At 48.8% G+C, this 62,219-nt stretch overlaps 3 protein-coding genes across 7 annotated transcripts in view; 2 read left to right on the top strand and 1 right to left on the bottom strand.

Annotated features, from left to right (window-relative positions):
- The window catches only part of c37h17orf49 (chromosome 37 C17orf49 homolog), a 16,140-nt gene extending 13,343 nt beyond the window's left edge, over positions 1 to 2,797 (top strand). For 3 of the 5 annotated variants that reach the window (XM_052044698.1, XM_052044697.1, XM_052044699.1), the window contains exons 6-7: positions 1,458 to 1,562; positions 2,452 to 2,784. In XM_052044698.1, the coding sequence (XP_051900658.1) occupies positions 1,458 to 1,562; positions 2,452 to 2,516 (170 nt within the window). In that variant the 3' untranslated portion in view covers positions 2,517 to 2,784. Of the gene's footprint in view, positions 1 to 1,457; positions 1,563 to 2,451 lie in introns of all 5 variants that reach the window. The other 2 variants (XM_052044701.1, XM_052044700.1) reach the window with 2 other exon arrangements.
- A 22,493-nt stretch (positions 2,798 to 25,290) lies between these two features.
- On the top strand, positions 25,291 to 41,048 carry LOC127586513 (G-protein coupled receptor 83-like). Its single transcript, XM_052044526.1, has 4 exons — positions 25,291 to 25,869; positions 30,051 to 30,176; positions 33,012 to 33,145; positions 40,415 to 41,048. Exons 1-4 carry the CDS (start codon positions 25,504 to 25,506, stop codon positions 41,046 to 41,048), a joined length of 1,260 nt encoding a protein of 419 aa, XP_051900486.1. The 5' UTR covers positions 25,291 to 25,503.
- An 8,518-nt stretch (positions 41,049 to 49,566) lies between these two features.
- LOC127586514 (serine protease 55-like) lies at positions 49,567 to 54,808 on the bottom strand. The gene is made up of 6 exons (XM_052044527.1): positions 54,791 to 54,808; positions 54,242 to 54,426; positions 53,715 to 53,793; positions 53,407 to 53,620; positions 51,663 to 51,796; positions 49,567 to 49,947 (listed from the first exon to the last, which is right to left on the bottom strand). The coding sequence occupies exons 1-6, from the start codon at positions 54,806 to 54,808 to the stop codon at positions 49,567 to 49,569; spliced, it is 1,011 nt and encodes a 336-aa protein (XP_051900487.1).
- Between the last annotated feature and the right edge of the window lie 7,411 nt (positions 54,809 to 62,219).

A 62,219-nucleotide genomic window follows, 5' to 3' on the forward strand; every position in this document is an offset into this window, starting at 1 on the left:
TGGTGTTGGAGAGGGGATGTCTCTGATAGGGTAAAGCTGGGGTGACCAAGCGATAAGCTGTCAACAAGGTCACTGAGTGAATGGGAGGAGTTGTGCGACTATCGAAGTCTGTATTGAACTTCAGTTCCACAAGATCTGAAGCATTGTGTATAGTTCTGGTTGCTGTATTACAAAAAAGGTACCAGGAAAAAATGCAAAGAAAAACAGGACAGAGAAATCACATTACCTGAAATTGTAGAATTCAATATTGAGTCCAGAAGGTTCAATATTAAGTCTAGAAGATTTTAACATATTATTTAACCTTCTAAAGGTGAAATGTGTAAAAAAAAAAAAATCCAGTCCCTCGCCTTCCATAGAAACTCAGGCATAGGTTTCTTGACCTCCTCCTCCTTCAATCCCTTAATCCTCCAGCCCCCTGACTTGTCCCAAGGAGCAGCTAGATAATCATATGAGAGAGACACAGGGGACTGCAGATGCTGGAATCTGGAGCAACACAAAAGGCACTGGAGGAACTCAGCGGGTCTGGCAGCATCTGTGGAGGGAAATGGACAGTTGGCATTTCGGGTCGAGACCCTTCGTCTGGACCGGAGAAAGGTGTAGACAGTTATGGTGATGGGTGAAGTGGCAAAAAGCCCATGTGGAGACTAAACACCAGCACAGACTGGTCAGGCCAAATGGCCTACCTATCTGCTTCATATTCTAGTAACCCGTTCCTAAATGTTGGGATGTTCGCTGCTTCATCAGGAATTCCCTTATCTCACATGTCACTGAATAAGAATTCCTTCCCCTGGTCTCTGCCCTAAATCTCATATCTTTTGCTTGCTACATCTCCTTGATCTTTGGAAGTGATCTGATTTGATTCCATGCTGTGACATGCCTCAATGATAATAATCTCCCCACTCCACCACCCTGTAATCTCTTCTGTTCTAAGGGCACCTTCTTGGCTTCTCCATGATGTACAATTAAGTGTCTGACTTCTCCTGGGCTGGTACACTGCTCTGAAGTCTTATCAGGAACCTTCCAGTGCTGGAACCCAGTGCAGCACAGAAGGAGTCCATTGGCTCCTCTCAAGTCATGATAACCCTTCTGTAGGAGTTAACCACTTGTGTTCTGATGCGACACTTATTAGTGGGTTACACCAGTTGAAGGACCCTCCCTCAGAGCTGTCAATCTCTAAATTATGAGATGGATTTTTACCAGCTGATCTTGTTGAAAGCAAGATACATTTTGTGTTGAGGTTAATATCATGGACTTGATGCTAGTTTGGTAACTGGCAATTGGCTTATTATCCTCTTATATTTGCAGAGGGATCTTCAATGTAAAATGTTGCCAGGAAAGTCTGATGCTGTATAACAGTGTCTGATAATGATGAGCATGTCTGGCCTATTGTGGTTGAGGGTTGGGGGAGGTAACGGGTACATTGCAGAGAAGTTGATGCTTTCCGCCTGTTCCTGCAGACGTGACACTCAGTGCCCTGAATGACTCCGATGTCAACAGTGACCTGGTGGACATTGAAGGCCTGGGAGAAGGTTCTCCAGCCAAGAAACTCAATTTTGACCAGGGTACGTGTTGCTCTATGTTGAATGAACATCTCCTGTTAGATCTGAGGCCCAGTTTGCCACTATATTTCCCACTAGGAGGTTTTTTCAGTCTATGCTAACTCTCAGTGCATTCCCTTCCATCCCATTTCCCCATTAACCCACTCAGGTGCCCGTCAACATTCCTCCAACAACCACCCCCCTCCCCGCACCCCACTCCGTCCACTGATTCTCCTGCTGGGGCAACTTACTGTAACCAGTGAACCTACCTGCCAGTGCATTTTTGGGGTGTGGGGAGGAAACCAGAGGGCCCAAAGGAAACCCACGCGGAGAACACACTAACTCCAAGCAGGGGTCGGGATCGAACCCGGGTCCCTGGAGCTCTGAGGCAGCAGCACTAATTCTGCCGCACTGTTCCACCCCCTCCCCACTGCACTTGAGTGGACACAAAAGATCCCACGGCCAGTATCGGGGGGGGGGAAATATAAAATGAGGTCATTCTCTCTAGTGTCCAGGGAGAACTATTTACCCCTTGACCAACATCTAGATCATTGTGCCATCCACACACTGGTTTTTGCTTGGCTCCAGTCTGTCTAGTCATTGCATTGGCATCTGCCTGAAATGTAGTTTTGCCGGCCATTAGCTCACCCCTGATATCCACACCTGCATGTTGCAATGCAGAAGTCAGGGACACTCTTTTAAGGTCAGATGCTGGCTAAAGTGATTTATCCAAGTCAAATATATAATATCACGAACAAGCAGTTGTACAGAATGCAGGAAGATGGATTACTGGGGAGCCTAGTTACACAGGTGACGTCTCACCGTTTGAGCAGTGTTTGGGGAAGTGGGGAAGGGAGCGTGGCTCCGGTCACTTTGCTAACCTGCCTTTTGTTTTTGCCCATCTCTGTTTCAGACAGTCTGAGCCTCGATTCCAGTCTCATCATGAGCACCTCAGACATCCCACTCCTGTCTCGCTGAATTACTCCCCTCCCCACCTCCTCTCTGCTCCACCAGCCCCCTCACTCACTGAGGGGAAACCTCCCTCCTCCTGTCAGCCAGGAGGTCGGTCGGCAGCATTCAGCCCAGTGCCAGCAACAACCAGAGCCGAGCTGACGAACTCCCACTGACGCTGTACATCACTCAGTCCCAGGGAGCACCATTGGTGACTGTTTGACCACTGTTCCATTTGGCCATTGCAATGGGATTTTATTTTAGAGGTGTATGCATGGATTTTTCAATTAAAACAAGAACTACTCACAATCTTCAAGGTCAAATTTGTTGTCATGGGCATACATACCCAGGGTATAAATGCCATGAAAATTAGCTTCTTCCAGCAGCAACACAGTACATTTCAAACAGGACAAACTTTAAAGTTTATGTTAACTTAAAGTTTATGTTAACTTAAAGTTTATGTTAACTTAAAGTTTATGTTAACTTAAAGTTTATGTTAACTTAAAGTTTATGTTAACTTAAAGTTTATGTTAACTTAAAGTTTATGTTAACTTAAAGTTTATGTTAACTTAAAGTTTATGTTAACTTAAAGTTTATGTTAACTTAAAGTGGGTAGACGTCAAGTGCATTGGAGTTTCCATACCAGGCTGTGATGCAACCAGAGTGCTTTCCACTACACGTCTTCCTGTTTCTGCCTTGCAGCCCGTCATTTGTCTTGTAGAACCTGGGTGGGGGCGGTATCTAAAACAGAAGGCAAGAGGGAGGAAGTTTAGAGGACATCGGAGAGGAAAGTTTTTCACGCAGAGAGTGGTTGATGTCTGGGATGAGCTACCAGAGGAGGTGGTAGAATCAGATACAATCACAATATTTAAAAGGCGTGCCATCTACAACGTTTGGCTTTATGATCTTTTTTGCTGCTAGGTTTAGGGTTTACAATGAGTGTAACTAATGTGGGAAATACTCAGCAGTCAGGCTGCATCTGAGGGGAGAATAACAGAGTCTGCTTGTACTGCTGGAATCCCAGAAGTAGCAGCACTGAGCAAGGTCGGAGTGTTAACAAACAATCTGCTGGAAGAACTCAGTGGGTCGAGCAGCATCTGTGGGAGGAAAGGAATTGTCGATGTTTCAGGACTGAGCATAGGAGCATTGTGAGCGAAAGGGGTGGATTGGGTGGCAGACCTATTTGCTGTCAAGACCAGGTCACTACAGATGATAAGATTTCCCACCACCTTCAATGTACCATCGCAGCCTTTCACCATCTAATTGATGAAAGTGTTTGAAGATCAAAACTCAACTCTGGCACTAAGCTCCTGGTTTCCTGGGCAGCAGTGGTCCTGTGAGCTTCAAAGGTGTGGACTACCCAAAGCAAGCACTTCAGAACACTGGAGATGTACAATCAATGCTGTCTCTGCAAAATCCATTGGAAGGATATCAAACCAATGTCAATATCCTCTCCCGGGTCATTATCCCCAACATAGAGGCTCTAATTACACTGGCCGGCTCTGACGGGTGTGCCTGATGCCGGACTCCTGAAATGGAAACTATTGCAAACTCCGAAGCTGCAAGAAGACTGAGGAAAAAGCTACAAAGATGTTCTCAAATCCTCCTGGAAACATAATGTAACGTCCACACTGGCTGGCCAAAGAAGATCCCAGCCCAGGACATCACTGCAGGAGTTCCCCAGGGCAGTGTCCGAGGCCTAGCTATCATCATCTGCTTCATCAATGACTTTCATCATAAGGGCAGGGTAGGGGTGTTCACTGATGATTGCACAATGTTCAAATCATTTGCAACTCCTCAGCTACTGAAGCAGGCCATTGCCAGGATTAAAGTCAAAGTCGAGTTTATTATCACATTCACAAGTCCATGTGTGCACGGGTGCAATGAAAAACTTACTTGCAGCAGCATCACAGGCACAGAGCATCAGATAAGCAGCATTCACAAGAAAAACATCAACATAAATTATACACAATTTTTACAAGAAAGAACACAATTAGAACAAAAAATAAAATCCACTTTAGTGCAAAGTGGCCACAGTGTTGCTATACTGAGGCAGTGAGTAGTGTTGTGCAGGTTGCTTCAAGAACCGAATGGTTGAAGGGAAGTAGCTGTTCCTGAACCTGGTGGTGTGGGACTTCAGGCATCTGTACCTCCTACCCGATGGTAGCTGCGAGAAGATGGCACGGCCCGGATGGTGGGGGCCTTTGATGATGATGTGATGAGATCAATGCAACATTAAGATGTGGGTTGATAAGTGCTAACTTGGGAAACAGAAGAGCCAGGCGTTATCTCCAACAGAAAGAACTAACTACCTAACCTTGACATTCAATGGTATTACCGTCGCTAAGCCCCCAGTATCAATATCCTGGTGGTCACCATCAACTCCTGAACCCAAATGGACCAGCCACGTAAATACTGTTGCTACACCAGCAGCTCAGGATATCCTGCTTCAAGTGGCTCACCACTTGATACCCCAAGGCGTTTCCATGAACTCTAGGCCGGAAGTGTGATGGAATGCTCTCTACTTGCCCGCATGAGTTGCAGCTCCAACGCTTGAAACAGCACCATCTGGGACAAAGCCTACCTGACTGCCACTGCATCCACCATCCTTAATGTTCATTCCCTCTCCCACCAGTCCACCTTGCCTGCCATACCGTGACCGAGGCTATCGACGAGAACGAAGGCAGCAGAGGGTTCCCATTCAAGTTGCTGGTCATCCTGACTTGGAAACACTGCCGTTCCTTCATCGTCGCTGGGTCTAATTCAGCAGCTCCTCCCCCAGTAGCGCGGAGGGAGCACCTTCACCAGAAGGACTGCCGCGGTACAAGAAGGCATTTCAATCCCACCTTCTCAAAGGGAAATAAATGGCAGCTTTGCTAAAATGTAAAGATTAATTTTAATATTTCAATATTTCTGCAGGTTGGGGGACAGTCAGAAGTATTGAGTCAAATAGTATTTTGATTGAACAATCCTTAAATGGAATAGATATCTTTTTAGAAAGAAATTAGTTTTAAAATGTTTGTGAGCATGTGATCTTCAGAAGCCTTGGCTGTTTTGACAGACAGCGTAGCTGGGATTGGGCTTTGCATTCTGTCAAAGGCTTTGATTATGGGAAGTTCTTGTGGGTGAGGCTTGGCTGTCACCCACTTATGTTGCTCAAAGCCTTAACACCAAACAGGGCTTTGCTGCTTCAAGCTGATGTTAGCCAACAAGATTGGTCTTCTGGACTCAAGTGTAACATCCTGATTTAACAGACTGCTACATCAGTGCTATTCTCTGCTCCTCTGTGGCTGAGAAAATCGCTGACATAAGGGAGTCCATTGGGCCCTTCGTAATAATGACAGCCAAAAATAAAGTGAAGCTGATCCTACCTTCCGACACTGCCCTGCCAGTTAAGTGCAGATCTATGTGTTGTAAATATAATAATATAAAAATATTTCCCCCTTCCTGAGGTGGAACTCATTGCCTGAAAGGGTTTCTGCCTCCATCACCCTTTCAGGCAATGAGTTCCACCTCAGGAAGGGGGAAACATTTTTCTGCATCTCTCTTCTAATCTATATATGTCTTCCTCCTAGTCCTTTGACCCCTCTGCTAAGGGAACTAGGTCTTTCCTATTTTCTCCAGCCAGGTGCCTAATAATTTATACACCTCAGTTAAGTCTCCCCTTGTCCACCTTTGTTCCAAATAAAGCAAGCCCAGTTTATCTTCATAGTGGCAGTTTTCCAGTCCTGGGAAGGTCTTCCTAAATCTCCAGCCCCTTTCCGGTGGAATCGCATCTTTCCTGTGTTGGTAATTGGTTTATTATTGTCATGTACTGAAGTACAGAGAAAAACTTTGTTTTGCATGCCATCCATACAGATCATTTCATCAGTACATTGAAGGTAGTACAAGGGAAAAGCAATAACAGAATGCAGAATATAGTGTTACAGAGAAAGTGCAGTGCAGGCAGACAAGGTGCAAGGGCCATGATGAGGTAGATTGGGAGGACAAGAGTCCATCTTATTGTACAAGAGGTCCGTTCAATAGGCTTATAACAGTGGAATAGAAGCTATCTTTGAGTCTGGTGGTACGTGCTTTCAGGCTTTTGTATCTCCTGCCCAATGGAAAGTGGGAGAAGAGAGACTGTCCGGGGTGGGTGGGGTCTTTGATTATGTTGGCTGTTTCTCTGAGGCAGTGAGAAGTGTAGACAGAGTCCATGGAAGGGAGGTTGGTTTTCAGATGTGCTTAGCTGTGTCCACAACTCTTCACAATATTGGGCAGAGCATTTGCCTTTGCCAAACCATGATGCATCTGGATAGGATGCTTTCTATGGTGCATCTATGAAAATTGGTGAGGGGCAATGGGGATATGGGGATTAGCCTCCTGAGAAGGAAGCGGCGCTGGTGTGCTTTCTTGCCCATGGCGTCTATGTGGTTGGACCAAGAGAAGCTATTGGTAATGTTTAAACCAAGGAACTTGAAGCTCTGAAGCATCTCCACCTCAGCACCATTGACGCAAACAGGACCGTGTGTAGTGCCCCGATTCCTGAAGTCAATGACCAGCTCTTTTGTTTTGCTGATACTGAGGGAAGGGTTGTTGTCATGACTCCATGCTGGAACTTTGCCACTTAATTCACCAAAGAGCAGGAGTTCTTTGATCTTTGAGTCTTGGAATGTTGTATAGGATCTCATCATCCCTAACATGTTTGGACATGATTGCCGATTCCTTCTTCCCACACCACGCATCAGCTGACACGTGGAGGGCTTGCAGTGTGTGCTGATTGTGTTGAAACACTAATTTAGATCAGAAGACAGGTGTCCTTTGAAATCCACCAGAGCGTCAGATTTTGACGGAAGTGGCAATGATTTTGATGCAATTCAATGATTCCAAGAGCTGGCAAGCAAGAAGCTTGAACTGAATCTTGGATTAACCACAGTTGGAGCTCTGTAGGCAGTTTTGGTCCCTACATTATAAACTAGAAATAAAGAATTGAGAAGATGCAAAAGGAAAAAAAAGACAAGGTTGTCACAAGGTAGAGGACCTGTTTCCCTTATCAGAGAGGTCAGTATGAAGGGAACGATCTAAGATAATTGGTGTTAGGATCGAAGGGAGGTGAGAAATGATTGCATTCAATGTGTGTTGGGGGTCTGGCACTCACTGCTTGAAAAGGTTGTGGAGGAAGAGAATCCCTGAATGCATTTAAAAGATGTCAGAATGAGCACTTGAAGACACAAGAGAAGGTGGATCACTCTTGGGATGAGCACCAAGGACTGGGGAATGTGACTAACTAAAATCCATGATGATGCCGGAGGAACTCAGCAGGCCAGGCAGCATCCGTGGAGAAAAGCAGGCGGTCAAAGTTTTGGGTCAGGACCCTTCTTCAGGACTGAAGATAGGAAAAGAGGAAGGCCGATTATATAGGAGGGAAAAGTGGAGCAGTGATAGGTGGACAAAAGAGGGGAGGTGGGGTGGGCACAGGGTGGTGATAGGTAGATGCACATAAGAGATGGTGACGGGCAGGTGCGGGGGAGAAGGGGAGAGCAGATCCACTGGGGGATGGGTAAAAGGTAAGAAGAGAGAGGGAAAAAAAGTCTGGGAAAGGGAAGAAGAAGCATGGTGGGGGGGGAGGGGAAATTACCTAAAGAAGGGTCCCGACCCGAAACGTTGACCGCCTGCTTTTCTCCACGGATGCTGCCTGGCCTGCTGAGTTCCTCCAGCATCGTTGTGTTTTTCATCTAGATTCCAGCTTCTGCAGTCCTTTGTTTCTCTAACTAAAATCCATTTTTGTTCAGCATGGAAATTGACCAAATGGCCCATGACTTGTGATTCTATGATTCTGTTCTGTGATTATCTTAAATGTGTAGACCCTCTATCTACCTAGCAAGACCTTTCCTAATTTTACAGATCTCTACCTTCCAGAGTCTCGGGCGTTCTTGGTCTTCCCCTATAGGCGTTAAAGGAATTGAAGCATGTTGGGTTGAGAAGAGGGAGAAGCCGCAGGAGGCATTTGTGAAGTGCCAACATTGGCACAGAACGTTTGGGCCCAGTGAACTCTCTCTGTGCTGTGAAGTTTAAGTAGTTCAATCACGTGGTTGCTGACTCCACCAACAGTAATGCAATGAGAGATGCAATACTGCTCAATCCCTGTAATAACTTACATAGAACACTACAGCACAGCACAGGCCCTTCGGCCCACAATGTTGTGCCAATGTTTTATCCTGCTCTAATATCTATCTAACCCTTCCCTCCCACATAGCCCTCCATTTCTTTATCATTCATGTGTCTAAGAGTCTCTTAGATGTCCCTAATGTATCTGCCCCCACAACCTCTGCCGGCAGTACATTCCACGCACCCACCACACTCGGTGGGGGGACAAAATCTTACCCCTGACATACCCCTTATATCTTTTTCCAATCACCTTAAAATTATGTCCCCTCGTATTCACCATTGTCGCCCTGGGAAAAAGTCTCTGACTGTCCACTCGATCTATGCCTCTTATCATCTTGTACATCTCTATCAAGTCACCTCTCATGCTCCTTCTCTCCAAAGAGAAAAGCCCTAGCTCACTCAACCTATTCTCATAAGATGTTCTCTCCAATCCAGGCAGCATCCTGGTAAATCTCTGCACCCTCTCTAAAGCTTCCACATCCTTCCTGTAATGAGGCGACCAGAACTGAACACAATACTCCAAGTGTGGTCTGACCAGAGTTCTATAGAGCTGCAACATCACCTCGCAGCTCTTGAATTCAATACACTGACTAATGAAGGTCAACATACCATACGCCTTCTTAACAACCCTATCAACCTGCGCGGCAACCTTGCGGGATCTATGGATGTGGACCCCTTTACCTTGCTTTTGCAAGGCTGGAGACTATTGCCTTTCCCGTCACTGTGGACGCACCTTCAGCACATGAATTGCAGTGGTTCAAGGGGGTTTCTCCCCACTCCCTTCTGTGGTGTTATTATAATGAGGTGACAAAGCAGGGTTTGTCAGAGACATCCATATCCCAGATATAAATCCAAAAAACAAACTGCTGGAGCAATTCAGTGGGTCAGGCAGCATCTGTGGAGGCAAATGGGCAGTTGACATTTCATCTGAACTGCACTCAACCTGAAACGTTGACTGTCCATTTCCCTCCACAGCTGCTGCTCGACCCACTGAGTTCCTCCAGCAGTTTTTTTTATTTTTGGCTCCGGATTCCAGCATCTGCAGTCTCTTGCGTCTCTATAAGTAAGAAGTATGCTGTCTGCTCATTGCCCTAAACACTCCCTCTGTCCGCCACTGGCACACAGCAGCTGCAGTGTGTACCATTTACAAAATGCACTCCAGTTACTCACCCAGGTGACTCCAACAACACCTCCCAACCTTGCACTGGGGAGCACCACCACCTTCTGGTTCCCCTTCAAATCACTCACCATCCTGACCTGGAAATATATTGCTGTTTCCTGCTACATATTGCTAAGCCCACATGCTCACAGGGAGAACGTGCAAACTCCACACACAGACAGCGCCAGAGGTCAGGATTGAACCTGGATCACAGGGCAGTGGCTCTACCTGCCCCACCACCACGTCTAGCAGGACGTCATCTTCTGACGCAGAGGTGAGAGACTAACTCACTGATCCAGTTCGCCCGCTCCAACAAGAGATAGCGAAAGTCTGTTACAACAAGAAAATCGACTGTCCAACCCAGCTGTTGTGTCAGCCTTAGACCACTCCCAAGTCCACATCTGGTCCTTCTAGTGCAGTGCAGAGTGAGTGCTGCACTGTCGAAGGTGCCGTGCCTGCCTCTAACATGGGACAGAACGCAGAAGGCTAAATTTCTCCTCTCTGCTGACAAACTCTGCCAGTTGCCAGCTGTGGCAAGCAGTTACCAGTTTCCCCCATCCCCTTAACATCAGAGAGGATGTGACAAGCAGGGACACAGCTGCTGGGGCTGAGAGCTGATGTGGGCCGGTCATTGCCGGAGTAAAGATAAAGAACACTGCATCCAAATCTGGGGATTGAACACAGGTTCCTGAGATCTGAGTCTCACGCTCTGCTGAGCTAACCTGGGACCCTCAGTCCTGCTGCAGGCTTTCGACCCAAAACATCAATTTCAACCTCCATAGTTGCTGATTGACCAACTGAGTTCTTCCAGCGTTCCAGATTCCAGTGTCTGCAGCCTCTTGTGTCTTCTGGGACTTCGGCCAATCGCCTTCATTTCACGATAACTAGTTCTGAATCTTTCCACCGAAGGAAACAGTGTCTATGCTGAACAGACCTCTCATGGTTTTAAAAGTCTCCATTAGATTCCTCCCCCCCCCCACCCCCCACCCACCCCCATCCCCTCTCCCCTGCACCACATTCTCCTCTGTTCCAGGGAGAACAACCTTGGGGCAGCAATAGTAAAGCCACTGCCTCACAACTCCAGAGACCTGGGTTCTACCCTGACCTCGGGTGCTGTATGTGTGGAGTTTGCATGTTCTCCCTGTTACCACGTGAGTTTCCCCTGGGTGCTCTGGTTTCTTCCTATGTCCTAAAGATGCTCAAAGCAGCTGCACAGGTTGACTGTGTGGTGAAGAAGGCATACGGTGTATTGTCCTTCATCAATCGTGGAATTGAATTTAGGAGCCGAGAGGTAATGTTGCAGCTATATAGGACCCTGGTCAGACCCCACTTGGAGTACTGTGCTCAGTTCTGGTTGCTTCACTACGGGAAGGATGTGGATGCCATAGAAAGGGTGCAGAGGAGATTTACAAGGATGCTGCCTGGATTGGGGAGCATGCCTTATGAAAACAGGTTGAGTGAACTCGGCCTTTTCTCCTTGGAGCGACGGAGGATGAGGGGTGACCTGATAGAGATGTATAAGATGATGAGAGGCATTGATCGTGTGGATAGTCAGAGGCTTTTCCCCAGGGCTGAAATGGTTGCCACAAGACGACATAGGTTTAAGGTGCCGGGGAGTAGGTATAGAGGAGATGTCAGGGGTAAGTTTTTTACTCAGAGAGTGGTGAGTGTGTGGAATGGGCTGCTGGCAACGGTGGTGGAGGCGGATACGATAGGGTCTTTTAAGAGACTTTGGATAGGTACATGGAGCTGAGAAAAATAGAGGGCTATGGGTAAGCCTAGTAATTTCTAAAATAGGGACATGTTCGGCACAGCTCTGTGGGCTGAAGGGCCTGAATTGTGCTGTAGGTTTTCTACGTTTCTATGTGCAGGTTGGTAGGTTAAAAGCCACTGTCTGTGGGTGAGGGGTAGAATCTGAGGGGGGGGGGGGGGCGCGTGGGTGGTGTAGTTGATGGGAATGTGGGGAGAATAAAATGTGGGATTAATGTAAATGGGCAGTTGGTGGTCAGCACAAACTCATTGGGCTGAAAGGCCTGTTTCCATGCTGTACCTCTCAGTGACTCTAACCTTGGTATCACCAATCGATCCTAGAAACCAGAGACCCTTTTTCCTGGAATACAACCAGAAAATGCTGGAAACACACAGCAGGTCAGGCAGCATCCGTGGAGAGAGAAACAGAATTAATGCTTCAGGTCAAGGACCCTTTATCATTTGGGTAAGTCTCCTCTGCACCCTCTCCAAAGCCTTCATGCATTTCTAAAAGTGTGTCAGCCAGAAATGTCTTACCTCCCTCAAGACACTGCATTGAATTTCAGAGACACCTGTGGTTAATTCCAATGACATCGTGTGTAACCAGCTGAACAATTTACCATGGAGCTGTCACGGTGACAGAGCCCTGAGTGGGTGGCATGAAATATCTGATGACCTCCTTCTCTCTGATGTTTGGCTTTTACCCCTTAAGGTAAGAAATATAAATAAAAAAGAAGGGCTTGTATCTTCCCATCCCTCTTTACACCTCTTGCAGACTTCAATGAAAATTAAAAAAACATAGATGATTTAAATCTGAAATAGAACATCGAACAGTACCGCACAGGGACAGGCCCTTCAGCCCATGATGTTATGCTGAACTAATTAAACTACTAATTAATGCATCTTTTGTGTAGTGTTCTGTGGGCAGCCTGCAAGTGTCGCCATGCTTCCAGCGCCAACATAGCATGCCCACAACTTCCTAACCCATACGTCTTTTGGAATGTGGGAGGAAACCGGAGCACCCATAGGAAACCCACGTAGAAACGGGGAGAACATACAAACTCCTTACAGACAGCGGCGGGAATTGAACCCGGGTCGCTGGCGCTGTAAAGCATTACGCTAAACTGCTACACTACTGTGCCTGCCCCACTTTTTTTTATATAAGCATCCTAATTTTCTTTAAATTTCAAAAATAGACTTTACTCATAATAAAAAAAAACATACAAAAGAAGAAACTGCAAAATTTTTACATTCGTCGTCATTACATTCAGTAGTGTTAACTTATTTTTTAAAACCGTAGCACCATTGCCACTCATATGACCTCTGGGGTGATGCACCCTTTCATTGTTTGGGGGGCTTCCCCACCCAACTGAGCCCCTCCACATGCGGTAGCGGAAGGAGCCCAGACCATGGTCCTTCCCCACAGAGCCTCTGCACTGGGTTTCAGTGCGTCCCTCAGCACAGACTCCTGCAGCCTGGACTGTGTCAATTGGCAGCATTCCCTTACAGGCATCTCACTGTGCTGGGAGACCAACAAGTTTCGGGCAGACCAAAGGACGTCCTTCACTGAGTTTGTTGATCTTCCAGCAGCACTTGATGTCTGTATATATGTGTGTGTGTGTGTGTGTGTATGTGTGTGGGCCCTTGGGAACAGCCCGTAGATCAGAGAGTCCTCTGTCACGCAGCTGCTGGGGATGAACTGGGACACAGACCCTTGCATTCTTTTCCACACCCTCTTAGCAAATCCACAGTCTGCAAAGAGGTAGGTGACTGTCTCTTTGCTCTAGGACCGATAACTCAAAGCATGTTTGCTTAAAGTCAATTGGAACAATTTCTCTCAGTGCTTTTTTAAATGAAGCCGATTAGATTAATGACATTTACATATGAAAGATTCTGATTTAACATTTAATGATATTTTGAGATATTACACTTTGAGAATAAAGATGAGGTCATCAAAGCTACATGTTGATAGGAGGTCGGATACAGCCGGAAATTGAGTCATGATTTCTCTTTGAAGTTGGTTTGTCCCTGACTCAATTTTCCAATCAATATAATTACCTTGCTATCAAGAAACCCTCTTTTAAGCACCCTGGTAATGTGATTTCCCCAGTGAAGAGGCTTTGTTTCACTGAAATGCTTCCATTATCCAGTAATTTTGCTCTTGGATCTGATGACGATTGTTCTGCAGTTGTCCAGGCTTTAGCTGGAGATGTATTGTGCCTTGTCCACACAGGCTGTCTCTATGGTGCACTGTGCATTGTGAAACACCAACATTTGTGATTTCTCCCTCGCCCCCCCCCCCACCCCCACCCCCAGTCACCCTCAGTGGGACAGAACTCACGGATGATTGTTGGGAAGCTCAGTCAGGATGTCCTGGATTTCCATGAGCGCCCTGTTAAAGATGTGTTGGGGGATTCATTAATAAATTCAGGGTGTTGAACCTGATGGATCTCTCCCGAGCTGGAGCCCAGCAGGAGAGGTGGACGGGACAGCAGCTTAACAATAATTCCCGTAGGATACAGATCTACCACAGCAGCACTCCCTCAGCACTGTGTGTGTGTGTGTGTGTGTGTGTGTGTGTGTGTGTGTGTGTGTGTGTGTGTGTGTGTGTGTGTGTGTGTGTGTGTGTGTGTGGCGGTGGGGGGGGGAGTTGAATTCCCCCTGCTTGCTACCCTGCCACATAACTCAAGATAATGACTTCCGTTTGCTCCCATTTGATGATGGTTAAGTCGTGTCCAGCGGACTAACAACCAGTTGCTTCACTTCACCTTTCCGCCTTGCCATTATAATCTTAAGATTATCAGACAGACAGGTACAGTAACGAGTGCAATCAAGAACTGGAGGCACACGATTCTGCTGCTCCCCATCAGAGACCATTAAGCCTCCTTGCACTGAGGATAATCCCTGAGTACTTTACATCAGACTAATGCAGGCACAGACTCCCATGCAAGTCATCGAGGAGCGGAAGGGCAAGTCCTCTTACCTCAGAGTTATAGAATCATACAGCATAGAAGCGGGTGCGTTGGATCACCTAGTCCATGCTAACCTTCAGTTAACCATCTATTTACCAGCACTTGGTCTGTAAGCCTTCTATGCCTTGGTGGTTCAAGTGCTCATCTAGATACCCATGTATTACATATTGTGAGAGTCTCTGCCTCTGCATCCCCCTCAGGCAGTGCGTTCGAGATAGCAAAAGCCTCTGGGGGGAAAATTTCCTGTTCAGAGCCCCTCCTACCCCTTACTCCAAGACTATGCCATGTAGTTTTAGACACCTCAGTTATAGGGAAAATAATTCCTACTATCTATCTCATTTATGCCTCTCATAATCTTGCATACTTCTGTCAGGTCCCAGCCCATCCCATCTCTCCTCATAACTGAAGCATTCCATCCCAGGCAACATCATAGCGTATCTCCTCTATGTTGACTGGCTCAATGAGCCAAAGGTTTCACCACTTCTGGGGAAGAAGTTTCCTGCCATCTACCCTAGCTCGTAATTTTGTGTAGCTCCTCATAATTTTGTGTGTAGCTTCTCATAGAGTCATAGACCACGGAAACAGGCCCTTCGGCCCAACTCATCCACGCTGGCCAAGTCATCTACTTGACCTCATCTCATTTCCTTGTGTTTGGCCCTTATCCCTCTCAGCCTTTCCTCTGCATGTACCTGTCTTTTAAATGTGGAATTGTATTGGTATTGGTATTGGTTTATTATCTTCACTTGTACCGATGTACAGTGAAAAACTTGTCTTGCATACCGATCGTACAGATCAATTCATTACACAGTGCAATTACATTGAGTTAGTACAGGGTGCATTGATGTAGTACAGGTAAAGACAATAACAGTACAGAGTAAAGTGTCACAGCTACAGAGAAAGTGCAGCGCAATAAGGTACAAGGTCACAACAAGGTAGATCATGACCTCTACCAGTTCCTCTGGCAGTTCGTGTTCCATGAAGCCAGCACCCTCTGTGTGAAGAAGTTGCCCCTCAGGTCCCTTTTAAATCTTTCCCCTCTCACCTTAAACCTATGCCCTCTAGTTTTTAGTTCCCCTTCCTTGGGAAAAAGACAATGTGTGCGTTCAGGATTTTATACACAGGCGCACGGCTGGTGATTTCAGCTGTAAGTGGATGTCTTCCTTGCTGTTCAAGCCAGAGTCCAAAGTTTCAAGTCCCACTCCTGACACTTGAACACAAAAGGTCCCGTTGCAGTAGTGAGGGAGTGCAGCAATGGAGTCTCGTGGGTGAGATTTAGACCAACGTGTAGGGGGAGAGTATGGTGAAGTGGTTTGCAAATGTGTGGCTGACTGTGAATACAGAAGTTTTAGACTGCGGGGAGATAGTTTGGTCATCTGGGCAGGAAAGATGTGGAAGGGAATGCCTTGGTGGAATTCAGAAGGATGGGGGTGGGGAGGGGAGCAATCTCATTGAAAGGCATAGATAGAGCGGATGTGGGGAGGATGCTTCCATCAGTGGGAGAGTCCAGGATCCGAGGGCACGGCCTCAGAATAAAGGGACGTCCCTTTAAAACTGAGATGAGGAGGAATTTCTTCAGCCGGAGGGTGGTGAATCTGTGGAATTCGTTGTCACAGAGGGTTGTGGAGGCCAAGTCATTGGGTGTACTTAAGGCAGAGATTGATAGGTTATTGATTGGTAAGGGGGGGTTAAGGGCTACAGGGAGAAGGTGGGAGAACGGGGTTGAAAAAAAAAATCAGCCATGATTGGATGACAGAGCAGATGACGGGCTGAATGGCCTAAATTCTGCTCCTTTATCTTATGGTGTTATGGTCATTGGGAAGGCGCAACAAGGCAAAGGATTAGACAATAAGTGGGAGGTCGTAGAGAGGTTTAAAGCGACCTTGGAGTGTATGTCCACTCTGGCAGCACAGATCAATAAGGTGGTAAGAAGGGTACAGGAAAGTTTCCTTAATAAAGGAAAGACTACAGCTTGATCTCCCTGTGCTCTGACCTGCATGTTATGGCCTTTATCTTCCTTTGTGTCCTCTCTTTCTCGTGCCCTTGTCGATCTATCAGCCAGTAAGTCACCTTATCACCATAACAACCCTGGCTTCACACTATCGGACATTTTCCTTTCACTGTACCCATTCCTCCCCTACTCTCTCTACAATTCAAAACTAACTTGTTTTCTCTCTTTCCCAGTTCTGATGAAGGGACTTTGACCTGAAATATTGTCTCTGTTTCTCTCAAGTCAGGTCAAGTCGAGTTTATTGCCATGTGCACGTGTACGGTGAGGCGCAGGTACAATGAACAACTTGGTTGCGGCAGCATCACAGGCACGTAGGTACAGACAACACACGGAACATAAACAAGATAAGATTTCTTTATTAGCCACGTGTACATGGAAACACACAGTGAAATGCATCTTTTGCGTAGAGTGTTCTGGGGGCAGCCCGCAAGTGTCGCCACGCTTCTGGCGCCAACACAGCATGCCCACAACTTCCCAACCCGTACGTCTTTGGAATGTGGGAGGAAACCGGAGCACCCGGAGGAAACCCACGCAGACACGGAGAGAACGTACAAACTCCTTACAGACAGCGGCGGGAATTGAACCCGGGTCGCTGGCGCTGTAAAGCGATACGCTAACGGCTACACTACAGTGCCTCAGTGAAGACTAGAAAAAAGAATGTGCAAAACGACATTCGTGCAACAAAAACACAATCAGTGACAAGTCCACAGTAATGCAAGAGGTGGTCCATAGTGTTCCGTTGCTAAGGTAGGGTTAGGGTTATGCAGGTCAGTTCAAGAGCCTGATAGTTGTAGGAAAGTAGCTGTTCCTGAACCTGGTGGTGTGGGACTTCCGGCTTTTGTCCCTCCTGCCTAACAGAGGCAGCGAGAAGATGACATGGACCGGATTGTGGGGATCCTTGATGGTAGATGCTGCCTTCTTGAGGCAGCGCCTCCTGCAGATGTTGTCAATAGTGGGGAGGGCTGTCCCTGTACTCTGCAGCCTCTTGCTTTCCTCTGCATCTCTCCACAGATGCTGCCCGGCCTGCCGAGTGTTCCCAGCTCTGTCCCATTGCCCGTCTCTCTTTGTAAAAAACAAATCAAATGGCATGAATCCAGCTCCAGAATATACAGTTAGCTGGAAGTGGCAGGGAAGCGCAAGCAGCCTGCATTTCTATAGCACTTTCTGCCTTCTCACCACACAACTGGTGTTGCACTTCCTGAAGGGGCAGCCACTGCTGCAATGTAGGAAAGGCAGTCACCAATTCATGTACAGCAAGGTCCCAGAAACAGCAACCACCAGTTTGATCGATATTTGGCGCTGTCGGTTGGAAGGTATCAATTGCACTTGAACTCGGGGGGAGGAATTGGTATTGGTATTGGTTTATTATTGTCACTTGTACCGAGGTACAATGAAAAACTTGTCTTGCATACCAATCGTACAGGTCAATTCATTACACAGTGCCGTTACATTGGGTTAGTACAGAGTCCACTGATGTAGTACAGGTAAAAAACAATAACAGTACAGAGTAAAGTGTCACAGCTACAGAGAAAGTGCAGTGCAATAAGGTGCAAGGTCACAACAAGGTAGATCATGAGGTTAGAGTCCACCTCATTGTATAAGGGAACCGTTCAATAGTCTTATCACAGTGGGGTAGAAGCTGTCCTTAAGTCTGGTGGTTCGTGCCCTCAGGCTCCTGTATCTTCTACCTGATGGAAGAGGAGACAAGAGAGAATGGTCTGGGTGGGTGGGGTCTTTGCTTATGCTGGCTGCTTCACCAAGACAGTGAGAGGTAAAGACAGAGTCCAAGGAGGGGAGGCTGGTGTCTGTGACGTGCTGGGCTGTGTCCACAACTCTCTGCAGTTTCTTGCGGTCCTGGGCAGAGCAGTTGCCGTACCAAGCCATGATGCATCCAGGTAGGATGCTTCCTATGGTCTTTGAAATGTTGGTCCTGGGATTGCTTGTGTTTGCCCAGGAGAGCTGAGTAGGTCTTGGTTTAATACCTCAAGCAAAGGATGCCACTCCTGACGGTGGACGAGGGAGTTGGGTGCAGACACACTGGAGTTCAGAAGAACGGGAGGCGGTCACATTGAAACGTAAGATTCTGAGGAGGATGCTGAGAGGTTGTTCTGCATGTTGGAGGAACCTAGCCCCCGGGGACACGTGGTGCCCCGTATAAGGTGGAGATGACGAGGAATTTCTCAATGTGTTCCAATCCATGGAATTTTCTACCCCAAACTGCTGTGGCAGCTGAGTGGCTGGAGATATTTGAGGCTGATGTAGGAAGACCGATGGGAAATTGGGGCCGAGAGCCGAGGTCAGATCGGCCACGGTTTTGCACGGCGGAGTGGACTCGATGGGCCGGATGGTCGACTCCTGCTCCCATTTCCCACTTCCTTACGCTTTGCCCAGCCGCGCTGCCCCAGGCCACGAGAAATCGCGGAGAGTTGTGGACGCAGCCCAGTCCGCCACGCAAACCAGCCTCCCCTCCGTGGACTCTGTCTACACTTCCTGCTGCCTCGGGAAAGCAGCCAGCATAATCAAGACCCCACTCACCCCAGACATTCTCTCTTCTCCCCCCTCCCATTGGGCAGAAGATACAAAAGCCTGAAAGCACGTACCACCAGGCTCAAGGACAGCTTCTATCCCGCTGTTATTGAACTCTTGAGCGGACCTCTTACACTCTAAAGGATAAACTCTTGATCTCCCAATCCACCTCGTTGTGGCCCTTTCATTTTATTTGTCTACCTGCACTTTCTCTGTAACTAGTGTTCTGAATTCTGTTTTCCTGTTTACGACTTTGATATACTTAAGTTTGGAAGGATTTGTCTGGATGGCGCGCAAACAAAAGCCTTTCACTGTAATTTTTTACACAAAGGGTGGTCAGTATGTGGAACGAGCTGCCAGAGGAAGTGTTTGAGGCAGGTACAACAATGATTTTTAAAAGACAGTTGGACAGGTACATGGATTGGAAAGGTTTAGAAGGTTATGGGCCAAATGCTGGCAAATGGGGTGGGGCATCTTTGTCAGCCTTGACCAATTGGGCTGAAGGGCCTGTTTCCATGCTGTATAACACTATGACTGTGTACCTCGGTACACATGACAATAATAAACCAATTCCAATTCCAATTCCGTCAAGGGATCCAGAGAACCGCGTGGAACGTCGAGGAGAGCATGAGTAAGTGTTATTCCTGTTTATTCCTGTGACGTGGGAGGGAAATGAGGTTGTTCATGTGCAACATCTCCCCCTGTTGAGCCCATTGTAATCTGTCAGCTGCGCACCACCGGACTTCAAACCCAATAATCTGTTTTCTTACATCAGCGCACAGCATCCTGCGAAGCTTCTCCGTTTATTTCCTGAATTTTAACCCTCCCAGTCCTGGAGCCATTGGGAAGGAATGCCCCAGCACAGGGGAGAGGGGAGCATTTTCTCCATCCTCAAGACATGGGCATTGACAGCACTGCTGTCTCTAACCACCTCCAACATCAATGGCTTGTTGGGTGTGAGAGCCAGCTCCTTGCTGTGGTTACACATCATAGAATGGTGGATTCACTAACGGTGAGGTCTTTCGGCCCATTGAGTCTGTGCTGCGGAGTAAATTCCCACTAGTCCTGTTCCTTAACTCTTTCCCAGTAGCTCCCCATTCAGTCCCCTCTTAGAGTCGTAGAGTAATACAGCACGGATACAGGCCCTTTGGCCCAACCAGACCGTGCCGACTATGGCGCCCATCCACCTGGCTCCAATTTCCTGCATTGGGCCCATATCCCTCCAACCCCCACCCATCCATGTACCTATCCAAGTGCTTCTTAAATCATCCTGTTGTACCTGCCTCACCCACTTCCTCTGGCAGCTCTTTCCATACACTCACCACCGTCTGCGTGAAAAAATTGCCCCTCAAGTCACTTTTAAATCTTTCCCCTCTCACCCTAAACCTCTGCCCCCTAGTTTTGGACTCCCTTACCCTGGGGAAAAGACTGTTACCATCCACCTTATCTCTGCCCTTGATGATTTTATAAATCTCTGTAAGGTCGCCCCTCATTCTCCTACTCTCCAAGGAATAAAGACCCAGCCTGGCCAACCTCAGGCCCTTGAGTCCTGGCAACATCCTCGTAAATCCTCTCTGCACTCTTTCCAGTTTAACCACGTCCTTCCTATAACAGGGCGACCAAAACTGTGCACAGTATTCCAAGTGCGGCCTCACCAACGACTTATACAACTGCAACATGATGTCCCAGTTCCTCTACTCAATGCCCTGACTGATGACTCATGAATGAAAATCCAAAAAAAAAATTTAATCTTCTGGAAATCTGAAATAAAACCAGGAAATGCTGGAAACACTCAGCAGGTCAGGCAGCATCTGTGAGGAGAGGAACAGCTGATGTTTCAGAATTGGAAAAGAAACAAGTTAGCTATCAATAGCAGAGAAGGTAGGGGAGGGATGGGTAAACTAAAGGGGATATCTCCAATAGGGTGAGACCAAATGAGTTAATGTCACATTTGGGATCAGATTAAGTTTCTTGATTTGTCTCTTGAATGTTTACATAGAACACAGAACACGAAATAGCACACAGAAACAGCCCTTCGGCCCACAATGTTGTGCCAAACTTATCAATCACCCAATTAAACTAATCCATTTTGCCTACATAGTGCCCATGTCCCTCCATTCTCCGCACATCCACATGCCTATCTAAGGGCCTCTTAAACACCCAGATCATGTTTGCCTCCATTACATCCCTGGCAGCACATTCCATGTGCCCATCACTCTCTGTGTAAAAAAATACTTGCCCTGCACATCTCCTTTGAACTTTAAGATGAGATCCCTTTATTAGTCACATGTACATCGAAACACACAGTGAAATACATCTTTTGCGTAGAGTGTTCTGGGGGCAGCCCACAAGTGTCGCCACATTTCCGGCGCCAACATAGCGTGCCCACAACTTCCTAACCCGTAGGTCTTTGGAATGTGGGAGGAAACTGGAGCACCTGGAGGAAACCCACACAGTCGCGGGGAGAACGTACAAACACTTTACAGACAGTGGCCAGAATTGAACCCGGGTCGCTGGCGCTGTAATAGCATTACGCTAACCGCTACACTACCGTAACTTACCCCCTCTCACCTTAAGTGCATGCCCTCTAGTTTTAGGCATTTTGATCCTGGGAAAAAGATACCGGTTGTCTACCCTATCTATGCCTCTCATAATCTTATAAACTTCTGTCAGGTATCACCTTAGCCTCCACCGCTCCAGAGAAAACAGCCCAAGTTTGTCCAACCTCTCCTTATAGCTCATGCCCTCTAAATCCAGGCAGCGTCCTCGTAAACCTCTTCTGCACCCTCTCTAAAGCCTCCACATCCTTCCTATAATGAGGGCAACCAGAAATGAATTTTTCCCACAACGACATGGTTGACATTTAAGCAGCAAACAATCTGTTGCAGGAACTCAGCGGGTCGAGCGGCACCTGTGGGAGGAATGGAATTGTTGACGTTTTGGGTCTAAACCCTGCATCAGGACCCGAAATGTTGACAGTTCCTTTATCCCCACAGATGCTGCTCGACCTGGTGAGTTCCTCCAGCACATTGTTTGTTGCTCCAGGTTCCAGCGTCTGCAGCCTCTTGTGTCTCCATGGTTGACTGTTAACTGCCTTCTTGAATGCCCCTAAGGATTATTACCACAGTGAACTCCAGATATCACTGCTTTCATACGCCCAAACATATGCATATTCACAGCCCCACACACACATCAAAGGGGTGCTAGCATACACAGGACTGCAATTCAGCTCTTTGTAGATGGAGCTATTGGTTTCCCTGCATCTCCCCTAGACACACTGGAACATCTGCCAACGTTGGTACCACTGCACCCTTGGGTGATCAGAGCTGGAGCAGGGCAATGGTAACCAAGCCACAGAGCTATGAGGCCATGCATCACAATGGAAGCAGAGTCTGTGAACATCTTTAAGGCAGAGGGAGATTGGCTCTTGATAAGCAAGTGGGTCAAAGTCATGTGTGCACAGGTGCAATGAAAAACTTGCAACAGCATCACAGGCACATAGCATTAGAAACACAACATTCACAAGTTAAACATAAATCATACACAATTTTTACAGGAAAGAACACAATTAGAACAAAAAAGTCCATTGTAGTGCAAAGTGGTCAAAGTGGTCATAGTGTTGCTATACTGATTAGGGTTGTGCCGGTTGGTTCAAGAACCGAATGGTTGAAGGGAAGTCGCTGTTCCTGAACCTGGTGGTGTGGGACTTCAGGCTTCTGTACCTCCTGCCCGATGGGAGCTGCGAGAAGATGGCATGGCCCGGATGGTGGTGATCTTTGATGATGGATGTTGCCTTCTTGAGGCAGCACCTCCTGTAGATACTCCCGATGGTGGTGAGGGACATGCCCGTGATGTATTGGGCTGAGTCCACTACTCTCTGCAGCTTCTTACGTTCCTGTGTATTCGAATTGCCGTCCCAGACCATGATGTAACCAATCAGGATACTTTCAACAGTACATCTGCAGAAGTTTGTTAGAGTGTTCAGTGACAAGCCGAACCTTCTTAACCTCCTAAGAAAGTAAAGACGCTGGCGCATCTTCCTTGTGATCGCATCTACATGCTGGGCCCAGGACAGGTTGTTAACGTCCAGGAACTTAAAGCTTACCAGGGGTATCTGGGACACGTGGAGTGGAGATTGCAGTCAAATCAGCCATGATCTTATTAAATGGTGTAGCAGGTTCAAGAGGCTTGAGCAGCCTCCTCCTGTTCCTGATTCCTATGTTGATAAACCGTCCTCAGGTGTCACGGAGGGACCCAACAACCATCTTGAACTGACCAATGAGATGAAGTTAGTCAGAGATGAAGTGATTGTTTATTCCATGTTCAAAGCACTGGGGCACTTTGAATGAAATACTTTTGAAGTGTAGTTGGTGCTCCCAATAAAGGAAAACAGGTCACGGATTTGGGCCCAGCAAGATCCCAAAAATACCCAACAAGGTGGGAGAAGGGTAAATATTGACCAGAACCTATAGATCAGTGCAGTGGAGTGGTACCAACGTTGGTAGATGTTCCAAAGTCTCTAGGGGAGCTGCAGAGAAATCAATAACCCCACCTTCAAAGAGCTGAATAGCAGCTCTGTGTACATTAGTCCTAGTGTGCATGTGTGTGTGTGTGTGTGTGTGAGACTGTGAACACGCATGTGCACATGTATGGGTGTACTAGAGCAGTGATATATGGAGCTCACTGTTAGGATGATATTGAAACAGTCCTTCAAGAGGTCAGGGGCAGAGACAGGGTGAATACACAAGGAAAGGGAATCAAAAACTAGAGAGCATAGGTTTAAGGGGAGGGGGGAGAGAGATCTAAAACCAGTGGGGCAACTGCTTCATGGAGAACGTGGTGGGTATATGGAACGAGCTGCCAGTGGAAGTGGTTGAGGCAGGTACAATAACCACATTTAAGAGTCCCAGTGAAGGGTCTCGACCCGAAACGTCGACTGTTTATTTCCCTCCATAGGTGCTGCCTGACCTGCTGAGTTCCTCCAGCATTTTGTGTGTGTTGCCCCAGATTCCAGCAGCTGCAGAATCTCCTGTGTCAACATTTAAAAGACATCTGGATAGGAACGTGGATAGGAAAGGTTTAGAGGGATATGGGCCAAACGCAGACAAATGGGACTAGATTGGTGTTGGTATTGGTATTGGTTTATTATTGTTACTTGTATCGAGGTACAGTGAAAAACTTGTCTTGCATACCGATCGTACAGGTCAATTCATTACACAGTGCAGTTACATTGGGTTAGTACAGAGTGCATTGAGGTAGTACAGGTAAAAACTAACAGTACAGAGTGAAGTGTCACAGCTACAGAGAAAGTGCAGTGCAATAAGATGCAAGGTCACAACAAGGTAGATCGTGAGGTCATAGTTCATCTCATTGTATAAGGGAACCGTACAATAGTCTTATCACAGTGGGGTAGAAGCTGTCCTTGAGCCCTCAGGCTCCTGTATCTTCTACCCGATGGAAAAGGAGAGAAGAGAGAATGACCCGGGTGTCTTGGTCAGCATGGATGTTGGCCTGAATGGCCTGGTTCCATGCTGTATTAGTCTGGGATTCTTATGACTCTAACCTGAGGAAGAACTTCCTGGCTCCACTATGTGGAGGGGTTTAGGTACAGTAGTCTTCCCTCCTTCTTCCCCCCCTCTCTCCCCTCCTCCTCCCCATTCCTCCCCACTCTCCACCCCTCCTGATCCCTTCCCTCTCGTCCCTCTGTCCCCCTCCCATCCCTACCACCACTCTCCTCCCGTCCCTTTCTTCCTGCCCCCACCTGTCCCCCACTCACCACCCCCTCCCTCATCTCCCTCCCTGCACCTCTTTCTCCATCTCTCTCCCCCTCCCTTTCGCTCCCCGCTCGATCCCTCCTCCTCTTCACGACTCTCACCCATCCTCTCCAACCCCTACCTCTCCCCGCCCCTCCTCCACTCATCCCTCAGCTCCCCTCCCGTCTGTCCATCCCTCCCCTCTGTGACTAATAAGACTAATATGAGTCTTATTTAAAGTGCCGGTATCTCCGCCCGCTCACCGGCATCCGAGATACTGAGACTAGAAGCAGCCCAGAACACTCTCACCTTGTAACTGACCAGAACCTGCCACTTCACCCTGCAACCGACCAGACGCTCCAACTTCACTCTGAAATTGACCGGACCCTGCAATTTCACCCTGAAACTGACCGGACCCTACAGTTTCACCCGGAGACTCACCGGACCGTCCAATTTCACCCTGAAACTGACCAATTTCACCCTGAAACTGACCAGACGCTCCAATTTCACCCGGGAACTGACCACATCTTCCTGTTTCACCTGGTTCTGACGGGGTGAAACCGGCTTTGAACGGGTTGTCCCGTCACTGAACCAGTGACTGGAGAATTCCCTCCCCCTCCCCCTCCCCTCCAGCTGCCGTTGGACGTGGACAAGGAGACTAGTTGGATCCCAGTTCCCGAGAAGGTCTAAGTCCCCAGCAATGGCCAGCGGTGAGATTTATGGTCCCACCAGCTGTCCCAAACCCTGGTCCCTGTCCAACGCCCAGATGGAGGGGCTGGAGGGTGCCTGGGACTCCAACGGGACCAACTTCGAGAACTTCTCCATCGATCGCCTCCGGGACTTGCTCGAGTCGGCGCGACACAGCACGGAGACTCAGAACCTCGCCGTCAAAGCGTTCCTGGCGTTGGCTTACTCCGTTATCATTGGCCTCGCTATCTTCGGCAATCTCCTGGTGTGTCAGACCGTCCTGAAGAACAAGAGGACCGTCACGACCACCAGCCTCTTCCTCCTTAACCTGGCCGTAGCTGATCTCCTCATCACCCTCCTCAACAGCCCCTTCACTCTGGTAGGACTCTGTGGCTTTACTGTGTGTGAGGTTAGTCATCTTCGCCGTGTGTGGCTGGGCTCTGTTGTGCTGATGTTGGAGAACGTTAGCCAACGTGTGCACAGCAAGATCCCACGAGCAGCAATGCGACGGATCACTCACTGGAACCTTACTCTGTATTCAATCTGTTTAACCCCTGCCCTGGGAGTGTGTGATGGGACAGTGTAGAGGGAGCTTCACTCTGTGTCTGACCCCGGGAGTGTGTGATGGGACGGTGGAGAGGGAGCTTCACTCTGTGTCTGACCCCGGGAGTGTGTGACGGGACGGTGGAGAGGGAGCTTCACTCTGTGTCTGACCCCGGGAGTGTGTGACGGGACGGTGGAGAGGGAGCTTCACTCTGTGTCTGACCCCGGGAGTGTGTGACGGGACGGTGGAGAGGGAGCTTCACTCTGTGTCTGACCCCGGGAGTGTGTGACGGGACGGTGGAGAGGGAGCTTCACTCTGTGTCTGACCCCGGGAGTGTGTGACGGGACGGTGGAGAGGGAGCTTCACTCTGTGTCTGACCCCGGGAGTGTGTGACGGGACGGTGTAGAGGGAGCTTCACTCTGTGTCTGACCCCGGGAGTGTGTGACGGGACGGTGGAGAGGGAGCTTCACTCTGTGTCTGACCCCGGGAGTGTGTGACGGGACGGTGTAGAGGGAGCTTCACTCTGTGTCTGACCCCGGGAGTGTGTGACGGGACGGTGTAGAGGGAGCTTCACTCTGTGTCTGACCCCGGGAGTGTGTGACGGGACGGTGTAGAGGGAGCTTCACTCTGTGTCTGACCCCGGGAGTGTGTGACGGGACGGTGTAGAGGGAGCTTCACTCTGTGTCTGACCCCAGGAGTGTGTGATGGGACAGTGTGGAGGGAATTTTACTCCGTATCTAATCCCTCTGCACCTGACCCACCCTGAGATTGTTGAACAACATAAGAAATAGAAGCAACACTTGGCCATTCAGCCCCTCAGCTTCTGATTCTATCCCTCATCACTGACCTTTAACCTCAGGGCTCCTTTCCTGACTGACTCCATATCCCTCAATTCTCTTAAAATCTAATGATTTATTGGTTGCTAACCCGCCCCAGATTTGGAGGGAGCTTTCACACTGTTAGATATCTGAAGTCAGTTGGCTTGAAGGCCAGCACACACCCTCTCCACCTCAGTCTGTCTGTCCCACATGGAGAATAATTCTTTGGTCCCAGAAAGCAATATGAACTTTACTTAGCAAGGAAGCAATCTCCCAGACTGACTCAGAGCACCAGAGAAGAGTTGTTAGGTTGACTAAAGGTGAATCAGTGTTTTAGACGGAGAGCGGGGTGAAGGAGAGTGGAGGGAGCAGGAAGATCGGAGGGAAGGGTTGCAGGGTGCAGCACCAGGGAACATCCCAGCTCTAAGCCTCTGCCTCCAACACTGGGAGACAGTGAGTGAAGCTGTGGTTTCCTGTGTTATTTCCTGCATTGGTGAGTTTGTCCAGTGAGGAGAGATTAAACAGCATGGTTCTGTACTGTCCAGAGTCTAAGAGGATGAGAGGGGATCTCATTGAAATGTACAAAATTCTGAAATGACATAGTTGATGCTGGGAGGATGTTTCTCCTGGCTGGGGTGTCTAGAGTCATGGGACATAGTCCCAAAATAAGATATTAGTAATTCAACTCAGAACTGGGGAGAAATTTCTTCACCCAGAGGATGCTGAGACTTTAGAATCCTCTCCCCAAGAGGGCTGTGGCTGCACGGTCACTGAGTGTATTCGAGACGATTGGCAGAATTTTAGATCCTGACGGAATGGAGGGATATGGGGTTGGAGCAGGAAATAGCCACTGAGGTAACAGATCAGCCACGATCTTATTGGCAGACACAGTAGTGTAGTGATTAGCGTAACGCTGTTTCAGCGCCAGGACCTGGGTTCAATTCCCGCTGCTGCCTGTAAGGAGTTTGTATGCTCTCCCCGTGTCTGCGTGGGTTTCCTCCGGGTGCTCCGGTTTCTTCCCACATTTCAAAGACGTATGGATTAGGAAGTTGTGGGCGTGCTATGTTGGCGCCGGAAGCGTGACGACACTTGTGGGCTGCCCCCAGAACACTCTATGCAAAAGGTGCATTTCACTGTGTGTTTCGATATGCATGTGACTAATAAAACAATCTTATCTTATTGAATGAGAGAGCTCTTGAGGGCCCAAATGGCTGTTTCTATTTCATACTGTATGTTTAACATTACCGAAGGGGAATTAATTCCTGGCTTGGGTTTTGGGATCAGGGAATGGATGGGTTGGGGCAGAGGGTCAGTGTGTCGGGACAGAGGGTCAGTGCGTCGGGACGGAGGGTCAGGGTGTCGGGATGGAGGGTCAGTGTGTCGGGACGGAGGGTCAGTGTGTTGGGATGGAGGGCCAGTGTGTTGGGATGGAGGGTCCATAGGATTTGGACAGTGGGTCCATCGGATGGGATAGATGGTCTACAGATTGGGATAGAGCATCCGTAGGTAAGGATGGAGAGTCAGTAGGTTAGGTTGGGGCAGAGTACATGGGTTGAGATAAGAGTATAGATAGTTGGGATTGTGGGGTCTGGATTGAGTTGGAAAGTCTGTGGATTAGGACAGAGGGTCTATATGTTGGGACAGAAGGTCCATGGATTGGGATATAAGGTCCATGTGTTGGGACAGGGTGTCTATGGATTGGGATAGAGGATATGTAAGTCAGGAAAGAGAGGTCTGGATCGAACTAGAGGGCTGTGGGTCGGGATAGGCTGCTCATGGGATGGGATAGACATAGATAGCAATAGTCATGCTCACAAGAGAGTCACTGCACCGGGATCTGGTTGTGTGCATCCGTTTCACAAAGTGGAATTTTCTGCACACTGGCTTCTTGTTGCTACATGAAGCGCATGATTCTCCTGAATGATGTGTCCTTCTTGTAATGACCTTTATTAGCTTAAATGCACCTTTCCACCCTGCAGAAATAACCAGAAGTAATCGTGACCAATGGGGTCTGTACCCGTGTATAATGCTGCAACCTCGCACAACGTGTCCAGCTCTGTATAAACCTCCTATCGAAACATAGACTTATTACAGCATGGAAGGAGGCCCTTCATCCATCAGGTCTGAACTAGCTCCCAGCAGTGCAATCAAGTTAGATTCATAATCAGGCTCTATACAGATGATATTTCCTTGTGTATTTTGAATCCAATTCCCTTGGGAAAGCCTTGATTGATTGTTTGCACCAATCTGACAGATTGTCAACATTTTCCATAACTCCAGTTCCTTTCTCTACATAGTCTGACATGCAGGTAACTCTGGTCTATTGTACATGTTCAAAGTCAAAGTCGTGATTTTTGTCAGCTGCACAAGTCCATGTGTGCACAAGAGCAATGAAAATCTTACTTGCAGCAACATCACAGGCACAGAGCATTATATAAGTAGCATTCACAAGACATAAATTAAACATATTATACACAATTTTTACAAGAAAGAAGACAATTTAAAACAAAAAAAAAACAAATTCCATTTGGTGCAAAGTGATCAAAATGGTTACAGTGTTGCTAAACTTCAGTGATTGGGGTTGTGCCGGTTGGTTCAAGAACCGAATGGTTGAAGGGAAGTAGCTGTTCCTGAACCTGGTGGTGTGGGACTTTAGGCTTCTGTACCTCCTGCCCGATGGGAGCTGTGAGAAGATGGCACGGCCCGGATGGTGGTGATCTTTGATGATGGATGTTGCCTCCTTGAGGCAGCGCCTCCTGTAGATACTCCCGATGGTGGCGAGGGATGTGCCGGTGATGTATTGGGCAGAGTCCACTACTCTCTGCAGTTTCTTGTATTCCTGCACATTCGAATTGCCGTGCCAGACCATGATACAAACAATCAGGCAACCAGTGCTCTGGCCTACTTGTAACTTTTTCTACATTGTCTCATGTGTAGTTGAAACCTCTGCAGAAAGTAGCGAATCTCTGAAATTCTGCCTCGGAGGATTGCAGAGGCTGGATCACTGGGGGTAGTTAAAGAGGAGGTGGATAAACCTTTGAAAGGCCAGGGAAACCCACACAGTCACAGGGAGAACATGCAAACTCCACACAGACAGTCCCGTGTCCAACACAGTTTGGTTCAGTTCCACAAGTGACTCCAGTCTACAGCCCCTCCTGGTCTGGCCACCATTCTGACCTTTGCCTTGCTGTTCCTCAGGTCCGTTTCGTGAACAGCAGCTGGGTCTTTGGGACGACCATGTGTCACATCAGCCGGTTCTCCCAGTACTGCTCTCTGCACGTTTCGGCACTGACTCTAACAGCGATAGCACTGGATCGGTACCAGGTACGGGTTTCGCCTTTGTATTGTCATCTTCTGGCATCACTGAAGTACAAGAAACAGGCCCTTCAGCCCACTGAGTCCGTGCAAACACCTACCTGCACCTCCCTCTTTTTATTCTCCCCGCAGGGCAATCACATTCGCTGTCACCTCTCTCATATTCCCATCAACTTCCCCCCCCCCCCGATTCTACCCCTCACCCACACACTAGGGGGTCAATTAACCCACCGACCCGGATGTCTTTGGGATGTGGGGGATGTGGGAGGGAACTGGAGCACCCGAGGGGAACCCACACGGTCACAGGGAGAACGTTCCAACTCCACAAACACATACACACACACACACACACACACACACACACACACACACACACACACACACACACACACACACACACACACACACACACACACACACAGTGCCGGAGGTCGGAATCGAACCCGGGTCTCTGGATCCGTAAGGCAACGTCTCTACCCATTGCGTCACTGCGTCGATCCAGATGAATCATGGAGCGTCTCACCATTGAAATTAAATTCCATTTTTCTCTTCTTCCTACCTGCACATTTCTCCGTTAGATACTCCATCACTAGCAGAGCTGCTTCCTCATAGGTCTAGCTATTCAGTTGTGTAGGAACCTCTTCTTGAAGAAGGTAGCAATTCTCTGAAATGTTCTGCCTTGGAGAGTTGTTGTTGTCAAAGCCGAGTTTATCGTCATCTGCACAAATGTGTGCACGGGTGCAATGAAAAACTTACTTGCAGCAGCATCACAGGCACAGAGCATCAGAGACGCACATTCACAAGAAAAACATAAATTAACAACATAAGTTAAATAAAATTATACAAGGACACAATTAGAACAACAAAAAAACAAAGTCCATTGTAGTGCAAAGTGGTCACAGTGTTGCTATACTGAGGTAGTGATCAGGTTGTGCCGGTCGGTTCAAGAACCGAATGGTTGAAGGGAAGTAGCTGTTCCTGAACCTGGTGGTGTGGGGACTTCAGGCTTCTGTACCTCCTGCCTGATGGGAGCTGCGAGAAGATGGCACGGCCCGGATGGTGGGGATCTTTGATGATGGATGTTGCCTTCTTGAGGCAGCACCTCCTGTAGATACTCCCGATGGTGGGGAGGGATGTATTGGGCAGAGTCCACTACTCTCTGCAGCTTCTTACATTCCTGCGCATTTGAATTGCCGTCCCAGACCTGTCAACAAGAGGCTGGATCACTGAAGGTTATTTAAAGAGGAGATGGATAAATATTTGAACAATCGAATTCAAGTAATGAAAGATTTAATTCAAGTGATTAAATCAGGAACTTTAAAACAAAATGAGCTATTCTCAGTAAGTGTGAAACCAGTGATGATTGTAAAAACTCCTCTAGTTCACTGATGGTCTTCAGGAGAAGAAATCTGCTCTCCTTACTGGTCTGGGCCTGTATGTGACTCCAGACCACTCACTTAACTCTTTAACTGCCTCAGCAGTTCAGGGGGGCATTTAGGGAGGGCAATAAATGCTGCCAAAGTCATTTTAAAAACGTGGGTGTATGTGTGTGTGTTTGTGCTTGTGTGTGTGTGTGTGTGTGTGCGCAAGTGTGTGTTTGCATGTGTGTCTACATGTGTGTCTACATTTCAGAGAATTGCTACCTTCTTCAAGAAGAGGTTCCTACACAGCTGAATAGCTGGACCTATGAGTGTGCAAATGTGTGTGCATTTGCATTTGTGTGTGCATGTGTATGTAGGTCTGTGTGTGTACGTGTGTGTGCATATGCGTGCGTTCGTGTGTACACACCTTTGTGTGTGTGTGTGTGCGTGTGTGTGTGTGTGCGTGTGTGTGTGTGTGTGTGCGTGCGTGTGTGTGTGTGTGCGTGCGCGTGTGTGTGTGTGTGTGTGGAGTCTTTTGGATTTTAGATTTCCTTTAGATGATTAGCTAGGGAAGGAGATGGTTGATGTGCATGGGGGCGAGGCAGGGACCCTGCTTACTGACCACCACACTCCCTCAATGGAGGCAGCAAGAAGCATCTTATTTACACGGCAAGCGGCTACGATTGGGTCTGCAGTACGCACAGGCTGTGACAAAGCGCAGCCACGTAGTGAGCTGGGGGAAGAGTCACTCAAGTGAGGAAAGGAGCTGTGCAGTGTTGCGTAATTACTCACCTCTGCACTGGAGAAACCGAACACAGATTGGGTGATCACTCTGTGGGGTACCTGCGTTCAGTCCACAGGGGTGACCCTCAGCTCCCCGTTGCCTGCCACTTTAATTCTCCGTCCCAGTAACACTCTGACCTATTGGTCTGTGGCTTCCTGACTGTTACAACAAGGCCGAACGCAAGCTTGAGGAACAGTAGCACCTCTTCATCTGTCTAGGCACATTGCAGCCTGCAGGACTCAATATCGATTTCGCCAACTTTAGGTAACTCACTCTTTCTTTCCGTCTGTATCAGAAATGGTCATTTTTGCCTATCATCACTTTAGTTCAACTTTCCTTATTCTCTTCGTCTGGTCTGGCTTGCTGGGTATGTCCCACAGCCTGACCATTAATGATACATTACACTAACAAAGGAATGTAATATATTTGCCGCTGCCCCCATTAACTGATTTAGTCTCACCCTATCAAAGATATTTCCACCCACTCCGTCCCCTACCTTCTCTGCCACTGAAAACCAATTTATTTTCCTCTCTCTGCCAGTTCTGATGAAGGGTCCTGGACCTGAAACATTGACTGTTTCTCTCCCCACAGATTCTGCCTGACCTGCTGAGTGTTTCCAGCATTTTCTGATCTTATTTCAGACTTCCAGCTTCTGCAGCTTTTTGATTTTCATCTCTAACTCTCGGTGTTTACTTGCAGGCTATTGTACACCCTTTAAAGCCTCGTATGTCCCTCTCCAAAGGAATTATCTGTATCACTATCATCTGGATACTGGCTTCCTGTTTTTCTTTGCCTCATGCCATTTACCAGAAGTTGTTTCGCTTTGTGTACAGGTAAATCTTCTCTTAAACACCTTCTCCCCCTCCCCACCTCCACCCCATGCCCCCACCACCCTTCCCAGCCCTGTGGGGCAGTGAACTGATGTCTATAGCATCTCTGGGACCAAAACATGTCAAACAGCATGAAAACATATTAATCTCATCTTCCAACAGTTGGCCCATTGCCTTCTCTGCCTAGGTGATTCAAGTGCTCATATAGTGACAGCTTGACTTGTTCTTTGACCTCAGAGTCGAACACATAGAAACAGGCCCTTTGGCCCATCATGCTGATTGTTGTACCTAGCTACACTAATCCCATTTGCCCATATTAGCTCCGTAGCCATCTATGCCTTGTCTGTTTAAGTATCTGTCTGAAGGCCTCTTGACTGGCTGATCCCACCCCTTCGTCAGGCAGTGGACTCCATTGTCAACCACGCTCGTTATGAAGGACTTTCCCCTCAGGGCTGTCTAAACCCTCCTCCCCTCTGACCTTAAACCCGTGCCCTCTTGTCTTAGACGCCAGGGAAAATTTCTGACTATCCATCCTGTCTATGCCTCTGGTAATTTATATATCCTTATCAGGTCATCCCTCAGCCTCCCTAGCACCAGCCAAATTTGTCCAATCTCTCCCTGTAACCAAAGTCCTCCAATCCAGGCAACATCCCAGTGAATCTCCTCTGCACCCTCTCTAGAGCAATCACATCCTTCCCATAGTGCGGTGCCCAGAACTGCACACAAATGTAGTCTAACCAGTGTTTTGTAAAGTTGTCGCGTGGCGTCCCAAATCTTATATTCTGTGCCCTGACCAATGAAGGCAAGCATTCCATGTGCCTTCTTAACTGCCCTATCCACCTGCGTCATCACTTTAAGGGATCTATGGACTTGTATCCAAGGTCTATCTGTTCATCAACAGTCCTACCATTTACTGTGTACATCTGTCTGTGAAAATCTTTAGAACTTCCATTTCAATGGCACCAATGAACCTTCTCACAGTCCTTCCTAAGATGGTCGACAAGGTTGCTCATCAAACAAAAAGAAAAATGACATCCAGACACAGGAGGAGGTGTTGGGGGGGGGGGGGATGAGCCAGGAATTAGCTGAGAGCCGGGGTGGAGAGATGGAGAGTATTAGGAATCTCGGGAGGGCATGGCTGCCATTGGTGGGGCTGTTAAATTCCGGCGTGCACAAGAGGGCAGCATTGGAGGGTCGTTTGCAGACATTAGGGAGTCATGAGAACCAGGGAGGGATTCAGAAAGGAGCGTGGAGGGGTGTAGAGTTTGTACGACGTGCCAGTTGGTGGGTTAATTGGCACTGTTAATTGCTCCTTAGTGCATAGGTGGGTGGTGGGATAATCCGACTCAGAATCAGACTCTTTCCCAGGGCGACAATGGCTAACACGAGGGGACGTCATTTTAAGGTGATTGGAGGAAGGTGTAAGGGGGATATCAGGGGTAAGCTTTTTACACAGAGAGTGGTGGGTGCGTGGAACGCACTGCCGGCAGAGGTTGTGGGGGCAGATACATTAGGGGCATTTAAGGGACTCTTAGATAGACACATGAATGATAGAAAAATAGGGGGCTATGTGGGAGGGAAGGGTTAGATGGATCTTAGAGCAGGATATAATGTCAGCACAACATTGTGGGCCGAAGGGCCTGCACTGTGCTGTAATGTCCTATGTTCCATGTGAGAGAGTGAGAATAGAGAGTGAGGGAATACTCTTGAGGGCTGGCATAGATGGGCTGAACAGCCAACTTCTATCTGATGAGGAAAATGAGATGTGAACCAAATTCCCCTCCCCAGTTTGTACAATCCACTTTGTAAATTAACTCTCGGGAGTCCCCAGAGACATTCTGTGTCCAGGAACCCACTCCAAGAGGGAGTGTAGCAGGTGAGGTGCCGAGTTGTAGCAAGAAAGGTTGGAGAGAGGTTTGAGCCCAGTGAGGGTGGGGGTGAGGAAGGAGGGCTTAGTGTGAGGGTGAAGGGTCAGCATGAGGAGGGCGAGAGTTGAGGGAGGGAGGAAGATTCATTGTAAAGATGAGAGTGATCAGGCCCAACCTTGTCCACAACAGCCCAGGAGGAGAGCAGAGACCCCGGAGGAAGTTACAGTGATGGGGAGGTGTCAGGAGCCACGGAAGGATGTGAATATCATAGCTTTAGCCTCAGCAGAGCTGATGTAGGTCAGCGAGAATGGTGGGGGAATGGGACGAGGTGCCCACGAACGCAGTAGAGGATGCAAGTTGAAGATACGGCAGTGACCTACCACTTCTTCCCAAAGCGACAGTGCACTAACTAAACCGGAGACCTTGGAAGTGCCCATGGCAACAGAAGCAGACTCTCTCTCCGGAGAGAATTATACTCCTTGATTTCTCAAACCGTTCAAGTAGACATAAAATGTAGGTTCTGGACGAGCAATTTCCTTTGAAATCTGCCTCACGAAAAGGTCTCGTTGTTAGGAGTGACTCATCTGAAATGAAAGGCAAATTCTGTGCTTAGAAGGAAACCTCTCCCGCTAAGGACAAGTGCTGCCTTAGATCGACGAGCAGGTCATAAAATGTCACCTGGGGTGAGGGCCAAATTATCACCCCCCCCCTCAAAAAAGGTGTTCTTCTGAAGGGATGGACATGGAAGTGTGAGTTAACCCTCTTTCACACTCTTGCGCGCATTGAAAAGCAGACGACAGTGTGTTGCCAGTGTTATCCCGACACCCAGCTATGGTGGTCTAACAGTTATTATAGGATCAGCAGTCTGAGTTTGAGGCCAGAGACATGAGTTCGAATCCCAGAAATGCAGTTAGAAGAATTTATATTCTATTGAATCTGCAATTGTTTAAAAAAAAATCCCTTGTCAATGTAATGGTAACCATGAAATTATAGGATTGTTGTACAAGCCCGTTTGATTCTGAGTTGGAATTAGAACATAGAACATTACAGCACTGTACAGGCCCTTCAGCCCACAATGATGTGCTGACATTTTATCCTGCTGTAAGATCGATCTAACCCTTCCCTCCCACATAGCCCCCCCCCCCCATTTTGCTATCATTCATGTGTCTAAGAGTCTCTTAAATGTCCCTGATGTATCTGCCCCCACAACCTCTGCCGGCAGTGTGTTCCACACATCCACCACTCTCTGTGTAAAAAACTTACCCCTTATACCTTCCTCCAATCACCTTAAAATTATGTCCCCTTGTGTGAGCTATTGTTGTCCTGGGAAAAAGTCTCTGCCTGTCCACTCGATCTATGCCTCTTACCATTTTGTGCACCTCTATCAAATCACCTCTCATCCTCCTTCTCTCCAAAGAGAAAAGCCCGAGCTCGCTCAACCTATCCTCATAAAACATGCTCTCTAATCCAGGTAGCATCCTGGTGAATCTCCTCTGCACCCTCTCTAAAGCTTTCACATCCTTCCTATAATGAGGCAACCAGAAATGAGCACAATTAATTCTGAAGTCCTTACATGGCAGCATAGTGGCACAGCAGTTAGAATCGCCGTCTCACAGCTCCAGTGTCTCAGGTTCGATCCCGACCTCCGGCGCTGTCTGTGTGCGTGGGGTTTGCACATTCTCCCTGTGACCGTGTGGGTATCCCCCCGGGTGCTCCAGTTTCCTCCCACATCCCAACGACGTGCGGGGTCGGTGGGTTAATTGGCTGCTGTGAATTTACCCCCGAGTGTGTGGCTGAGGGGTAGAATCGGGGGGGGGGGGGGGAGGAGTTGATGGGGACGTGCGGGAGAATGAAAAAAAGGATGGGGTTAGCGTGGGATTACAGACCCTCCCTGGGTTACGAACGCCCAAGTTATGGACACCCTGTATGTACGATGGAGCGTTTGGGAGACCGGCAGGATGGATGGGGGTGGATTTGCCGGCTGCTGTGGGGCTGCAGGCATCCTCTGCCGGGTGGGAATGGGTTACTCCCACGTGCCTTCTCTCCCCACCGCCCCTGAGCCCCAACAACTTGGGGGCTGGGGTGGAGCCGAGCAGAGCCGGGAGCGCTGAGCGGACTCACTCGCTCACTCACCGGGTCAGCGAGGCCGGCCGGCGGCCACTCTTCCCGCTCCAGCTCGCTTTCCCATCACCGCCGGTCCCGTGGCCTTCTCCCACACACTGTGGAGTCGTTCATTCCCGACTGATGAACAGTTCGGGTTACGAACAGATCTCAGGAGCGTAACCCGGGGACATCAATGGGTGTGTGATGGTCGGCACGGACTAGTGGGATGAATGGCCTGTTTCCATGCTGTATCCCTGTGGCTATAACTTAACCCAGTCTGGGCCTCTATGTGACTCCAGTCTCGCCAATGTGGCTGACTCTTTCCATTGGCGAGGATATCCTGTGAACGAACAAATGAAAGATCCAAACTGAGCCACGAACAGCACCAACAGAACTTTCCCCTCAGCAATATCACTGTAAAACATAACTGTCCCTGCTGGAGCCCCCTCCAGTGCAGCTCTGAGGGAGTGCAGCACTGTTGCAGAAGCTGCCATTCAGCGGAGGTGTGAAATCAAGGTGGACGTGACAGCATAAACAAAAATGGTGTTTGGGAGCTTGTCATCCTGGACGGTATCTCCTCAACCACAGTTTATCCAGTCAATTGCCTCACTTCTTTTGTTGGGATCATGCTGCATCCAAAAGAGTAGCTGGTGTTTGCCCACACTTCAGTAAGCATTCACTAGCCAGGAAGTGCGCCGTCCGTAGTCCTGAAATCACAATTGCCACTGAGATTTCGCACTTCAGCGTCTGTCCGTTATCATGTTTATAAAATCATTTTCTTCTTTGCTTATGTGTTCATGCGATGTGGATTTCCATGGAAGAGCTGGCATTTATTGTCCATCCCTGAGTGCCTCCTGATGGGAGAGCCAACCACATCGATGTGGGTTCTGGAGTCACCTACTGGCCAGAGAGGTTAAGGATGGCAGATTTCCTTCACTGGTGAACCAGGTGGCTTTTAAATTCAATCCAGTTACTATTATTGAGGATAGCATTTTTTAAAAAATTACAATTTACTTAATTACTTGAATTTAAATTTCTGAACTGCCATGGTGGGATTTGAACATGTCTCTGAACTAATAGTCTAGACCTCTGGCTACCAGTCCAGTAACAACTGCAATGATGCCATATCCAATCTGTCATTGGCTAAGTGTTGAAAGCAAGGAAAAGAGGCAGGAGTTGACCATTCAGCCCATTCTTCCCCGTACTATTCAATAACCTCACTGGCCACTGTTCTATCCCTACTCTGATCCCCTGTCCAATCCCACGACTCCCTGATTCCCAGCCAGCCCTTGAATAATGACTGAGCACCCTTGGCCCATTAACCATATTTTACAGTTAACATGTTCCTAATCATTGATAGTACAATCACTCTTTGTTAAACGTATCATGTGGACCAGGTTCTCTTGTACACCGTGTGCAGAGGAGGTTTGGCGCATTTTACAGTACTAGCCTCTTTAGGGCTTGTTGCCCAGCTTGTATCTTACTTAAGTGACTCCAGGAACTTGGAGCATGTTGGTGCTGGAAAGAGTGACCAGCGGCTCCCACATCCAGTGGGAAGTGGGCTCCCTCTGTACCTCCTCACATCCTGGTGCCGTATCATCCTGTTAAATCGCAGAACTGTCCGGGGACAGAAGGAGGCCATTCAGCCCGTTGAGTCCGTGTTGATTCCTGGTAGAGCAGTCCCATTCGTTCGAGTGCTGCAAATTATTTCTCTCTCTCTAATTCCCTTTGGAGACCTCTGATTGACTCTGTACCCACCTCTCCCCCCCCCCCCCCTTTACAGTCTGTGAGTTCCAGGCCACCTCCTATACACCCCCTCCTTTCCCGAAATCTGTCCCCTTGCTGAGCAATGGGAACAGCTCCCCCCCACCCCACTCTCTCTCTCTCTCACACACACTCACTTTCATTCTTTCTCCCTCTCTCTCTCTCTCTCTCCACCCCCCTCTCCCCCTCTCTCCCCCATCCTATCAAATCTCCTTCCAGTATGCCTTGCTGCATCCCCAGCTGCACCAGCCGAATCTTCCCTCAACCCTGGATACCAACCCTGAGAAAATCCGCCTGGGACCCTCACTTCCTTCCTTACGTGCGGAATCAGACGCAATATTCCCGTTGCCATCAAATCCTTCCTGCTCTCAGCTTCTCTCCCGCTCTTACCAGACTCTTGAATGAACCTTTCATACGCTAAAAAATGAACTCTTGATCTCCCAATCTACCTCATTGCGGCCCTTGCACTTCATTTGTCTACCTGCTCTGCACTTGCTCTGTAGTTGTAACATTATATTCTGCAGACATAGGAGGCTGGAGCAACACACAAAGCGCTGGAGGAACTCAGTGGGTCAGGCAGCGTCCGTGGAAGGGAGTGGGCAGTCGATGTTTCAGGTCGAGACCCTTCAGCTGGATGATGACTGTCCACTTCCCTCCGTAGATGCTGCCTGACCTGCTGAGTCCCTACAGCGCTTTATGTGTTGTACTTATGTATGGTATGATCTGTCTGGATGGCACACGAAACAAAAGCTTTTCACTGTATATGTGTATTGTGGAGGGTCGTGGCTGTCACGTGGCAACACTGCCCCTACCTGGTCGGAAGACACACCACTGTCAAAGTTTGGCTCCACCCTGTCCATCAGTGCACTCTTGACCATTGGTCCCTTTAAACACCTTTGCACCTGGCCTCGGGCCATTGGCCTGTTTGAAGTACCTGGATTGGACCCCCCCCCCCCCCAGCCCTCCAGCAGTATAAAGTGTTTGGTTCTCTCTTTTTTTCCTCTGAGGGATGCTGAGGTAAGCTGTGCACTGTTTAAGAGAAATTAGTTAGGATTCCCGGTAACGTAGAGCCGTGCCTGAGTCGAGGAGTGGCAGGCATCGTATTGTTTCTCCCTTGATCATTTGTACCCAGTTCGTTTTGTGTGCGTGTGTGCATCTTACCCTTGTTGCGATCCCCTCCCCACGTCTGCGATCACCAGTGTGCATGTGTGTGTTGCCCCGTTATCCTTTCCTGTGTTTGTTTTTTATAAATAATCTTTTTAACCTCAAAGACTGTGTCCAGAGTCCTTGCCTTCGAGACCCTCGAATCTGTTACACAACAACATGTGACAACAATAACCCAATGACACCCCTACTCATGAAGTTGTAAATTACATCTATTTTATGTTAAGTTTATGTTAACTTATGTTTGTCTTGTTTGTAACGTACTGTGTAACTGCTGCAAAAAGCTGGTGTCAACGGTGTTTTTACCCCGTGTACGTTTGCCTGTGACAATAAACTTGAGCCTCTGATCAGTTCTCTCTGCACACTCCCCTAGGGAGAAGACCGTCCGGAGCCTTTGTGTCCCTGCTTTCCCGAAGCCGTCTGACATGTTCTGGAAGTACTTGGACCTCACCACCTTCGGGCTGCTCTACGCCCTGCCGCTGTTGGTGATCACCGTGGCCTACTCCGCCGTGGGCAAGAAGCTGTGGCTGCGGAGTGCCATAGGGGCCGTCACGGTCGAGCAATCGGTTGCGCAGCGCGGCAGGAAGAAGAAGGCCATCAAGATGATGGTGCTGGTGGTGGTAGTCTTCGCCATCTGTTGGCTCCCCCTCAACTGCTACGTAATCCTGCTCTCCAGCCAGCTCATCCGGGCCAACAACGCCCTGTACTTTGCCTTCCACTGGCTGGCCGTGAGCAGCACCTGCTGCAACCCCTTCATCTACTGCTGGCTGGACGACAGGTTCCGCGGGGAGCTCAGGGCCCTCCTCGGCAAGTGCGGGCGAGCAAGGAGTGGGGCAGGCAAGGTGGTGGCCGTCGCTGCGCCCGGCAGGCCGATTCGGAGGGCTTGGTTGGAGGACCAACCTGGCCCATCCACGGCGGGCGGGAGGTCTGGGTTTCGAGGGCTCAGGGGCAGCGACAGAGAGGTGAGTGAACCTCTCGCCTTGCGTCAAACTCCTGGTGTTGAGTAGGGCCACCGCTCTGGTGAGTTGGCTCTCTTTGCCACGATGCCACCCAACTGGGAGACTCTTGCAAGTAATACAGCACGGAAACGGGCTCTTTGGCCCAACTGGTCCTTGCTGACCAAGGTGCCCACCTAAGCAAGTCCCATCTATCCACTTTTGGCCTGTATCCTCCTAAACCTTTCCTATCCATATATCCAAATGTCATTATTGTACCCACCTCAACTACTTTCTCCACCACCCTCTGCGTGAAGAAGTTGCCCCTCAGGTCCCTTTTAAATCTTTCCCCTCCCCCCACCCCCACCTTAAACCTATGCCCTCTAGTTTTTAGTTCTCCTTCCCTGGGGGAAAAAATGATAAGATTTCTTTATTAGTCACGTGTACATCGAAACACGCAGTGAAATGCATCTTTTGCGTAGAGTGTTCTGGGGGCAGCCCGCAAGTGTCGCCACACTTCCGGCGCCGACATAGCATGTCCACAACTTCCTAACCTGTACGTCTTTGGAATGTGGGAGGAAACCGGAGCACCCGGAGGAAACCCACGCAGACACAGGGAGAACGTACAAACTCCTTACAGACAGTGGCCGGTTTTGAACCCAGGTCGCTGGCATTGTAAAGCATTACGCTAACCGCTACACTACCGTGCCTGCCCCTACACCACTGTGACCATTCACCCTACTGATGCCTCTCATGACTTTATGCACCTCTATAAGGTCTCCTACGCTCCAAGGAATAAAGTCCTAGCCTATCCAATCTCTCCCTATAACTCAGGCCCTCAAATCAGCTCCAACTGCAGGAGAGGACTGTGGTGCCACATTTGGCACTGCCATCTCCGAGCTCCAGAGACCTGAGTTCAATCGTCATCTCTGGTGCTGTCTGCATGGAGCTTTCTCTCCCTGTAACCGTGTGGGTTTCCCCTGGGTGCTGCAGTTTTTCCCTAAATGCTCGGTAGACCGCTGTAGATTACCCTTTAGTGTACGTTGATGTCAAGGCAACCACTGTGAGAGAGTAAGTTACAAAGGGATTGGAATGATGGGTTTGCTCTGGGTTCAATGGCCTTCCTTCTCTGCCATAATACTAATCACTGATGGTGTGTCAGGGAGCAATGAACAATCTGCTGGAGGAACTCAGCCGGTCGAGCAGCATCTGCGGGGTGGGGAGGGGAACTGTCGACGTTTTGGGACCTGCATCAGGACTGAGAGTGGACGGTAAAAAGAGGAGAGGGGGAGTGGTGAGACAAGAGGCCAGAGGCGATTGGTGGACTGAGGAGGGGGTGAGAGAGTCCCAGGGAGGCAGGTGGGTGATGATTGGAGGTAGACAAAGAGAGAAGAAAATGAGGTGGTGGTGGTGGTGGGGGGGGGGGGGGGGGGTGGAGGAAGCCTGTGGGTGAACCAGGTGGGTAGTGGGTGGATGGAACCAAGGAAGGGGAGGGAAATGAAGATGGGTGGTGGGGGTGGTGGGGGCAGTGAGAAAGGGGAGGAAAAATAGGACGAAAGGAAGAGTCAAGGGTTTGCTGTACCGAGGATCTCGAGAGGCGCTGAGACAGTGCCACCTTGCCAGAGGTACCAAACCTTGTATGGGAGGTTAACCAAGGCCCAGTCCACCAATCTGGTTGGAGGTCAGAAGGGGAAGGAGGGGGCCTGATTTAGAACCCTATGATCTGATTGGCTGAGACGCCTTCTCCTTGCAAATCCAACTGATTATCCTTCTCTTCCAGGAAACTACGTTGAACCCCAGGAATGTGTGACAGCATCTCGCAAATTCCAGTCATCCATAATTCCCAGAAACTCCCCCTTAATCTTTTTCGCCAGAAAATCTATGGAGGAGATCTACATAAGTTAAGCCTTCGTGCTTTCTTCAGCATGGGGTGGCTGAGAGACAGCTCCTCCCTCACCTCTGGACCCCACTCTTGATCCATCGATGTTCATGTTACTTTTCAGAGGCAACCAAATGCATTCTCCATTATCTTCATCAGGACGTCTCGACCGGAAATGTTGACTGTTTGTTTCCCTCCATAGATGCTGCCTGACCTGCTGAGTTTCCCTGGCATTTTGTGTGTGTTGGTATCAAAATTAAGACTGCCAGCGGCTTGAGTAGCCCTGACCAAGCATTATGCTCACACAAGTCTGTGCTGTTTGATGTGCCAACCGTCAAGAAGATAAAACCACCTCAAAAGGACAGAGCCTGGAAATCTGGCACATTACAACACGAGTGGCATGGTGGTGCAGTGGGTAGAGCCGCTGCCTCACGGCACCAGAGACCGGGGTTCGATCCCGACCTCGGGTGCTGTCTGTGCATGGAGTTTGCACGTTCTCCCTGTGACTGCGTGGGTTTCCCCTGGGGGCTCCGGTTCCCTCCCACATCCAAAAAGAATGCACATTTGCAGCTCTCTGCTCCATAATAATGTAGGAAGCGCAGCAGGCAGAGCCACTGCCTCACAGCTCCAGAGTCCCAGGTTCGATCCCGACCTCCGGCGCTCTGTCTGTCTGTGTGCGTGTAGCTTGCATGTTCTCCCTGTGACTGTGCGGGTCTCCTCCACAGGTGCTCCGGTTCCCTCCCACATCCCAACAACGTGCGGGGTCGGTGGGCTAATTGGCCGCTGTAAATTGCCCCTCTAGTGTGTGGGTGAGGGGTAGAATCGGGGGGGGGGGGGAATGTGAGAGGGCATAGGTTATAAGTAGAACCTCCACCAGCAAGAAGGAGATGGACAGCAGGTGTGGGAAACGCCACCACTTGCAGGTTCCCCTCCAAGTTGCGCGCACCACTTGAAATACTGCCATCCCTTCATCGTGGCTGGGTCTAAAACTCCCCTCCTCACCTTCACCAGATTGATTGCATATTGCCTCCTGCTGGATGGGCAATAAATACTGGCTTTGCTGGTGACAACCAGATCCCAGGAAATTAATAAGTAGAAAGAAACTTCAAGCCTGGAAGGGGATAATATCCGAGGAAAAACGGTGGGTAATTTTTTTGCCCACGAGATAGAGCTCGGGCTTTTCTCTTTGGAGAGAAGGAGGATGAGAAGTGACTTGATAGAGGCGCACAAGATGATACGAGGAACAGATCGGATGGACAGTCAGAGACTTTTCCCAGGGCGAGAATTGCTGACACGAGGGGACATAATTTTAAGGTGATTGGAGGAAGGTATAAGGGGGGTGTCGGGGTAAGTTTTTTTACACAGAGAGTGGTGGGTGCGTGGAACGCACTGCCGGCAGAGGTTGTGGGGGCAAATACATGAGGGACATTTAAGAGACTCTTAGATAGACACATGAATGATAGAGAAATGGGGGGCTGTGTGGGAGGGAAGGGTTAGATAGATCTTAGAGCAGGATAAAATGTCAGCACAACATTGTGGGCCAAAGGGCCTGTACTGTGCTGTAGTGTTCTAAAATTTTGAGTCCTCAAGATGCCCCTCACTTTTATCTTCAACTAGGCCTCAGGTGATGGAACCTAAGGTCCCACCCATGCCTGGGAGGCCAACTGCTGTTCCTCGAGTTTGTGGTGGAGCTTAGTAGAGACCTAACCAGCTTTAAGCTTACTTGTGGATGTGTCCAGCAGAGAGATCAGCTCCCAGTCTGTCTCTGGTGCCCTCTGTGTGGAGGAGGCTGCCTGGCCAGTGAGGTTAATCTGGGAAACGTTCCCTGGAGTCAGGCCAGCGAGTGATCCTTTACTTAATTTGTGAGGAGTATTTGATGTCTCTGGGCCTGTACTTGATAAGAATTCAGAAGGATGAGGGGGGGGGGGGGGGAATCTTATGGAAAAACTACCGGATACTGAAAGGCCAGATAGAATGGACTTGGAGAGGATGTTTCCATCAGTGGTGAGTCCAGGATCAGAGGACACAGCCTCAGAATAAAGGGACGTCCCTTTAGAACTGAGATAAGGAGGAATTTCTTCAGCCAGAGGGTAGTGAATCTGTGGAATTCGTTGCCACAGAGGGCATGTCATTGGGTGTATTTAAGGCAGAGGTTGATAGGTTCTTGATTGGTAAGGGGGTTAAGGGTTATGGGGAGAAGGCAGGAGAATGGGTTGAAAAAAATCAGCCATGATTGAATGGCGGAGCAGACTTGATGGGTCGAATGGCCCAATTCTGCTCCTATATCTTATGGTCTGACTATTGGTGAACTGATCCTTCCAAAAATAGAAGCTCCGGACAGGAAATTAATGATAAGTAGTAAATTGACATTCAGCGTGAAGGACTGGCATGTAATTATCAAGGCAAGACAGAGTGCATTGAGAGAGGAAGTGGCTATGCATGGATTATGGATTAGTGAATGCATGCACAAAAGAATGACAAGTCATTTCACTCTGTGTGTCAGGCGATAAAAAGGGACTGATTAACAAAACCAGATGGAGGTGAAGTCCAACGAAGACTGAGTTCATAAGCAGCACGTCGTCACGGAGCCCCCAGTTCAATCCCGACCTCCGGCGCTGTCTGTTCACGTGTGGAGTTTGCCTGTTCTCCCTGTGTCTCCCCCCCCCCCCCCCCCAGGTGCTCCGTTTTCCTCGCACATTCCTGTTGGGGTGGAGACATGATAGAAGTTTATAAGATGATGAGAGGCACAGATAGAGCAGACAGCCGATATCTTTTTTCCCAGGGTCAAATCTCTAATACAAGAGGGCGTGCATCTAAGGTGAAGGGGGGTTCAGAAGAGATGTGCGGGGCAGGTCTTTTTCACACAGAGTGGTTGGAGCCTGGGGTAGTGATGAAGGCAGATACAATAGTTTAAGAGGTACATGAATGTGCAGAGACTGGAGGGATAGGGACCATGTGAAGGCAGAAGGGATTAGTTTAGGTGCCATTAGCTTAATTAGTTCGTGGGCTGAAGGGCCTGTTCCTGTGCTGTAGCGTTCTATGTTATCCCAAAGACGTGTGGTTACTTGGCCACTGTAAAGTACCCCTGGTGTATAGGAGAGTGGGGGGGGGGGGGGGCGGTAGTTGCTGGGAATGTGGGGAGATTAAAATGTGACCCAGTGGGCCATAGATCCTGTTTCCCCGCTGAACCTCTCTATGACACTAAGCAGCGTATGTTGCCTCATAATGCAACAAACAATCCGTTGGAGGAACTCAGCACGTTTGAGCAGCATTTGTGGGAGCAGAGGAATTGTTGGTGTTTCGGATCAGAACCCTGCATCATTCCCTTCCCTCACAGACGCTGCTCGACCCACTGAGTTCCTCCAGCAGATTGTTTGTTGCTCCAGATTTCCAGCGTCTGCAGTCTCTTGTTGCCTTGTAACATCTGGTCGTTAATAAATACAGCTCATGTTGGAAGCACTCAGCAGCTTTCAGGCAACATCTGTCAAGAGATGCACAGTTAAAAGGCCTTGACTCGGATCCCACCTGCCTCTCACATTTGCACCCTCCCCAATGCACCTTATGTTTAGGGTCAACTAGGCCTCAGAAGGTGGAACTTAAAAGTCCTGCCTATGAACTGCCCTGACACATCCACACCTCCTGCGTTTCAAGATGCCATGGATGAACATTTGGAAATTGTTGGAAAGCATTTTTAAAAAATAGACACCTTTAGTCACACACAAATAAAGCAAAAACACTGTATCCTTTTTAACAATGGTTATTGGACTTATTCCGCTGAATGGGACCCACGCCGGAGGAATAAAAGTTAATGTTTCAGGTCGATTATCTTTCATCAGAAGCGAGGAAAGGAAACCGGTGAGGCCCGATTGCCATATCCCAGCTCTTGATTGGAACCCTGCTAATCGTTGCTGTTGAGGTGTTTTTTTTTCCCAGGTACATTTTAAATGTGACCTGGGCTTTTATTCCCTCAAGACCCCTTTCTGTCAGAGAGTTCCAGGCTGACACCCCAGCTCTGTAATCCGTCTCCTCCTATAACCCTTCTACCGATCAATTTAAATCCCCGAGCCCTAGTTACCAACCTCTCTTCAAAGGTAACTCACAAAGTGCTGGAGGAACTCAGCAGGTCAGGCAGCGTCTGTGGAGGCAAACAGACAGTCGAGACCCTTCATCAGGACTGAAAGAAAGGGGAAGATGTCGGTGTAAAGGGGCGGGGAAAGAAACTGGTAGGTGATAGGTGAGTCCAGGTGAGGAAGAGCGATAGGCAGGTGGGGGATGATAGCTTTCTCCACCTCTACCTCCCCTCTTTCTTTCAGCCTAGATGAAGGGTCTCAATCCAAAACATCGACTGTCCATTTCCCTCCACAGATGCTGCCTGACCCGCTGATTTCCCCCAGCAGATTGCGTGTTTCTCCAGATTCCGGCATCTGCAGTCTCTTGTGCCTCCATCTCTTCTTGGGTAGTTGAGCCTTTGCTGACAAACTGCCCCTCTCATGATGTTATACACCTCTCCTGGGCCTCCTCCTCTGTTCTAGAGAATACTACCCCTTCCTATCCGGGATGTCCCAATAACTCTTCCAACCCTGGCAACATCTGCACCCCCCTCCCTACCCCTGCCCCATACATCCCAGTGACTAGAACTGTAGACAGTTCTGCTGCTGTGGTTCAGGCAATGATAAAAAATAAGTGTTGGAATACTCAGCAGGTCAGGCAGCATCTGTGGAGAGAGAAGCAAATTTAATGACCCTTCCCACCCTGTACTCTTGTATCCCGTACACCTCCTTAACCACCTTATCTGTCCTGTTGTATCAGGGATCTGGAGCATGCATGCTGAGGTCTCTCTCTTCCTTATACTTAGTACACTGCCATTACTCCCTCACCTTTGTTGCCCTACATAAAACATGTAACCTCATCCTTCTTTTATTCATTGTCTTGTATCCTTCATGTATTATTGTCGTGTGGGAGGCCGCTCAGCCCATCAAGTCTATGCCGGCTCTCAAAACAATCCCATCACTCCCATTTCCCCCATCTATTTCCCTGCAACGCACTCACTCCCACATGTCCACCTGCCACAGATCTTGCCCCTCACCCACACACAAGGGGGCAATTTACAGCGGCCAGTTAACCCACCAAGCTGCATGTTGTTTAGGATGTGGGAGGGAACCAGAGCCCCCGGGGGAAACCCACGCGGTCATGGGGAGAACGTGGCAAACTCCACACCACACACACACACACACACACACACACACAAACACACACACACACACACACACACACACACAGCGCCGCGAAGGTCGGGATCGAACCTCTGGGTCTCCGGAGCTGGGAGGCAGCCACTGTGTCGTTCCCAACCTAACCAGCCCCTGGTTCACCAGAATCATGGAATTATAGTGAGATACAGCACGGAAACATGCCCTTCGGCCCATCGAGACCATACTGACCACCAAGCACCTATTTATATATAATCATACACTAATCCCATTTCCCCACATTCTACCACCCACCTACTCTAGGGGTAATTTACAGTGGCCAATTAACTAACTTGTGGGAGGAAACCGGAGCACCCAGGGGGAACCCACATGGTCACAGGGAGAACGTGTAAACTCCCACACACAGACAGCGTCGGAGGTCGGGATCGAACCCTGGTCGGAGGAACTGTGAGGCAGTGGCTTTACCAACTGCACACCTGCCTATCTCCCTGTAGTCACAAACTTTCTTCCCCTTTGCCAATCGCACTTCCTGCTTCCCAAACTCAGCAGCAGTCTCTTGGAGCTACACCAAAAATGGAAAGCTTTGGCTAAGAATGCTCCCCAAACGTAAATAGGATCTTCGGTTAAGAGACGATTCAAGATCCTTCTGGGAGATCATTTGCAAACCTATGCCTGCAATTAGATCATAATAGCTTTCAGGATGCTAATTCACAGTTGTTTTAATCAAACTAATTGCAAATAAAAAGCAGAATTAAATGCATCTCATTCTGCTAATTGGTGTTGGTTATCTGAGTTGGATTTATGAACAAGAACCTTCTTTGCAAAGCTATCGTTTTTTCCAAATGTAACAGACTTCTGGAAAATGTCTCGATACCAAAATTCTCAGCTTTGTTTTCAAGTTGCTCCATGGACCCTCACCTCTACATGTCGCTAATCTACCAAATTGAACCTCTCAAGAGCCCTGCCCTCCAGGAACCTGGCTGCCTCACACTCCTGGATTTTGTTACTCTGTCACTGGAGTCTTGCCTCAGGCCCTAAGCTCCCCAACTCTTATCCGCTTCAAAGCCTGACTCTCTCATCCCAACTCCTTATGTGGCTTGGTGGTGAATTTTATTTGTTGAGGCTTCTTGTGACTCTAATGGAGCTATACAAATGCAAGTGGTTGTTGTTAGGAGCTCCAGTGTTTTGTGAGCACCTTGAGAAGCGACAGAGGACAGTGTGAGGGGAAGCCATGGAGAGGCCTTGATGGGACAGTGTAGAGGGAGCTTCACTCTGTGTCGGACCCTGGGAGTGTTTGTGATAGGATGGTACAGGAGGTAGCTTCACTGTCTGACCCTGGGAGTGTGTGATGGGACGGTTTAGAGGGAGCTTCACTCTGTGTCGGACCCCTGGGAGTGTGTGATAGGATGGTATAGAGGGAGCTTCACTCTGTCTGACCCCGGAGTGTGTGATGGAGAGGTGTAGAGGGAGTGGCGTTAGTCTCTCGTTGTTAGCATTACACAGTTTATTCATCAATCATGTAGATCAGAATTCTCCAGGTAACTGTAATCATTGAGAGGAAGGCTCTTATTCGACAGCTTCCTGAGATGGTGAAAGATTCAGCCACACTCTGATTCATCTCCCTTCTGAAGATCGCCATGAGCTCGGGTGTAGAGTTTGGGTCCGATTCTTCTCTCGATGGCTTGTTTGTGTTTTCCCGCCTGGGGGTGTAAGGTTTACCCGCCTCAGAGGTCGAGTTCTTGATCCAGTCGACGTACTTTGACAGCAGCGTGTATACCCCTGGGCTTCGGGACTCTCCACAGCCGCTCCCCCAGCTCACAATCCCGATCTGTATCCACGATTCCGAGTTTGGACCCTGGCACATCAACGGACCGCCACTGTCACCCTGGGAAGGAATCAGCCGGATTGAGCGTCCGTAGAAAACCTTTGAACTTCCCCAACCCACCAAGGCTTCGAGGATGATTGAGCAGGGTCCAAAACTTAGACCATAACATATAGGAGTAGTATTAGGCCATTCGGCCATCGAGTCTGCTCCACCATTCTATATTGGCTGATTTTTTTTCAACCCCATTCTCCCGCCTTCTCCCCATAGCCCTTAACCCCTTTCCCATCAAGAACCTGTCAATCTCTACACCCAATGACTTGGCCTCCACCACTCTCCGTGGCAATGAATTCCACAGGTTCACCGCCCTCCGGCTGAAGAAATTCCTCCTCATCTCAGTTCTAAAGGGACGTCCATTTATTCTGAGGCTGTGCCCTCGGATCCTGGACTCTCCTACTGATGGAAACATCCTCTCCACGTCCACTGTATCCAGGCTTTCCATTTTGAGCTAGAGTTTTAGGAATGAAATCCCTTAGCACTTGCACAGGCAGAGAGTCCCTCAAAGGACGCTGGGGCAAATATTAGTTTGAAAAGTGAGATTGATAAAAATTTAAACAGGGATAAGGGAATGGGCAGATCTGCAGAATAAAGATAGAAAATGCTTTGGGTAGTCAGCAGGTCAGGCAGCCTCTGTAGAGAGAGAAACAGTTGATGTTTCAGGTCGAATACCCTTCATCAGAATGAGTACATGAAGCAGCGGTGGCGCAGTGGGTAGACCAGCTACCTCGCAGCTCCAAGAGACCCGGGTTCAATCCGGACCTCCGGCGCTGTCTGTGTGTGTGGAGTTTGCACCTTCTCCCTGTGTCCGCGTGGGTTTCCCCCGGGAACATCCCAAAGACGTGCTGGGTCGGTGGGTTAATTGGCCGCTGTAAGTTGTTCACTGGTGTGGGGAAAGGGTGGATCTGGGGGAAGTTGATGGGAATGTGGGGAGAAGAAGTTACAGGGGAAGTTAGTGGAGGAATGTGAGCTGGCACAGACTAAACGGGCCAAATATCCTCCTTCGAAGTTTTAAGGAAATATGGATCACTGAATGGGCTCGAGGAACTAGTACAGCCCCTGTCCAGCAAATCTGACCTTCCCAGGATATCTGCAGACTTCTTCTTGTAGACTGGAGGAAGGTTCTTGTTGATGAGAGTTATAATGTTTGGTTTATTTTGGCGTGAATCTGAAGGAGCAAAATACTGCAGCTGCTGCAAGTCCGAGATAAAAAAAAACAGAGAATGCGGGAAATAACCCACAGGTCGGGCAGCAGCTGTGGGAGAAGCACAGAGAAGATGTTTCATCAGGGTTGGTGAGAGTCAGAAAGGAAGGGAGGAGGGGCAGGGAGAAGGAAAGGAATGGTGACGATCAGAGGGGGAGTCATCGTGACACAAGTGGCGGAATTCTGGGTGGGTGTGGACGCTGGTGGGTGTCTCAAGGTGCCAGCTAAGTGAAGGGCACTTGGTGGTTAGCATGGACAGGATGGGCAGAAGGGCCTGCTGCGGGGAGCAGTAAATAGGAGAGAAATGGGATCTGGAGCCATCAAAAGATGGGGAAACTAAACTACAGGACACCGGGAGTGACGTGCACACGGGTCACACACACGTGTGTGCGTGTGTTTGCACAATAACATCCTACGCCATGTGTTGGACACCAATGCGCCACACAAAGGATCTATGGTGTAGGGGAGAGAAGGGCCTCTCTCCCCCTCCCCGCACCACCCCCACCCTCCCCGTTACCTGGCAGGCGTCTCTCCCGCCTTCCTCGAAGCCGGCGCACACCATGTTCTCGGTGATCCCGGGCGCCCACTTCTGGCAGTGCTGCCAGTCGATCAGCTCCACCTCCACCTCCTGCAGGATGGCCGGTCGCTTCTCTGGGGATAGGAGGTGGGTAAGGACGCAGAGGAAATCCAGGCCGGGGAAAGGGATGTGTGTGAACGTGTGTGTGTGTGTGTGTGTGTGTGTGTGTGTGAGAGAGAGAGAGAGAGAGAGAGAGAGAGTGTACATGTGTGTGAGAGAGACTGTATGTATGTGTGAGAGAGAGAGAGATAGAGTGTGAGAGAGAGATTGTGTGTGAGAGTGTGTGTGTGTGAGACAGAGTATGCGTGTATGAGAGACAGTGTGTGTGTGTGAGACAGTGTGTGTGTGTTTGGTGTGTGTGAGAGCGATTGTGTGTGAGAGGCAGAGTGTGTGTGTGAGACAGCGTGTGTGCGTGTGTGTGTATGTAACTGTGTGTGAGAGACAATGTGTGTGAGAGACAGGGTGTGTGTCTGCATGTGTGAGAGATAGTGTGTGTATCAATGAATGAATGTGTGTGAGAGTGTGAATGAGTGTGCGCGTGTGAGTGCATGTGTGTGAATGTGTGTGAACACGCACGTGTGAGTGTGTGAATAGATATGTGTGAACATATGTGTGACAGACTGTGTGCAAATGTGTGTCTGAAAGAGTGAGTGTGTGTGAATAAGTGAGTTTGTGTGTGCATGATTGCATGTGTGAACAAGTGTAGGTGTACATGTGAACGTGTGTGTGTCTGTGAGGTGTCAGAGTTTAGCTGTGGGTGAGAGTGTGAATGTGTGTAAAAGTGTGTAAGTGTGAGTGAAGTTGTGTGAGAGCGTGCAAGAGAGTGTGCATGTGGGTGAATGAGTGTGAGGATGGGTGTGTGTGTGAATATGAGTGTGTGTGAGTGAATGCAAGTGTGTATATGACTGTGTGTGTGTGTGCGTGTGCGTGCGTATAAGTGTGAGAGTGTGTGTGTGCGTGTGTGTGTGTACGTGCGTGCGTATAAGTGTGTGAGTGTGTGTGTGTGTGTGTGTGTGTGTGTGTGTGTGTGTGTGTGTGAAGGTGGGTGAGTAGTTGGAGTGTGTAAGGCAGGGATCAAGATTCGGAAAGAGGATTGGAGGATGACGGATGGAGGGGATTTCTTTTTTGTTCAGTCACGAGATGAGTGCATCGCTTGCAGTGTGGCAATGAGATAAGCTCCAAGCCCCTCCACTGAACCCCAGCAGGTATCTCATTTCCAGGTACCTATAAATCCCTGAAAACCTCTTGACTGGATCCCAGTCTATAACCCACTCCAGAGATCTGTTATTCTATATATCAACCTCCTGAACCCCTGGATTAGATCCCAGTCTGTAGCTCAGTCCTAGGGATCCTATGTTCAATATATAAACCCCACAAAGCCCCATGGTTGTTCACAGCCTGTAACTCACTCCCGGGGACCGTCTATTCCATAAATAAACTCCCTGAAAACCCCCACCATTAGACTCACTCCCAGGTATCTCGCCAAACCCCAGATTAGATCCCAGCCTGTCCCTCATTCCCTGATTTGCTATATATAAACTACCAAACCCCTGGACTGGATCCAGACTGTTCCTCATTCCCAGATATTCCATATATAAACCACGGAAGCCCTGGATTGGATCCCAGCATGTGGTTCAGTCCCGGCCGTTCCCTTGACCGTTGAATGGCTGGGCAGGGACCTCACCGTTTCTGGTCACACCCCATCCGATGACAAAGCAGGGTGCCCAGGAGCTGGTGTCCATCTCTTCGTCTGGAGGCAGCAGCACTGGGTCCTGGCTCTGACTGAACTTGATGCGAGGCTTCACCTGGAGCAGGGCCGCGTCTGCCTCGAAGGTGGAAAGGTTGAAGTCAGGGTGAACCCTGACTTCTGCCACCTTGTGCTCTCTCCCCCATTGCGTCTGAGGTTAATCGTCCCCATATTCACCGAGATGTGATCCGCCCTGCAGGGGGAGAGATCATAGTTACCCATCGTCCTGGTGACCCCCTCCTTACAGGTACTGTCAGTCCAGTACAAGCTAACGCATCCGGGACCATCCGGGAATCGACAGCAATCCGGACACTTGGAAGGGCTCTGGGGATGGAGGGAGATCTCGGTGGTCCCAAAACAGGCTGGAGAAAAAGAGGGTCTTGGCAGGTTCCATATTGGGAAGGTCAGTCTACCCATCCCAAGGCCTTCCTTGGGATGGGTAGACTGACCTTCCAATATGGAAACTGCAAGAACAAAACCTACCTCCAGCAGCTGATGAGTCCACTGCATATAGGCTGGGAGTGGGAGGGAGGGATTGAGACACGCCGGTCAGTGTACAGATATCCCCACTGAGAGAGAGGGACTGAGAAGATACCAGTCAGTGTACAGATATAACCTTGAGAGAGGGGGACTGACAGACACTGGTTAGTGTACAGATATTCCCCTGAGAGAGAGGGACTGAGAGATACCGGTCAATGTACAGATCTCCCCTGAGAGAGAGAGAGTGGGAGATTCACTGATGTGGTTACTGGAATCTCCTGATGGTTCTCACCTCAGTTTCCTGACGCAGTGTGCTGCGGTTAACACCCACCAACTGTCCAGTATGGATCCTCCACAGATGTGTGTCTTGTCCTTCTGCACGCTGACCTGCCAGGGCCAGTCTCCTGGCCTGGAGTCGCTGCCTCCAATGATCTGCGGATTCAACCTCTTTGGCCGCTGGGGGTCTTCTCGCCGAGCCTGAAAGCACAGAAGTTACAGAGGGAAGACCGCTCGGCCCTTCTGCTGGCTCCTACCTCCTCCTCTCCTGCTACCCCTCTGGCCTGCTGGGACTCTGCCTTGTGCACCCCCCCCCCCCCCCCCCCACAACCCTTGAGTCAGGAGGTTTTGGGCTCCGACACCAGGGTCACCGATCCTCTCGACTGGTGCTCCTGTGCAGCAGCAGGGGGTGTGCCGCACTGTCACCCACTGGTGCTCGCTGAAGCCCCTCCCTTCATGTGGAACCTCACACATTCATCAGAAGGCAAGTAGACGGAGTCTGCCTGATGAGGTCTCTTCCCTGCCCCCGAAAACAGGGTCGTTTGCTGCTTCCAAATTTCCTTACGACAAAGAAGGAAGCCATTCGGGCCATCGAGTCTATGCTAGCTCACAGAGTTGTGTTGCTTCAGGAAGGCTAGCAGTGTCCTCAGGGATGCCTGTTACCCTGGCCATTCCCCTTTTCTCCCTTCCACCTTCTGGGAGCTTGAAAGCCCTACATCCAGACTCGAGAATAGCTTCTACCCCACTGCTATCAGACTTAGAGCATCAAACAGTACAGCACAGGAACAGGCCTTTTGGCCCACAACGTTGTACCCGACTAATTAAGCTAATAGCACCTAATCTGCCTGCACATGGTCCATATCCCTCCCTTCTCTGCGCATTACTGTGCCTATCTAAGAGTCTCATCATATCTGCCTCCACCACCACCCTGGCAGCGCATTCCAGAGAGCTAATTTTCATGGCATTTATACCCTGTTTTATTGCCTATGGCAATAAGCTTGAACTCGAACTTGAACTATCATGTACACTGTTTACTGTGAGCTTTACACTAACCAGGAATTTCATTGCACCCTGGTGTATGTGACAATAAATTAATTAACTAACAAACAGAGCAATTCCCCCCCCCCAGTAATTTTTCCTGTAACCCATCCTCCCCACATTCCACCAACTCCCCCCAGATTCTACCCCCTCACCCACACACTAGGGGGGCAATTCACAGTGGCCGATTAAGTCACCGACCCCGCACGTCGTTGGGATGTGGGAGGGAACCGGAGCACCCGCACAGTCACAGGGAGAACGTGCAAACTCCATACACACAGACACACACAGACACACACAGACACACACACACAGCGCCGGAGGTTAGGATCAAACCTGGGACTCTGGAGCTGTGAGGCAGCGCCTCTACCTGCTGCGTTTCCTACATTATTATGGAGCAGGGAGCTGCAAAATGTGCATTCTTTTTGGCTGTAAGACACTTTGGAACAAGGATACCTAACAGAATGGTTACACCTAGCTGAATAATTAGTAAATAAGAAGAATTATCCCTAACAGTGCCCTAAACACGATGTGTCATGTTGCTGCCTTGTTAGCAGGGGACAGGCTGCAGGGTTTGCCTGCCTTACACTGGGGGTGTGACTGCCTGTCTCAGGGGACAACCTCCTGTCTCAGGCTTGAGACCTGGTTGGGGAACAGGGTCTCTGCTGCCCCCAGCTGGTCTGCCTGAAGCACTGCCTCGGGTCCCTGCCTTCCTGACATTCTGAGACCAATAAAGAAGGTCATTTGATCCACACACCAGTATTGGCTCTTCACCACTCGCTCCTCCTTTCTCTCTCTCTCCTTTTCTCTCCCTTTCCCACCTCTCTCTCTTCCTCTCGACCGTCTGTCTCTTTCCTTTGTCTCTCCCTCCACTGTCTGCTCTCTGCCCCTTTTCTTTCTTTTTCAATATTTTTAACAATTTTCAAATTAGTACAAATTAATATATATAACTTTGGTAATTGTACATCTGGTGCAAAGATTTCAGGATAACGATCATAACAGTTAATGTATATAGTCACAAGGAGTAAAAAAAAAGTAATCTAGACCTCCCACTCTCTTATTAAGTGAACGTAATACAAAGGAAAATTGAAAAGAGATTTAATTATATGAGAAAAGAACCCCCAAATCAAAAAAAATTGATAATAAACCAAAAGAAACCAAAAAAAACTGGACTGATATTTCTTCAATTAAAAGAAACATTACTATGTCGTCAACTCTGCTCCTCTGCACTCAAGGGTTATCGAAAAGGATTTGAAAAAGGTCAGCTTATATCATATGGAAATATTGAATAAATGGACTCCAAACTCCCCCCCTTTTCTCTGTCTGTGTCTCTTCCCCCCATCTGTTTCTCCCCAGTCTCTCCCCCGTCCGGCTCTCCCTCTCCCTCTCTTCCCAGTAAATATTTTCCAGTTTGGTTCTGAGGGCCACGCTGCCCCTCGTCCCACCTCAGGACCAGGATGAGGGAGTTTGGCCCCACCTGCCTGTTCTAGCGTTCAGTGAGATTGTGGGCAATTTACCACCCAATCCCATGCCCCTCAAGCCTCAGCTCCCCCGAGGGTGGCCACGTTCTCGCTGATCTCAGGGTGATCCAAGGTCACAGAGGGGCTCCACCCTGCCAGCTGCTTTCCCAGATTCACTCTGGTTTCACCCCTCCCCATGGCTCTGGACTCCCTGATCGGAGGGGGAGATCCCCCTCCACCCTGGCTGTTCCGTCCCTTTCAAAACAAAACCAAATTCCACCCCGGGATCCCCCACACTCTTGCAACCCTGTCCCATCACTGATATTGAAATCACTCTGGTCATATCAAAAGATTCAATTAAAGTTAGTTTTAAAAAAATGAAAAATGAGGGATTTCTCACAGGCAGACAGAGGTAGTCACACACACACACACACACACACACACACACACACGTGCACACACACACTCATACACACATGCACACATGCACACACACTCACACACACATGTGCACACACACACGCGCACACACACTCTCACACACACTCACATACACACACACACACACACACACGTGCACACACACACTCATACACACATGCACACATGCACACACACTCACACACACATGTGCACACACACACGCGCACACACACTCTCACACACACTCACATACACACACTCTCACACACACACACAAAATCATACACAAACAACATACACACACACAACATACACACAATCAACATACACAAACACACACACAGACAACATACACAAATACACAAACAACATGCACAAACACACATGCACATACACACACAAGAAACATACACAACCAGACACACACACACACACACACACACACACACATACATACGTGAAAACAGAAACATGCCCACATATCACACAGATATGCAAATATATGCATATGCTTTCATATACACATACAAACACATCTTCACACACAAGCACACACCCCACACACGTACACAAATGAACATTTGTATATACACACTGTTAGGGATCATTCTGGAGCTGTGAAATTATGGATAGCAGACATTAATTCAGACAAGAACCAGTCTTCAGTTCTTAATGTAAATTGCAATCTGTAATCAGGTTGACGTTAAAAGGACGACTTTGCAAACAACGGCTTTGCAAAGGACGGCTTTGCCCCACAGCAGGGGGCTGGCTGCTCCAGAGATATGGTTTGCAAAGTGAAGTTTTGGTCTGCATCAGCCAAATGTAAATCAATGGGGCTCTGTTAATTGGCCGACATCAACAAGGCACATCAAACTCAGTTATTTTGCACCCTTCTTCCAGAGATCAAGGAGTGTTGGGAGACCAGACTCATTTTTGTCACTTCACATATCAGACATGGTCATGGCATATTTGCTCTATCGATAACTGGGGTATTTGTGTACTTAAGAGAGTCAGCCATCACAGCATTGCGTGACTGGTTCTCTGTCCTCAGTGGCTTTTAGACCTTTCATGTGAATTAGTTTGTCCCAACAAAGGTGTTTGAACCTGCAGATGTCTTATCAGTTACAATGTGCTCCCACTATAAATATGTACTTATAAGATAAGCTTTCTTTATTAGTCACATGTACATCAAAACACACAGTGAAATGCATCTTTTGCATAGAGTGTTCTGGGGGGCAGCCCGCAAGTGTCGCCACACTTCCAGCGCCAACATAGCATGCCCACAACTTCCTAACCCGTACGTCTTTCGAATGTGGGAAGAAACCGGAGCACCCGGAGGAAACCCATGCAGACACGGGGAGAACGTACAAACTCCTTACAGACAGCAGCGGGAATTTTACCCGGGTTGCTGGTGCTGTAAAGCGTTATGCTAACTGCTACACTACCGTGCCTACCCCAGTTTGAAGTACAGGAGTCATGATGCATCTCTATAGAACACTGGTTAGGCTGCATTTAGAGTATTGTGTGCTATTCTGGTCACCTCACTGCAAGAAGGATGACATGGCTTTAGAGAGGGTGCAGAGGAGGTTTACTAGGATGCTGCCTGGATTGGAGGGCGTGTGCTATCAGGAGAGGCTGGACAAACTTGGGCTCTTTTCTCTGGAGCGGCAGAGGCTGAGGGGTGATCTGTTGGAAGTGTATAAAATTATGAGGGGCATAGATAGGGTGGACAAGCAATATCTTTTCCCATTATTGAGCGATCCAATACCAGAGGGCATGCGTTTAAGGTGAGAGGGGGTAGGTTCAGAACAGACGTGAGGGGTACATTTTTTACTGAGAGAGTGGTGGATGCCTGGAATGTGCTGGCTGATAGGGTGGTGATGGTAAATTCACTGGGGACTTTTATGAGGGGCTTGGATGGGTACATGAATGAGAGGAAAATAGAGGGATATGGGCATTCTGTAGGCAGGAGGGGATAACTATGTCAGCACAACATTGAGGGCTGAAGGGCCTGTTCTGTGCTGTACTGTTCTATATCAGACGACCTGTCCTGGGCCCAGCACACAGATGCAATCACAAGGAAGGCTCGCCAGCGTCTCTACTTTCTTAGGAGGTTCGGCTTGTCACCGAACCTCTAATAAACTTCTACAGATGTTCTGTTGAAAGTATCCTGACTGGTTGCATCAGGGTCTGGTAAGGCAATTCGAATTTGCAGGAACACAAGAAGCTGCAGAGAGTAGTAGACTTAGCCCAATACATCACGGGGACATCCTCCCCACCATCAGGAGTATCTACAGGAGGTGCTGCCTCAAGAAGGCAACATCCATCATCAAAGATCCCCACCATCCGGGCCGTGCCATCTTCTCGCAGCTCCCACCGGGCAGGAGGTACAGAAGCCTGAAGTCCCACACCACCAGGTTCAGGAACAGCTACTTCCCTTCAACCATTTGGTTCTTGAACCAACCAGCACAACCCTAATCACTGCCTCAGTATAGCAACATTGTGACCACTTTGCACTACAATGGACCTTGTTTTCTTCTTGTCCTAACTGTGTTCTTTCTTGTATACTTTTTGCTGCTTATCTGATGCTCTGTGCCTGTGATGCTGCGGCAAGTTCTCCAATGCACCTGTGCACACATGGACTTGTGCAGCTGACAATAAACTCGATTGATGGCAGTGGGGGTCTTCAGCAGCACAAAGGGAGGCCTTCAGCTTCCTCTTGTCAACCCAGAGAGAGAGCTTCAATGCTTGCTGTCTAATTGGCATCCTGGAGGTCTCTGAGGGTGGTCTTACCTTTGCCTTCAAAGGCTACAAACTAGGGAAGCAGGAGGGAGGTCGATCATTAAGAGAGCCAATTAAAAATGCTTTCATTTAAGGGGCACCATTTCCATCGAAAAGCCAATGTCTCCTTTAAAGGGGCAGTGTCTACGTTGAAGGAGATCACTATTAAAGGGATGTCTCCGTAGCCCATTAGCTCCATTACAAAGGCACTGTCTTCCTTATAGGGGATCAACATTAAAGGCACACTGTGTCCTTCAAAGGGACATTGTCTTCATTAAGTCGGATCAACATTAAAGGCACACTGTGTCCATTAACAGGACACTGCCTCAGTTAAAGAGACACTGTGTCCATTTATGGGATATTTCCAAATCTACTGCTTTTATTAAAGGATATTGTTATTAAAGGGACATTATTAAAGACATGGTGTCTCCGGGCAGGCACGGTAGTGTAGCGGTTAGCGTAACGCTGTTACAGCGCCAGTGACCCGGGTTCAATTCCCGCTGCTGTCTGTAAGGAGTTTTGTATGTTCTCCCGTGTCTGCGTGGGTTTCCTCCGGGTGCTCCGGTTTCCTCCCACATTCCAAAGATGTACGGATTAGGAAGTTGTGGGCGTGCTATGTTGGCGCCGGAAGCGTGGCGACACTTGCGGGCTGCCCCCCAGAACACTCTACGCAAAAGATGCATTTCACTGTGTGTTTCAATGTACATGTGACTAATAAAGATATCTTATCTTAAAGAGGCACAGTTTTCCTTGACTGAAGAAAGGCTGTCCATTTCAAAGGCATTGCTTGATTCACCTTTTGGGATGTTGGGGAAAAGGATAATCTCTGTATTTCTATAGCACCCTCCACACTTCCAGGACACCTCAAAGTGTTGCACATCCAGAACGACAGTTTTATACGTGTGGTATAAGGCACCCATAGCCAATTTACACACAGCAAGCTCCCACCAACTGCAAAGTAACAACGGTCAGAAAATCCATTCTAAGGTTGACAGAAGGTGAATATTAATTTATGTTTTTGGGGTCAGGGATGTGGGTGCCACTAGCAATGCCAGCATTTATCGTCGATCCCTCAGTGGCAACGAACTGAGGAGGTGGATAAGGTTTGACCAGATTGTGTCTGGTGTCACACACAGGCCACAGTGGGTAGGGACAACAGTTTCCCTCCCTGGAAGGATGTTAGTCAATTAGTCAACCAGACAATCCAGTGGTTATATGCATGTGTGTGTGTGTGTGTGTGTGTGTGTGTGTGTGTGTCTGTCTGTCTGTGTGTCTGTGTGTCTGTGTGTGTGTGTGTGTGTGTGTGACTACCTCTGTCTGCCTGTGCATATCCGTGTACACAGCCATACAGAAAGGTATTTAATGCAGTTCGCTCCCTGAGGGACAGAAGCTCCACTTGTCAAAAAAATTCAGCCACGATGACAAAAGATGTAAAGCACAACATGAAGCTGAAAGAAACAGTGCCCAAAATAAACCGAGAAAGGCTTAAGTCCGGAGGCTGCAGAGATACAGAGCAGAGAGTCGCAGGGTGAAACCAGCCTCGCAAAGGAAAAAATCAAAATCTATAGGCTTTTTAGCAATTATATCTGGGGGGGGAGGTGGGATGTAGGGAAAGTGTTCAAGAACGATGCAAATTCCTTGAAAAATGAGAACGGTGATGTTGTGAATTAAACTAGGAAAGTAGCAGATGTATTGAATGGTTTCTGTCAGTACTTACAGAAAGGAATGTTGGAAGGAAGACGTTACTAAATCAAGGGCAGTGGTTGATCAGCACCCCACCCACCACTCTAAACTCTCCCTCCCTCCACCACTGGCCGCAGTGTGAACCATCTACAGGTCGGCCCGTCTGTTCCGACAGCCCCTCCAAACCCACGATCTCTTCCCTCTAAAAGGGACAAAGGCGGTGGGTGCATGGGAACACAGCCTGGAAATAATCACCATTCCTTCATCGTCCTTGGGTCTAAACCTTGGAACTCCCTCCGCAACAGTGCCCTGGGAGCGCCTTCCCTTAAGAAAGAGGCTCACCCCCACCTTCTCAAGGGGCAGTTAAGGATGGGCAATAGATGATAAGATCAGATTTCTTTATTAGTCACACGTACATCGAAACACACAGTGAAATGCATCTTTTGCGTAGAGTGTTCTGGGGGCAGCCCGCAAGTGCTGTCATGCTTCCGATCAGGAAATTGTGCACCATTTTTCTGTCAGTGTGTTGGGAAGACTCATGGATCAATGTTAGCTTAACTTCTCACAGGGTCATAGAGTCATACACCAGGGAAGCAGGCCCTTCGGCCC

The sequence above is a fragment of the Pristis pectinata genome, chromosome 37 (assembly GCF_009764475.1).
Source record: "Pristis pectinata isolate sPriPec2 chromosome 37, sPriPec2.1.pri, whole genome shotgun sequence".
NCBI lineage: Eukaryota > Metazoa > Chordata > Chondrichthyes > Rhinopristiformes > Pristidae > Pristis > Pristis pectinata.

Coding starts and splice junctions, on each gene's coding strand:
- LOC127586513 (XM_052044526.1), top strand. CDS start 25,504: ATGGCCAGCGGTGAGATTTATGGTCCCACCAGCTGTCCCAAACCCTGG. Junction 30,177..33,011: donor TAGCACTGGATCGGTACCAG/GTACGGGTTTCG, acceptor GTTTACTTGCAG/GCTATTGTACACCCTTTAAA. Junction 33,146..40,414: donor TTGTTTCGCTTTGTGTACAG/GTAAATCTTCTC, acceptor ACACTCCCCTAG/GGAGAAGACCGTCCGGAGCC.
- LOC127586514 (XM_052044527.1), bottom strand. Junction 53,621..53,714: donor GTACTGGACTGACAGTACCT/GTAAGGAGGGGG, acceptor GATTAACCTCAG/ACGCAATGGGGGAGAGAGCA. Junction 49,948..51,662: donor GCGGGAGAGACGCCTGCCAG/GTAACGGGGAGG, acceptor ATTCCTTCCCAG/GGTGACAGTGGCGGTCCGTT.